A 72,089-nucleotide genomic window follows, 5' to 3' on the forward strand; every position below is an offset into this window, starting at 1 on the left:
TGTTTTTGATTAAACAAGACAGAGAAAGTAAATGATGGTCGTTTCTATGTTATGTCTTATAGTAACGCATAATAACTCTTATGTTACTCAAATTTACCATGAAAACACCGCCGCTGGAATACGTATTCATATGACTTTATCGTTGGAAAATATTTGTAAAGCCTAACCGTTTTAGCTGAGCGAACGCAAATATTTACAACACACGAGAAGTATATAAACGCCGCATCAGTTTGCCCAGCTACACATTCTTCCAAAGCGTGAGCTCACCGGTCACGTGAGCTAGAGCTTGCAAAGCAATTGGTTGCTTCACGCCGGGGCAGTTGTTTTTGTTGTGAATCAGGAAGCTCTTCTTTCAAAATTGGGTGTGTAGTAACACGTTAAGACAGAGAATTAAAACCTCTGTTTAGTGACTGGGTTCTTAAATCGTGACCTGATATCGAAGCCGCATACAACTAAACAACCACCTTCTTCGCTGAAGACTAGACGATATTCGTAAGTATCAGCTAGTGGCTACCTGTCTTTCTTTGTTTCATTTACTTCAAGCAGTCGGAGTAGGTTGAACTTCCTAACAAGTGCTGGATTGGGCTTGGTTTGTGAATATAACGCTAGAAAAGATGTCGACTAAGAATAAGAAGAGTCAAGTTTAGTCTTCATTAGCACTAGTGAAAGTTCATTTTGAGCTGTCAAAACTAAGTACTCCTACTATTTTTTAATAACAGATGGTAACCTATACCCCAGTGAATGCGTTATCAGCTCTTGTATTTTCACTTTTGATCTCTTCCTGTTTCGTATTGGAACACAGATATCTGGACATTAAAGACTGTTTTCACACACTTTTGTGGCTTTGAGGGTATTTTTAAGGTTTTAGACTACATTCTGCCGTTAAAGCCTGCTAACAAATTTTATTTTTAAACAGCAGGAAACCTTTAAAGCTTGACGAATACATAACCTTCAAGACTGATCAGTTCACACATATACACAATCACAAATACATCTGTATATAGCAGGGGCATGACGTATTGAGGACATATGTCAGGCGAGTTATAGGAAAAACAGTACATGTATTACAATAGAAACCAGTTGACTCACAGGCTTGTAAACATCCAGAGTCTCATTAAACATGCCCATCAGTGCCTCTACAACCATGATGTGATTTTTTTTTTAAAAACTTTTTAATTTATTTATTTTTTTCCAAACTAACAAATACTAAAACTAACAATATTTACTCTATGTTTCTACTTTAATTCTCCTTATTAAAATATATATATATTATATATATAAAATATATATATTTGTATTCCCCATGTAAATGGTACAGTACCAGTACTTGGATTGGTACTTATTTAATTTAATTTAATTTATACTTAATTATTATGTTTGGAGGGGAGGGGGGCACTATTGGATAGTTTGAGTAAAGAGAAGATGGTAGAAAGAGGACGAGGAAGACATGCAAGCCGCTGCATTTGGCCTTGTAGCATGTGGTTGCCTGCTCAACCACTGAGGTAACCGAGTGCCCCCGTAAGTACTGTTTAACTTAAAATTCATTCAGTCACATTTACATGAAAGAGTTGCGCAAACTCTGGGGTTAGTATCTTGCTCAAAGATATTTTGACATGCAGGTTGGAAGAGTTGGAGATCTAACCACTGACCTTCTGATTAGTAGACTACCCACACTACCTCCTGAAGATGGAACAATAAGAAATACATGCCATGCCAAAAAGGATGGACAGATCCACAATTTATTAAACGCCGTATTTTTTTCCAATAGCGTGCAGTGCACCGAGATCCTGTATGGTTGGTGTGTGGCGCAGAAATGGCGCTGGAGGAAGGGGCACGGAGCTGTCTGCTGCGCTTCCGCCAAAAACTGGAGGAGGACATTAAGCCCACCTACCTGATGGATCACATGATCAGTGATGGTGTGATGACTGTGGATGAGGAGGAGAGGATCAGGACTCAGGTGAGCTTCTGGTGGTTTCTACATTTTCTAGAATTAATACTGTGGTCAATGAAAATATTGCTCGACATTACTGAAGCCCTGTCCTCCTTTCCTCCTCTCAGACTTTATTGTCCATGTATTGAGTCACCCTCCTCCTACCTTTATTTACTGAGTCAAGTCTTTGTTTTCACACTTGTGTTGACTTTGCCATTTTCTGTGGACACAAGACATGACGATAACTGTAGATAACTCATTTTCCCCTTAAGGTTATTTAGTAATACATTACCTTGGATTTCGCCATAGAGAAGCAATACTGTGTCATTAAAATGATGTTCCGTTAAGTAACTGAGGCATACATGAACAGAATGCTTTTTGGCTGCTGTAGAAATCAAACTAACAGCAAAACCAATAAGTGTGTACAATTTTAATGTAACTTTACATTCTCTTTTTAAATGATTAATAACAAAACTGTATTCCAACCTTTGCCAACATTTTGCCAACATGGGATTTTCCCACTAGACGATGCAACTGGTTGATTTCTAGAATACAGCTGGCTTAAACCATGCACAAATGTTGTAACATGAACAATCTTTTTTGTGGAATGTATCTCAGACTCTTAACATTTATTCAAAACATCGCCTGGTATGGTTTCTACCAGATCATAACATTTCACATCTCATCTCTGATGTTTCTGTCTTCAGCTTACCAGGAAGGATCAGGCTGGAGCACTAATAGAGCTCTTGTTAAGAAAGGACAACCTTGCCTACATTTCTTTCTACAACGCACTGGTCAGAGAGGCATATGACGATTTGGCCAGTTTGCTCCATAGGGACCTGCCACACATCTCATTGAATCCACATAAGGGCTCTTCTGATGGCTCTGCAACTTATGGTAAGAAGTAGGAAGCTGTGGGTGAGGATGGTGGAGGTTTGATAGGTTGTGCTGTTAGTGTGTGGGAGTTCATGAGTGCTGGCAGAAAAAAAAAAGGATGTGCAGAGTCTGCTTGTTGTGTGGGAGTTGATCTTGATCCTGACTGAGCATCTTCTTAGTATTAAACTTAGTGTTGTTTTTTGTATGATAACTCTTCAAACACTCACAGTTTTGCTTTGTTCAACAGTTCAGTCAATGCTTAGTGAAGGTGGCATCCCACAGAGGCCCGTAGTGTTTGTCAGCAGACCAGAACTAGTGAACAGGGCCAGGGAGAAGCTTTACCGGCTCCAGAAGGAGCCCGGCTGGATCACTGTCTTTGGCATGGCTGGCTCGGGGAAGTCCGTCCTAGCTGCTGAAGCTGTTAGAGATCATGGAATCATTGAAGGTGAATATTTGACTGATATAAAGCACTAACTATCAATATGAATTAGTTTGAGGCAATGAATGAAACTGAGAAAGGAAAAGCTTAAAACAAAAAAGTTTTTGTAATCGTTGATGTACTTTTCTGGGTCTCTTACTAACATAGATCACCGATGGACTCAGCTAAGATGATGTTGTCGCTAATGATCCACGAACTGACAGATAGCAGTTACTTCTCTGTAGTTTGACAACTCTTGCTCCTTTAACTCTTTCTTCCCTCTTATCTCCAGATTGCTTTCCTGGAGGCGTCCACTGGCTGTCCATCGGCCAGGTGGACAAGCCAGACCTGCTGGTTAAAGTTCAGTCATTGTGTTTTCGTCTGGAGCAGAGCCTTGATTCTCAGCCCCTCCACCGTCCTCCAAACTCTCTGGATGAAGCCAAGGAGCGTCTTCGCTTCCTCATGCTGCGCAGATATCCAAGGTCACTATTTAGTAATTATATGTGATCTCCCAACTTTTTATTTATAATATTGAGTTTAACATGAAATACTTTAACTTTAATCAATCAATAAGACAGAAGTAATATGTATATAGAATAAGTTAGTATATCATTTACATTAACCATGCCATTCTAATATCGACATGTACAAGTAAAATAATAAAGGATGTAAAAAATAATTAAAACAGAAAGATACAGTATACATGTAAAGTATTTTTAAAGTTACTGAAGCAGATGAATTGTGTCGGTCAACAACGCCAACATTATTATTATTAAAGTCAAGTCAGATGTAGTTTATTGGTGAATTATGTTTTATGTATATACCACTGATTTAAACACAGCAGGAAATATAAACTGAGACATTTGAACTGCAATAATGCATTAAAAACAATTCAAATTTAAGTTAAAAGAAAGTTTTAAAAAGTTAAAGACAACAACTTTAAAAATTCGACAGACATTTTAGGTAAAGATGAATTGTTTCGACGGGGTGGGGGAAATAAAATAACTGTGTAATAAATGTATCCTATGTCACCAAACAAAATACCTTGGAAAGTTAAAACTTTTACTAAAGAAGAAACTTGGTTACATAGAAAATATAAAAAAATGATGTGTTCAGTAACTCTAAATCTGCGTATGGAAAAATAGAAGCTTAAAGGTAAAAGGAATGCAGATGGTTTCATGTGCTGAATGTTGTTTAACTGCTCTGCTGCGACAGATTGTTCATATGAAAGTGAGTAAGTGGTGCAGCCACAGTCATTTGGATGGTATCTACGTCAGCAGACGTAAACAGTCAGCTGATTTAAAAAGCAGCAGCTGTGACAAATTCCTTCTTTCTTTTGTGTTTTTTAGATCTCTGCTGATTTTGGATGACATCTGGGATAGTACAGTGTTGAAGGTGTTTGACATCCACTGTCGTGTTCTTCTCACCACCAGAAATAGAAGCCTCACTGATTCTGTTAGTGGTATGTGTTTTGTTGCTTTTCTCTGGTCACTGTACAGACTTAAGTGGGTGAAACTTCTGCGATTACTTTTCTGTATACTGAAAAATACTCTGTATTGACTGTTTTTGTAGGTGCTAAGCACGAGGTGGAAGTTGAAAGCGGGTTGGATGAAAACAAGGCCTTGGAGATCCTTGCTCTGTACACTAGAATAAATCTGCAAGCACTACCTGAGGAGGCTCGCAGTATTGTCAGAGAGTGTAAAGGTATGTATCTTGACACTGACTAATAAAGAAATCTAAGAAGATGTCTTTGCTAATATGGGTGATGTTATTTTTTATAAGAAAACATGGCTAATTTCGATTTAGTTGTTGCTTTCTGGGAAAACAAATCAAGCTTTGTGACGATTTAGGTCTCATATCATTTTTAGGGTCATGTGCTTTAAAAAAAACCCACACATTTCTGTTTCCTCGCCCCTCATGTCAGGCTCCCCTTTGGTGGTGTCTCTGATCGGAGCGCTGCTCAGAGAAAAACCAAACCGCTGGCGTTACTATCTCTGCCAGCTGCAGATGAAGCAGTTCAAGCGTATAAGGAAGTCATCATCTTATGACTATGATGCCCTGGATCAGGCCATGGCTGCTAGCATCGAGGTACTTCCTGATGAGCACCGAGACCTCTACAAGGATCTTACTGTTCTACAGAAGGATGTCAAAATCCCCGCTAAGGTTTGTCTGCACAAAAGGAGATTGTTTATGATCCCTATATTTTCTGACACAGTGACATGACATTTTAAATTTTAATGCTTTTTGCAGATTAATGGCATATTATTCTTCCACAAGGTTAAGAACGGTTAATTGTGTTGTTCTTTCTTCTCCCAGGTGCTGTCTGTTCTTTGGGATCTGGAACCTGAGGAGGTGGAGGACATCCTGGAGGAATTTGTTAACAAGTCTCTGCTTTTCGTGGACAATAACAGTAAACCCTACCTGTACTACCTTCACGACCTCCAGATAGACTTCCTGTTGGAGCAGAACCGAACGCAGCTTGAGGTCAGTCTAAAGGCATCCTTCAATTGAAGTGGGCAGTGATTGTCAAATTAAGCTACAAGTTTTAAGGGGCCAGGCTAACTAATTAGCTACATTAGGTTTAAATTAGCTCTAGCATAAAATCAAAGCTATAAATCCAGTGTCATTATCTTTAACCCAGCAAATATGGTTCTTTGCTGTTGTGTGTGTGCTTATTTGGGTTTTCTGTGTTAAACAGAGCCTTCACACTAAGGTGGTGCGTCAGTACCAGCAGCATTACAGAGACGGTCCCCCCACTTCAGGAGACGAGGAATCTCTTTACTGGATCCGATATTTGACCTACCATATGGCCAAAGCCAACCTTACCCAGGTAGAAGTGATAATTATTTTCTTTTTCTTTTAAGTGTGTTTGAACCTAGTAATTCATTACAGTGCTGAACAATGAAATGGCTTTCTCATTTTCTGTTCTACAGTATGGGAAACCATTTTTATTATAGATAGATAGATAGATACATACATACATACATACATACATACATAAGTTAAAGTAGACCAGACTGCACAGCCCTATGCAGTGTTTTAAGATGACGTATAAGTGAGAAATAATAGCAGGGTTTTATTTCTTCAGTCTACCTTTTTTCTCACCATGTCTCTGTCTCTCTGTGTCTTTTTCTCTTTTTGGTTTCTGATCATCTCTGTCTAGGAGCTCTACTCACTCATGTTCTCTCTCAACTGGGTGATCATCAAGGCCAAGATAATGGGTCCAGCTCATCTCATCAATGACTATGTGGAGTATGGATCCATTCTGGACCAAGAGGTCAGGACATAAAAAAATGGCCACTGTGTCTATTGCCCTTTTCACATATGGGATACACATATGTGTTCAGATATGGGTCACTTTAAACTTAATATTTATCACTGCCACACAAACCTTTGTTTTCTATGTATAAGTAGTTTTTCAAGGCATAAGATTAGTTGAGTGGCATGATGCAGAGCCTGAAGATAATTGTTGTTTTTTTTAAATTTCCAGTCATATTTTCAGTGAGTGAAGCAACTCACAAAGATGCATGAGAGATATGTGCAGACTGCAGGAATCATAAATTTGTGCATACCTATCTGTTGCATCAAATTAGTGAAAATGACAGTGTCCTTGATGCTTAAATTTCTGATCTTCATGTACAAAAAGAGTAATTCAACAAAGAATGAGAGTGCAGCTCATTCTACCTCATCCCGAGGAAAAATACAGGTTTAGACTCCGCCTGTCTTTCATGTACTTTGTGAATTAAATAAAAAGGTTGACCTTTAATTTTCCTACCTTCATTTTCTTTTTAATTATCACATTTTCACTTTCTAATTTTCATCTTTGCAAGCGAACATGCCATGGTGCATAATAGCAATTACTTACCAATCAAACTTTTGTGATTTAAGTTCTTAGTGAAAAATAGTTATGATAACAAGCGACAAGCTTTGGGTAGTTTCCCTTTAATGTGACCTGGTGTTTGCAGTGGACTCAAGTATGCTTGTGTTTTCTTTGCTTCCAGAACAGTGAAGTGCGCAGTCAGTTCCAGGAGTTTCTGTCTCTGAATGGCCACCAGCTCGAGCAGCGTCCTTTCCCTGATGTTGTGCAGCTTGCTCTGTCTCAGCCGCCCAACTCCGAGGTCTACAAACAAGCTCAACTGCAGGCACAGAACCGGACCAAAGCTGGGAAACTCTACTTTGACTTGGTGTAAGAAAGCAAGCATTTAATATGGTGTTCTCTTTATAATGGAGATATTTCAAGTTGATTTTTACATCTCATTATTAGTTAGTTTGTTATTGAATTATATGATAACTAATTTTCATTGTTAAATCTGTACTCCCTTCTTTAACATGTAAGATTTTAGATGACATTTGCTGTTACAATGCAATTAAAATGAATATTCAATATATAATATATCTGAAATTGTTATTATTTCCATTTTAATGGTGTGTACAAGCTTTGAACTCCTGCTTTTACTGTTTTGTGTGTGTGTCGTGTTTTTGAATACAGGAATAAGAGCGGTGTAGACAATCTGTCTCGTTTGGTGATTCACCCCCACCAGGGCTCCATTTACTCAGCCTGCTTCTCGCAGGATGGAACCAAAATTGCTTCTTGTGGAGCTTGCAAGACACTCAAGGTACCATTTCACCGGCAAAGCATCAAAAGCAACAGCAGAATGGACCAAAATGCAATCATTAACTAGAATTGTTCAGCTCTCTGGAATCTACAAATAGCTTCAGTAACACTTTGTTGTAACCATTGTTAAAAGCTGTAAATTCATAGTTTATTAAACTTTAGTCAGGAGTTTTTAGTGTTACATGAGGAACTCAATATTGTACTGATGAAACGTGGCTTCGCTGCCATCTTTGCAATGGTGTGCAGGTGTTTAAAAGTACCTCAGGTGAGAAGCTCATGGAGATCCCTGCCCATGATGATGAAGTGCTTTGCTGTGCCTTCTCCCCTGACGGCCGTCTCTTAGCAACCTGCTCTAGTGACAGAAAAGTCAAGGTACACAGTCCACAGCACCATTATAACTATGTTATGATTAAGAAATAAGCAAGTAAAATAACACAGAAATCTGCCATGTTATCCTGATGTTCTTGACACTGCAGGTGTGGAATGGAGAGCGAGCAATGCTGCTTAGGACGTTTGAAGAGGAGCACGAAGAGCAGGTCAACCACTGCCAGTTTACCAACACATCAGGGCGCCTCCTTTTGGCCACCTGCTCCAATGACGATATTCAGAATGTCAAGGTTTGTCTTATTTATGCTTTCGATTTTGTTTTTAAACTTCTGACCTTTCGTGTTCTACTTCCATCAATTCATCTATTAATTTTTATCCAGTTTATCCAGTTCAGATCTCATTTGTGTTAGAACCCAGCTGTCATAGGAAGAGAGGCCTGGACAGATTGCTAGCTAACACATGCACATAAAAACACAAGGCAAAAAGGGGCTAATATGTTATGTAATGTGTTAGCCATTTTTTTTAATGCCACATGCATTTTCTTTGCTTCATTAGTTGTGGAACCTCAATAAGCCATCCTCCCAGAACACCATGTTTGGTCACTTTCAACCAGTCAACCACTGCTGTTTCTCTCCTGATGACAAGTATCTGTCAACTTGCTCCAACGATGGTACCCTTAAGGTGACTGCCATTAGTCCTGATACTTGCTTTCTTTTTGATACGGTAACACACACTGAACTAGAAATAATTATTAGCAGGTGAAGTGCTCTGACATATACACTGTTTTTGTTTAATTAAATCTGAAGTGACGGATTTAAATGGTAAAGATTTGTTTTTCTTAAATACGTTTTTGTACTTTTGTTGGACAACATGTTTCCTAGTCATGAGTTTACAGTCCCAATAGTTTTATAATCCCTGAATTAAAACATTTGATTCTAGAAGAACTTTACTGCAACAAAATAGGCAAATGATGGTACTCGCTTTCTATTTAGATCATTTATTAGTAACTAAATTTAGAAATATTAATATGCTTTACATACCTTGGTCTTGTAATGCACTGACATGCATGATTCTGCATGTTTGCAGGTATTTGAGGTTTCTTCTACCAATGAATGGAAGACGATCAATGTAAGTGACATGTTTACAGACAACAAGGAAGACGTCTTTGTCAAGTGTAGCACCTGGACTGCCGATGGCAAACGCGTCATATGTGCTGCCAGAAATGCCGTTTTGGTGAGCATTTATCATTGTAAGCATGCTGCTGTATGATCCTGTACGCTGTTTTTTTTGTAGGTGGTGCTAAATGTTTGATAAAATTGGGTGCATATGGTTTGGATATTGTTCATTATCTTAACACTTTCTCGCTGTACTGATTAAAAATTGAAAACACATTCACTCTATCCTCTTTGCCCTTGATGTTGGTGTGCTGTTTCATTGAAGGAGACAGGAAAGAGAGCTTGTTTGTCTTCTAGAGAGTCTAAATAGTGTGTCTTGGTTATAAATGTGCATATCCCCTCCTCTCCTGAGCTTTCCAAAGTCAGCCAGTATTGTCTTGTTATCAGCCTCACTCTGTTCCCTACATCTTCATTCATTTGTATTCTGGGAACCCAAACAGAGTGAAGATTGGATAGGTTCTTTTACTCTAAGGTGACTGAAAGGAGAGGCTTTATAAACTTGAGGAAAATTGCAACATTAATCCTAATGCATGAAGAAAATCTTTTTCTTTTTTTTGATGCAAAGCACAGAGTTATTGTAGAGCACATTAATACCTTGGTATACTTGATATTGTCAAATGACCTTTGAGCTTAACACAAGTTGCGTAAGTTGTGAGTTGGGGCCTCCATGGGTCGGACTTGTTTGCCCAGCACATCCCACCGATGCTCGATTGGACTGAGATTTGGGGAATTTGGAGGCCAAGTCACGGACCAGCCTTCGCCTTCTAAAATAATGTTATGTTTGATTGGTGTAGCTTGTTCCCCAATAGGCATTGAGTTTGATGTTTGCTTAGACCAGGGGTTTCAAACTCAAATACACAGTGGGCCAAAATTCAAAACTGGAACAAAGTTGCGGGCTAACGTTAATATTTATTGAAATATATTTATTCCTCCAGATAAAAGAATGAATCTTTTCTTATGCAGGCCAGAGTTTGACACCTATGGCCTAGACTGAATACTAAAGATGGCCATGGCCACCAATTGACTTGTCTTAAGCTTGGCATTTTGGCCTTTGCTGTTTTAGGTTTTTCGAGCCGGGCCTGACCTATTTGTACAAATTGGTCGACCGCTAAGTTCTCAGCTATTTTTAGCATTGCAAGGGATGCATGTAGGTACACTGCAGAGATACAAATATTTGCTAATTAGGGCTAACATTTAAATTAATGAAATAGTCAAAGAATCAAAGAACTCACTGAGAATAAAACCAGGAGAGACAAATAACTGGGAAAGCCACGTTTTGTGCTTCTCCTTTCTTTTAATTTCAATGTGTTATTTGTACAGTCGTAACAGCTTTTGGACATGTTGATGAGACAACAGGTGCTGATTTGTTGTCTGTCTTTTATTGTTTCTCAGGTCTTTGATGTAGAGACATCAGACATGTTGTTTGAAATCAGGACCAATCGAATGAGCACAGTTCAATACTGTCACGCCTGCCCCACCAGTAACCTGCTGGCCATTGCATTTTCAAACTATGCTGTTGAGGTATCTCACTATATATTTAATGTCTCCTTTTTTTATATAAAATTCAAAATTGTGTATGTAAGTATGTAAAGAAAATTCTCAATAATACTACTACTAATAATAAAGATAAATAAATGTTTGTGTTCCAGCTGTGGGATCTCGAAGCCAATAAAAAGATGGCAGACTGCAGTGGCCACCTAAGCTGGGTGCAGCGTGTCCAGTTTTCTCTTGATGGCTCACAGCTGCTCTCCTGCTCTGATGATCAGACCATCAGGGTAAGACTGAGTGTGTGTGATAAAGCTACAGTATAACAGTACGGAGAGAGGCTGTCAGTGTTGTTCTAATTGCTTATTCTGACAGTAAAATTAACTTCACAAGTTGACTAATTACACTATGTTCCCCCTTGCCAGCTGTTTCAGTTCTTAATGAGCAGTGCTCAGAGATGGTGATGTAACTGTAGTACAAAAGGTATCTGGTCTTTTTTATGGGAATGAAATGCATTTAGGCCATGGCAGAAATAAAGATCTAACTGTTGCTTTGACTTGCTTTTAAATTACTTCTCTGTTATTTGGGTTACATAAAGATGGCAAAATAAATTATTTAACAGGTTTGTCTTGACTCATTGCTCTCTAAAACAAAATAATATGTATCTTAAATAGCTTGAAGACAATGTAACATGAAATATCTCTGCAGTTTAGCCTTTTGGGTGGTTTTTTTTTTTTCTTTTTTTACAGTTTTTACAGCTGCTGTTTTTCAAACAAGGTGGCAAAACTGTCCCTGACAGTCCACAACTACAGCAGAGCCTTCTGTACATACTGCTTATTAGGGGTGAGAGAAAAATGTCGATACTGCAGTACATCATCTCACTTCAAACTGAGATCGCTATGCTGGCACCAGATATTGATCGTGACACACAGCCACAGACTCACAGCCACAGACTCACAAGATGGAAAGCAGTCACTCCTGTTGTTATAAACTTAACAGGGCAATAAATTGCAGGTCACACTAGGGAAAAGGTGGGATAAACAGACGTGTTTACAGTGTCCTCTTTCATCAAAAAGAAAAATCCTGACCTGCCGTGGCAAATATCCTGCAAGAAAAAAGAAAAGTACTTTGTGGCTATGTGTGGATTTGACTTGTTTTCACCAGAAACCCTCATCTTAACTGCCAAGAAGATTCCAGTGACTTAAATATTGCCACAACCGTCAATTTATTCAGTTGATATTGCATATATTCAACTCTAACTCTGGGTTATTATGTGAGATTTACATATCTTGTTCGTTCTGTTTTAAGATATGGGAGACCAAGAAGGTTCACACATCCTCAGCCATCCGCCTGAAGAGAGATTCTGACGTTCTGTTTAATCATGAGGAAATCATAGTGTCAGCTGCAGATAATTGCAACAGACTGCAGGTGAGTTGTTAGGAAAGTGGATATATCAAAGTGCATAGAGTTTTTTTGTGGCAGGAACGTGAAGCTGTAGTATTTTTGTTGGTTGGTACAGTGATTTAAAAAAAAAAAAAAAAAAAAAAAAAATGCGTGTGTGTGTTTTAGGTGCGTGATGGTAGAACAGGATCGGTGCTGTTCCAGTCAGAGGAGAAGTCATCCAGGATCCGGTGTACCTGTATCTGTCGGCAGCCCTCTGCTGTTGTCCTGGGGCAAGAAGATGGTACTGTGCAGGTAGATTAAACAGATTCTTACATTACTGAAGGACATAATAAATTGCACATAAAACAAGCATATCGAAAGTACGCTCACTTTCAGCTTTATTTGGTACAAATTGCTAGTTCCAGGTTGAACTCTCTTTTCAGAGATTTTAGTATTCGTAGCTGACCGGAGTGGCATCCAGTGTGGTCTTTTGCTGCTGTAGTCCATGTGCTTCAAGTCTGGATGTGTTGTGTGTGGTCTTTTTTTGAATTCTGTGTAAACCCTAGAGGTGGCTGTGTGGGGAAAATCCCAGTGCTGTCATGCACCAACAACCAGACCACGCTGTGTAATGAGTAAATGAAATCACCTTTCATCAAATAATAATCTATAGTGTAATGTTTACTAAAAAGTAATGTTTCTCCTCTTTAAAGCGAGTATAAGTACTCAAATACTGCAAATTTCCTATATCTTTTTTTTCCTAATCAAAGAAGCACATACATGTATGGGCAGGTGTGCGTGTGTCTGTACAGATGTAAAAATGTTGAGCATTTGAGTTTAATGTTCCATTCCACATCACTGTAGGAGGTGTTCTTTCAGGCCGTGTTGAGTCATGAGATCTGACATTATCGCTGTCACTTTTTTTTTTTTTTTATCTGTCCTATCAGCGGTGTGACAGGTCAGCACCTCTTTCATCTCCTTTTCCCTTGACTTGTTTCAATGTTTAGCCTTTCCTTTTACCTGTAATTTATATTCTCAGTGCTTTTCACTCCTGCTCTCTGTATTTATTTCTTTTTCTCCCTCTTTTGTTTTATCTATCTTTTTTTCTCCTTTGTTCTGTATGTCCCCGTTCTCTCCTTGCTCCACTGCTCTTTGTCTAGCTGATAAATTGCGGTTTGCAAGCAGAGAATGAGATTGTAGTCTGGTGTGTGTGTACTTAATGCATATTCTGCAGCAGTAGAGGACATCCCCCAAAGTTACTGTCCTATATTACAGCACAAACACTCACTCAAACAGGGTCCCCTGACACATCAGAACTGAGGCCATTCCAGCCCCCTACAGGAGAGAGCAGCTCTAAGAGGTCCTGCTGTCTTAATGAATACAGGAGCTAATGATTTTAATTACAGCTCCTCTCTGGCCCTTCATATGTCTCCCTTCCTGTCTCCTGGGAACAATTTTTCAACCAGAAAGTAAAGAAAGAGCGATGATTAGTGATCCAAGACAATACCTGGAGAGAATTTTGATAAATGCAGATGCATACAAACAGTGATATAAACTATATTGCCAAAAGTATTCTCTCGTCTGCCTTCACACTCATATGAACTTGAGTGATGCGTCATTCTTTATCCATAGAGTTCAATATAATGTGAGCCCGCTCTTTGCAGCTGTAATAGCTTCAGCTCTCCTGGGAAGGCTTTCTACAAGGTTTAGGAGTGTTTATGGGACGTTCTTCTTCCAGAAGTGGATTTGTGAGGGTAGACACTGACAAAAAGGCCTGGCTCACGGTCTCCACTCTGTCATCCCAGAAGTGTTATTCCACACCAAACTTGCTCATCCATGTCTTTATGGATCATGCTTTGTTTACTGGCGTGCAGTCAAGTTGGAACAGGAAGGGGCTGTCCCCAAAATGCTCCCACAAAGTTGGGAGCAACCACCGCAACTCCTGAAAAACGACCCTACACTATAATCCTCCTCCAAACTTTACACGTGGCACAGTGCAGTCAGACAAATACCGTTTCCCTGGTAACCGCCAAACCCAGACTCGTCCATCGGACCGACAGATGGAGACACGTGATTTGTCAATCCAGAGAACTTGTCTCCACTTCTCTAGAGTCCAGTGGCGGCGTGCTTTACACCACTGCATCCGATGCTTTGCAATGCACTTGTTGATGTAAGGACTAGATGAAACTGCTCACCATGGAAACCCATTCCATGAAGCTTGCTGCGAACTGTTCTTAAGCTAAACTGAAGGCCATGAAGTTTGGAGGTTTGTAGCGATTGATTCTGCAGAAAGTTGGTGACCTCTGTGCATCTAAGCATCCACCGACGATGCTCTCTGATTTTTACATGGCCTACCATTTCGTGGCTCAGTTGCAGTCATAACCAATCGCTTCCACATCATATTTATATATATTTATTTAGCATCTTTTCACAGTACCACGCAGGAAATTACTGTGCCCCTGAGAGCGACCGATTCTTTCACAAGTGTGAGTCAGTGGGTTGGGCATTATTCTGAACACTGAATATAATCCGATTCCTGAATCTCTGTTGCAGACATGTTTTCTATTCTGACACATTAAGAAATGAATGATTTAGGGGTATTTATTGTTGCAGTTCTAGCACCAGGTGGAGCCCTAGTGTAAGCTGGATAAAATCGTGGCTCCTCGGACTGCTGCAGCTCATTCATATTTTTTTCCTTAAACGTGTCGTTTTATTTATAGCCAGTGTACTGGAGAAAAATTAGCAATGATCTGTCAGTTTGCAGCATTGTGAGCTGCCAGCTTTGTTATGCTAATGTAAAAAGTTGAAAGTTTGTGAAATACGTGCAGGAGAGAGAACATAATGTCACTGTGTGTTTCTGTATGATTGAAAAGTGCAAATGTGTGTTTGTGTGCACGTGTGCATTGTGTGCCAGGCGTCAGGGCTGACAGTTAGTCATCTCCTAAGGATGCTTGGCTGCAGGATCCGAAGACTCCTGAGCCCCCACAGGGGGTTGGTGCTGGCAGTAGCTCTGTGCACAGGCAGCGTGCAGGTATGGTAGGGAAGGAGTATGATCTGTGTGTGAATGTGTTTGCACTTCAGAGTGTTCAAGAATAACTAATTGCTGTTTGTGTGTGTGGCTGTTTGTTTACTTTTTCAAAGGGCTTTTAAAGCTAATAATAGAAAAGGCAGATTATTGTTGTCACTGTGCGTATCAGCTATCACATCTCACCATGCAGGACCAGGCTAATTATTTGGCCATCTCACCACTTTTGTTCATGTGTCTTTGACCACATGAGTCTTAAAGCGAGTCAGTGGCTTGTTTATGTCTATTAAAATGAGCAGTCCCCTTTTTTCCCTCTTTACATATTTCCCCTTATATATTTATTTATTCTTTTACCAGATCTCCATGGACATTTCCATTAAAACCCTAGCCCAGAAATACTTGAGCCTGACGTTTAATGCTTGCCTAGGTGTTCTCTCACAGGCTGTGAAACCCGCGTGTCAGAACATGGAGCTTGACAAACATGGTTAGCACACCCTGAGGCTTGTTCTGCTCAGACTTTTCAACCCTTTCTCCTGAGACATAAATATTTTAGTGCCTGCTAAAAACCCCAGGTGACATCAGCCTTTACTTTATACCTTCAAAACCGACAGGTGATGGGATGGACTGAAGTTTATTTTGTGCTCTAGGTCTTTAATTATTTATGTATTACTTTGTTGTTTGCGGTTTATGAGGTTTCGCAGATCGCAGATTCCATAATTTATCACAATTGTTGGATAGCTGCAGTGGGGACAGACAGAGATGGGGCAGGAGGGGAGTGACATGTAGCAAATGTCCGGTCTGTTTGGAGTCAAACTGGGGGACTTAGCTGCTGAGGGCATTGCTTTTCCCCATGTGGTGTATGCCCCAATCACATAGCCATCTGTCTGCTCCAAATCTGAATATTTCTTCTATTACTGGATAAATCTGTCAGATGGTTAATTAGAAAAGTAAAGTTTTTGGATTAGTGTTACAGTAGATAATAAATCAAATTTCACCTCAAAATAGCCTAATTAACACTTTGTTAGTCCTTGGCAAGTAGAATAATTAGCTTTGGTGATCAACTAAACATCTATTATATTATACAGTTCTGTTCCACTTTTTCAGTGTTGCCTAAACCCACAACAGTTTCCCAATCAATATAATCTGTGATAATGATCTTTATTCTGATGTGATTTGTGATTGCTGATCAGTCTCAGTAACCAAACTACCAGTTTTGTGTTGTACTTCTATAGCACAGTCCTTAGTGCTAACCTGCTCGTTTAGCCCTTACAGTCCTGTGCAAAAGTCTTTAGCCAGTCATTTGTCATCTGTCACTTGTTTATATTTTGCCAGGGAAATGGGTGTAATGACTTACAGAAACATCTGCAAATAAAGCTGAAAACCCCTCAGTATATTTTGTACAATTCTAATAACCTTGAAAGTCAATATTTGGTATGACCACCTTTATTCTTCAACACAGTCTGAACTCTCTTAGGAAACTTTCTTGTAATGTCTTCATGTAGTCTTCAGGAAAAGTTCTGCAGATTCCTGAAAGACATTCTTTGGATGTCGGCTGCCTTTTCTTTGCGAATCACATCGTTAGTGCAGAAATACAAATTTTATGCCCATCTTTCTTATACTTGCTATGAATAAGTAAAGAAATCGGTAAAAATTGGCTCTTGGTTCTTTGCTAAGATGTTGTTTATATGTAGACACAACACTGGTTCATCTCTTAAGTTGGGGTTCTTTCATTTTTGAATGATTCATAGGTCGGTGTTCAAGCAAAAACCAACATTCCTCTGAAAATGGTCAGATACAAGATGTAATTGGAAAATGAGTGAAAAAGCAGCCGATGTTCAAAGAAGGACTTTCACAAAGCCTGGAGAGAGAACTGTTGTTTAAGACCACAGTAACAAATCACACACCTGGGTGCTTGGAAGAAAAATACATAAAAGTTGGAGGTGGCTTGAGACTTTTGCACAATATTGTATATTTTGTACGTTTCAATCACAGTTGATTGATACATCTAACAACTAAACACAAAGCAGACTGATATGAATGTGTGTCATTGTTTTTACAAGATTTTCATCACCGAAGTATCTAAGACATTGCCAAAAAGATAATGAAATGAAATAAATGGATTTCAATTTTTTATAATGTCTGCTGAGTACACTCACACTTCACTGAATCCCAGAAATGTCACCCACACAGAGGTGCTGGAGGAAAATAGTCCAAGTCTTAAGGACTGGCATTTGTATTTCATGACAGTTTCAGTTATTATCTAACAACTTTCTCATATTGGTTTACTTACCTGTAAACTCAATATGGATCTCTGGAAGCCTCCAGGATTTGATGTTCCATCCAGTTGACCTTTAGAGGGCACTCACAAAATCTTATCTCTCTCTCTCAAATCCAGCTCTGGCTATTCTGTGAAGGGTCTCAAAGTTTTATTCAGAACTCAAAAGTGACAACACACGGTTTTTCTTTTTGATGTGCTTATCACTGTTAAGCCAGCAGTGGTGCTTTACATCTCTTCTTTTAAGTTCTCCCTTAAAGTGTGACTTTCTATCAGGATTTTTTTTTTTAAAGAGAACCTTCAGAGACACTTTTGCTGCATAAGTGTATCTTTAGACCCGTTTTGGAGCAAGCCATTAACCATTAGGTCTTACTGTTTACTTGATTATTTATGTTTATTTCTTCCTTCCAGGTGCTGGAGGTGCCCTCTGGGAAGCTTCTGGCCACTCTGCAGGGGCACACTAAGACTGTGCTGCACTGTCAGTTCAGTCAGAACGGCCAAACACTCATCACTTCATCTGAGGACGCCACCATAAGAGTAGGTTCCTCCTCTTTCTAGGTTGCTTTGTTTTTGTCTTTATCCTGTGTGTCTGTCTGCTTTATATTTCTGTTTCTCCTAGTCCTATTCATCAGTATGTTCTCCATCCTCACTTTCTTTTCCTGCTAATCAATGGCAAGTTTCTTTCACCTCCCCTGCCAACCTGCTTCCCATTTTTCTTCTCTGCTATCGATTACTCTTTCCCCATTCCCATTCCTCACCTTGAGTAAAAATGCCTTCCATGCTCAATCTTTTAACCTCACAATATTTCAGGTCCCTGTGGTGTTTTCACTTTCCCCTACCTGTTACACTCTACCAACTTCTCTGTCGGCCTCTGCACCTCTCCATTCTTCATCCCTCTTTTTTTGTGTCCTCTCCTTCCTTTTCTCTTTCTTTGCCTCGGGCTGTGCCGCTCTCGGTAGCTCTTTATCTCCGTCTTGCTCATGTGTTGACCGCGTGCAGCTATCTGTTATGTGTTATTGTTGTGCAGTGTGTGAGTATGTGTGTATTGTTCAGGCCGTTATGCTCTGTCAACTCCCAACGTTCATGCTCTGCTGCTCATTTCCCCTTTCCTCTCATCTCCCTCTTCTTCGTCTATTCCCTTTGCCGACAGACCTGTCCACTGCAGCACTTCCTTCCCTCACCGACAGCACAGCATCTAATTCCATATTCATACAGCTACTCTCTGCACTGTTCTCAGCACTCTCAAACAATCCCCACTTATTCAAAAAGAAACTGAGATTTATGCAGTTTGATATGTGCTCACAAGAAGATGGATATCTGTGTTTAAATGTATGCCGATTTAGTGACACTGATCTTAGTTAATGAAAAGTTTTAACCTTCACACCAATGACAGATTCTTTGCGGGGGGTGGAAAGGCAGCACCTTGCACACAAGGCCATGATTGATAGGATTACCTGGATGCTTCTCTCTGTCCTGCCCTCCGTCTTTGAGCTCAGTTGGACTCCTGTTTCAGCTCATTTCCTGTAACTCTCTGCTCACATAAAACAAACACTCTGTAGACTCATGCACAGGTCCAGATTTCTAACTTAACAGATTCATCAGCATTTAGTGAGCACATTTAAAAGGAAGGGGAAAGGAAAGTAAATCAATTAAGTACTATGATATTATGTTGTAAAGATGGATTTATCCACTTAATTTTATGGGGCGCTACACTGAGGAAAAGACTGCTTGAAAATACTTTCCTATGTTGTGTTAGTTAGAAATGTGTTTTTTAAATTCAGTTAATTCTCTTGAGTTTGACCAGTTTGATTCTTCCTTCATGTATAGATACTTAAGAAACGCATCACTGATTAAATTACTCATTAAATACATAGGAAAGGCAAAAATGGCAACAAGGGGTGAAAAGTGATTTTTGATATCTCTGTCACAAAGTGGCTGAAAGACTTTTTTTCTGTTGTCCCCCGTAGTTGTGGGAGTGGCAGTCAGGAAAGTGTAGAGTACTGCACGGTCATAAGGAGCAAGTCAGATGCTTCTCTCTACTCTCCGACTCACCAAACGACTCAAGACTGCTGTCCTGGTCCTTCGATGGTACTGTGAAGGTAAAACTCGTGCTCTTGCACATTTATAATATTACATTTAACAGCCGTGTGAGATCGAATGGTAATTTTTTCTTCTTTGCACACTCTTAGGTGTGGGACACCGAGAGCGGAGAGAAACTGCAGGACATTGAGGCTCATCATGGAACCATTCTGTCCTGTCATGTCTCGCCAGACGGATTCTTCTTTGCCACCACCTCTACTGACAAGACTGCTAAGGTTCAGCGCTCTCTCTCTCTCTCTCACACACACACACACACACACACACACACACACACACACACACACACACACACACACACACACACACACACACACACACAGAGGAGATGAGACATATCTGTTTGTGCCTCCAGTAACAACATGACATATTACTCATCTTCTCTCAAGGCTCCTTACAGCACAAACACATGGATGCACTGCTAGAGGTGATATCTTAAGAAACACTTTTTTTTTCCAGCAGTTTGGTAAAAGACCTTAGAGGTTGGTATGCAGCAGAATGCCCCAATAGCCTTGGAGACTTAGCATCAGATCATCAGATCAGTCTGTTGTTCTGCATCCATGTCCAGTCTAGCTGGCAAACTACCCTGGCAGACTGGCAGGCCCACAATCAACTAACATCCCTGTCAGGATATTGCGTTTGCCAGGTTCCCGTTTGCCGACACCACTGCGCCTGACTTTGGCCTGACTTTGACTGACTCTGTGGACTAGAGGTTTTCTGCAAGCAGCTCTTAAATCATCGCTTTCCCTACTCATCATTCAAAGAGCAGCGAACTGCACCTTCGTAATACAAGCTGAACAATCCTGAGATGTCATGCTCTTTCACATCTTTGTGTGTCATTCCTTTTCCTTTCCTTGGATTCTGAATACAGCTGTGGGTTCAGTGTTAGATATATGCGATCAGTTATCCACTTACAGACAACTGGTGTCCCTGAGTGTGCACCATTAGCAACTATTCAAAGCGACTCCGTCTGGCGTTTGTTGAAGCCGGTGATCAAGAGTCACTGCCGCCGAGTTTCACACGGGAATTTGGATTCGGTTGACACTTACTGTAGAGAACAGGCATTGGGTCGTCAGCCAACCTGGCTTCTGTCAGTAAATGGCAGTGAGAGAGAATGTGTGTTTTATGGATTTGGCAAAGATCATAATTGAGGTGTGTGTGTGTGTTGTGGGGCTGGTTAGAAGCCAGTGACATAGTGCTTGCTCTCCAGACCGAGCAGGAGCTAAAAACACACACAAACACTGAAGTCCCTGGCTTCCCTCTATCTGGAGGTCAAACCAAAAGGCTCAGCCATGACTTGCTTTGTGGAGCACCACAAAAAAGGAAAGTGCTCTGTTCTGTCTGTCCCTTTCCCTCCACCTCTTTTTCTCTCCATCCCCCTTTTTTCTCCTTTCTTTTCTTTTCCCCTGACCTTCAGATGAATTGAACTTTGTGTTCAGACGTAGCTAGTCGACTGCCAAATGAAGTGTCTAATTATGAGGCGTGTTATTTTCAGTGCAACGCAGGATGTGGAGTGAGGAAGGAAGGAGTATAAAAAGAAAAGATGTGGAGGAGGGAGTAAAATATGAGAGACGGTAGCAATGAGGGAAAGATTACTGATGAACAGATAATGTTATTGTAATAACATTAGCTCTGCATTTGGCATGATTGTTTGCCGTCATAAGATCTATCAGTGGGTGATGATTTTTCTGAGCAACAGAAATTAAACTTCTGTGTCATTATTACTGTGTTCAATCTTCAGTATTTACAACAGATTCTGTTCTGACAGATTATTGCTAGGCAAACATTTCTGAACAGAGAGATTTATATTGAACATAAAAAATATAGCAAATGTAACACACTTTAGCTTATTCATCACCTATAAAGCACCCTTAAACTGTGATTTAGATTTCTGCAGGAAATCTACATCCTAACTTGTGTTGCAACTGAACACTCCTTTTATCTCTACACCGCAACCTTCCACGCGATTCAAATTGTTGTGGTATGCATCGACCCAACGTGTACTTAAATTTGTCAGTAGGTGTGCGTCAGGTTATGTAGAAGGTTGCAGCATAGGGTTAAAATGGGGTTTCAAGTATAGCGTAAGTTACGACATAGATCTGATGCAGAATATATTTCACGTAAAAACCGACACAAAATTCAGAAATTTTCAGATCTAAACTTACTTTATGTACAGACCGAACAAGTAGTGTTTTTGCCAAAAATTTGTCCCCAGAAAATACACTGTGGAATGAAGTCAGTATCAAGCAATGCTGGTCCTAATGTTTCTACACAAGAAAAGGAAGAAACGGAGATTCTGGTTTCATCCAGTTGTCTGGAGAAGCCAGCAGCAGGGAGAATTTCATGGTTTGATCCAGGATCTGAAGCTGTATCTCGACCGCTTTCGTACATATTTCAGGATGTCAGTGTGGCAGTTTGGAGATAGACTGGGTCAGTCGGCTCGGAAATTATTGTTTTAACTGTGAGTACGAGGTAAAATAGTATTATATTACTTCCATATCATATATTTACTTTCCATAACATTGTATTTGCAGTACCAGTGCACATTTTGATGCATAAATGTTGCCAAATGCGACATTCTAAATGTTGTGTTTTGTTTATTCGGATCTGAAAAATGGAGCTTGGTTAAAAAAAAAAAAAAATGTCGGCCACGTAAATTACACGGTCGGTTTAAACGGCTGCATTAAGGACAGCTGAGTCTAAGAAATATTTTTAATGCACGAAACATTTGCACGGATTTTACACGTCCGATGTGTAAAGGCCTTTGTCTATCTTGACTAAATGATCTTTGGTCGCAAACTTGTGTGTGAAAGTGTGAATGTTAAGTTAAAAAAAAAAATTCTATATGTTTTTCTTTTCTTTCTCTTTCATTCTGCTCTTAGTTGTGGCACTGTGAGTCCTGGCAGTGTGCCAACACATTGATCGGCCATCAGGAGTGTGTGAGAAGCTGCCGTTTCTCGTGGGACAGCCAACACCTTGCAACGGGAGATGACAACGGAGAGATCCGGGTGTGTTTTCAAAAATACTCAATTTTTGTTTTGAAGTCCTTTTATTCTGGTTGCTATTCTAGAAAGAGACTAGTTAGGCATCTGCTGCTGATGTAAAGCAACCTGATACACAGAGCCACACAATGTTTTGTTGGGGAGGGATGATGCAAAGTAATATGGCGGTGTCAACACACTAGCCTGCTCTATGTTACCAATATGACAACGCATTAAACCACCTAATTTGCTGTGGAACATACAAAAAATGCAATTATAGCAGTCGACATTTATTCCAGAAATCACTCTGTAATTATGTCTCATCACTCATTTAGATAAAGTGCTTACTAATGCATCATGATTGCTGCGGTGCACGGAGGAGGGGTGAGATGAAAGGGGGGAGCTAGGGCTCCCTCTCAGGAGGGGGTGTGGGAGCTGGAAGAGTGTGTAAGAAGTTGGGATGAAGATAGCAGGAAGAGGAGGAGACGTCTGACAGTGGGAGGTGAAGGAGAGGACTCAGGCTGCCAAATTGGATCTCTAAGGCTTTGGAAAATGAAGCACTTGTACACAATGTACACAGAAACTCACACATCCAAAGTAAATATGAAGCCATACTGTGTGAGAGGTAGAGGAGAAGATCTGCTATTCAGCCAGCAAGCCGTATCTGGTTAATAAAGGGTTAATGCCCTCTAGTGGCCTCTGCGCAGAGCAGCTCCATTATTTAGAAATGACCGAATCCATCAGATTCAATTACGTAAACTACAGCGAAATCTCGCCCCGGTTTCTATAGAAACAAATGTGAGTCATTCAGCACAAAAAGCATGCAAAGTGTTAAATATAGCGGTATGTGTGATGTGTCACTGTCAAATGAACATGACATGTGAACAGTTGCATAACAGCTGCAGTAGACTCATCATTTCATTATATACTGTATGTTATATATTATATGGTTTTACTTCAAACTATACACAGAAATGTCACATAAAGAGCAATCCTCATACTCTTCTGTGTTTCCTTTGTCATGTTTTTAGGCTCAAGAGAAGCTTATAGCATCAAACCTTAATATTGCAGTTTCAACAGAATTCATGCACATCATAAAGTCTTAGTGGCAGGGGGCCTAGAGAGTGCAAATAATCCCAGATATACGTGCATATTTTATTAGAGATGTTTCAGTCCTCAGACTGTCATCTTCTAAAGTTCTTACTGACACTGGCATACATATATATACAATCATGTGCTGCTCTTAAAATACTGAGGGGAAGCCAAAGATCGGCTTAGTACGTATAGCAATGAAATTAATGAGAGTATAAACTATACAACATAGTTTAAAGCCGTCAAAGATTTAGAAAAAGATGCCACAAAGAGAATAGAGAATACTTGAAATAATGTCAGTACTCCTGTGTCAGCCTGAGAAAAAGTGTATCTCAAAGACAGCGACTTAAAGGTAAAGAAGCTTACCTCTAAATCTAATGAATGGAATCTACAATTTTACTCTACCAGCCACTACATCTGTTTTATTACATAACAAGAAGGAAACATGTATTTAAAACTGACAGCGTAAAATGTGTGTTAGTTGTTTATAGGCCCTAACATTTGTTTATTGGATGATTTATAATGTGTGACTGTGCACCACAGCTCTGGAGTGTCAAGGATGGGTCCTTGCTGAAGGTTTGTTCCCGGGACGGTAAGGATGGCATGGACTCGCTGCATGGAGGCTGGGTAACAGATCTGCACTTCTCCCCAGACAACTCTCTTCTGGTCTCAACTGGAGGTTACATCAAGGTATGCTAATGCATTCTGCACATTCAAACCCATTTGGTTTTCACAGCTGGCAATGGGTGCGTCTGTTCTCAAGGGAGTGAAATGCAGTTAAGTTGAAGTGAGCTGTTCAAATCCATGCCGTCTTACTTGTTTTTTCTTCTGCCTCTGCATGGACAAGGTTCTCAGAGTTGTCCGTCCACCTGACATTGTTAGATATACGCCAATAAGTGTCATTCAAGTGACAGAATCTCTTAAACACCTTGTGGAAATGTATTCAGATCTGGCACAAACATTCACTCAAACCTAAAGAAGAAATTATTATATATGATTGTCAAGATTCTAAGGTCAAATTGACCTCACTTTTGCCTAAACCTCAAGAATCATTATTAATTTGGCAACCTTTCAAAGGATAGATTGCAAACTGATGAAATTTTAAACTGAAAAGGTCAAAAGTCAGTCTCTCAGTGACCTTATGTAATTCCCAAACTGCTTTGTGGGACATTATTTAATGCCATAATTTGTGAGCAGGAGAGATTTTGATCCTGTTAGTCCTTGGTGAATTAATGACAGGTCTTTGATGCCCACTTGTTATTTTTCCTCTGTGGTTTCCTTTACTTTACTACATTTGTCGTATAAATGTGCACAGACATGGATCTAAACTTCAGCACTACTGGCCAGCAGAGGCATACAGTCACTGGACATTTTATGTCTTCATTAAAACACCAGTTGGAAAGATGACAGGAAATAAAGGGAGAATGAGGTGGTTGATAATAAGCAACAAATGTCTCCATGAGCTTGAGATATTGCAGTTTATGGCGAGTGCTGAATAATCACCTTCATTTTTTTACATTGTGGGTTGTTGTTTTTTTTTTTTTTTACGTGATTTTTCTGGGGGATGAGAGGGGGGCAGTGTTTCATTTTCATGGTATGCAACCCCGATGCTGCCAGGACACTACAAAATATTTACTTTTATAAGGAAACAAAATTAACAGTGTTGGCTGGTCACAAATCCTTTTATTAAGTGATGAAAACCCCCACAAATAATAACAAAGGATAGATAGTAATTTACCTACTATCACCCTAAGTAGTAATCACATCACACACACTCTGTGTAATGTGTGTTTTTATTGCCTTGTATTGACGTATACATAGGTATTGTCCTGCTTCCTACTTACTAATAAACTTGAGTATATTTCTTTATTGAAAAGCTGTTTATGGATGTATGCAGAGTACATTTCTTGATGACTCTATTTTAAAAAATGTAAGGTAGGTAGGTAGATGAACGCTGATTGAGAATCACAGTAAAATCAATGGAAAGATGCTTGCCAGCATGTGTCATCTCTGCATTCACTAGACAGCTGTTGCAATGCTGCAGGTTTACATAAAACACAGAATGCCTTAGAGAAAGATATCAGTGTCTCCTTGTGACGTGACTGGAATGTTCTAGGTCTACGGTCTCGTTCTTATTGCCTTTACTTTACAGCAGAGGGGTCACAAAGCGGACAGTCTCAGCTGAGCTCTGATTGGCCATTTGTTCAGCAATGATGTAATTCTCCAGGGAGAGCACTTCTGATCCATGAGGCTTTATATCTCGGATTACTCCTGATACTGTGTGTGGGGTAGTGCCGTGTGCACGATTGTGTACAAGTGCGCATTTGTTTATACCTGCATGCGTGGGTCGACAGAGTCGTTTCTGTCGAAGGCAGAGAGTGCTGCTGTTCAGGCTTTATATAGACAGATGGCCAAAACGCATCATAATCTCATCTGGTGCAGATTGCTGTTGACAAGATTATAAAACTTGGAAATTATTTCAAAAGTTGAAATAATCGTTGAATGTACTCATTTTAATTAAGAGTCTTTGGTATTTAGAATATAAACATTTAAAAAAAAAAAAAAGCTCTTTCAGACGTATTTTTGTGTCCTCGAGGTATAAAGTGAATGTGCAGAGTAGTCGAAGAATAAAAGTCCTCACCAGGCGGTTCCAAAAGACCACGATTGTAGCATGACATCATACATGAGAATATTTATGATCTTTAGATTTTTTTCTGGATTTAGATAATAAGGGCCATTTTTGGATGTTGAGTTATTCTGTTGCAGCTTTTGGAAACATGACATAAGAAATCACAATAATGGGAGTCGAGCAGTATCCACTACAGTAAAGATCAGCAACTGAACAATAATAAAATAAAAATAGGTTCCTCTGTAAAAGTCCCTTTCTTTCTCCTTGCATTTGTTTGTGTGCTGTGGAGAGTGGGTAAATACCCCTCAAAGTGGCAACCCATCAACTTGCACTTTGGGAGAGAGGATCCCAGTCTCCAGCCAAATCACTGGTAAATAGAGGCTGTAACCCAAAAAATCCTGCATTTTAAAGACTTTGAGTTATTTTCAATGTTTTCCATCACATTGTTGGCCGCTTGCTGTTACAGTAGAACTGGACAATCTGATCTGGGGGTATGTATATATTCATTGTGGACAACTTTGTGTATGTCAAAAACAACTGTAACACTCCTGAAGTGATGCACTTCCTCGTAGCCTTTCTTGTAGCTGAAGATGCAGTTTTCATCATCTGGGGTAGTTTTCGACATCAAGTCATGATCAGTCGCAGACATGTGCATCAAACCATGATCGGAATGAGTCTTTCATTAAGTGTCCAGAATTAATAGATTTTTTTTTTTCACCACCTGAATTTTAAATGCGTAAAGGCCTTCCACTAAACTGCAAGTATAGGTTACTGAATTACCTGATTTATGCCTTTTTTACATCAGTGAATTTAATTTCTTCTCTGATGGCACAGCATATTCCAAGATGGCAATGCCAGGATTCATCGGCTCAGATTGACTGGTTCTGGATATTCACACAAGGATGGGCAACAACAGCATCCAGACCTTAACCTCTTGAGTCTTTGGAGTGTACTGGAAAAGATTTTCATAGTCCAACTCTCTTCATAAATACAGTTTCTGAGTGAAATATTAATACATATTAAAACAAGTCGTGCATAGACGGTGAATGTGCGCCACTATCTAAGCTAAAGGCAGTTTAATTAAAATATGTGTATGTGATTTTTTTTTTTTTTTAAGTACTTATTTTTAAGCTGGGAAGAGAACATTTGTTATACATTTATGAATAGATATAAACAATATTCAATAGATTTTTACAAATAAATAGCTATTTACTGTTATCCAACTACTTACTCATATTTAACTACTTAAATATTTCTTAAACCAAACATTTCCTTTCCCCTACAGTTGGCAAAAATTTGCATGATGTATTTGATCATCCAAGATTTGTATGTGTGTGTGTGTGTGTGTGTGTGTGTGTGTGTGTGTGTGTGTGTGTGTAATTTGTGTAATCCACATAAAGACAGAAGTGTAAAAGCATCTAGCTAAGCCAACTGATTATCAGCCTGAACTTCACAGTTGGTACACAGACATGATAATGGTCTCACACCAAAATTCTGGCAACAAAGCCGTTTCCTATATTTTCACCAAAATAAAAATATTCCTGTGATCATGGTTTGCTAGCAACAGATTAAAAACCTGAGAAGCAAAACAAAAAACCCCAAAATAAACTTGTTTAAATCCTTTTTTCTTTCTTTATCTCATCCTCAAACTTACCTGCCAGTGAAAATCTAATAGTCATGTGCTGTAATCTGCTTATGTCGCCCTTAAAACTGTGACAAAATTATTAAGAAAAGCATTAGATGTCTACTAAAACACCCTTCTGCTTGTTTATTAATAAACATATACAAACAGGGGTGCTCTACCCGCAGCACTAATGCAGACCTCATCTGCTTCATCTTGCGTCACATCAGGATGACGGTCATAATTATTCTGGGAATCGAATCACTCTGTTACGCCGTTTCATAGACCCTCTGTCTTCTTCAGCGAAGCATGTTGACGTGATAGATCAGCGAGTGGATTTGAGGAGAGGTGATGGATTACTCTGCCTGTCTTAAAGGGTGAACCTCCCTCAGCCTCAGGCTTTGATTGATTAATCACATAGTGTGTCAGCTGGACAGCGATGAGAAGCCATCCCGTCTGTCATAGTAATTACCCTGACAGAGTGAGTATCTCTCATGACAGATAATATAGCCCACGGACTGAGAAAGCACAATAATAATCTGTTTTAACGATTATTGTCAGCGTGTCTCCACGCTCGCCCATTCTGCAACAAATGTCTTCAATTTTACATGGAAACTTATTAGTAAGTAAGCTGATATTTAAAACCTCTGTTTCTGACATCTGGATCTGACAGTTATGAATAAATATAAAGCCAGATACTATTTACTATCACTCAACTATTTTCTCAGATTTGAGAATGATTCATGGAGTCTTTTTATGTGGTAATCATTCTTCTGTCAGTCTTGGAAAAAGGCCTGGCGATCATTTGAGCGCCCTCATAAGGGTATTTGGTTTGTATTTATCCTCAGCTGGTGTAAGGGAAAGATTTCATTATGAAGGATCAGTGGGATTGTGTAAGATGTGCGTTTGGATCATAGATGTAGGCTGATATCGAAGTCTGGCTTGAACACCACAAAAGCTCTAAATAAAGGCTTAGCTGAGGAGCATGAGGGCTGAGTAACTTGTTTTTTTGTTAATTAGAATTTAGAATTAGAGTTTATAACCATCAAACCTGATAACAGAGTAAAGAAAATGACAATGCAGTGTACTGTAAAACTATACCTTCACCATAATAACAAATTCATTCTTCGTGGTTTCAATAAACAACTGTAAAATGCTTAAAACGTTCCTAATATGTTTGGTGTCAGGAGTCGACCAATTTGATTAACTTGGCTAGAAAAAAATCTGATCCAGAATCAGGATGTGATCGCAGTCTTTATTGTTTACGAATTTGAATAATAATCAGCACATATAAATAGCATTACAGAGCTCGAAACTCCACTGACTCGTAATGCTACACGACAGATCTAAACCAATGTGTTTATGCAGAGAAACAGCAAACCAAAATTTAAAGACTGCAGCAAATGTATCTTGGGGGCAATATTTGGAAGTAGTATTAGCATAAGAACAATTTAGATTAGGTTTGATATAAACCAAAATGAACCCTTTAATCACTGTTTTTGTTAATTCTGCAGTTATTTCATAGATTATAATGTAGTAAGTACAGGAAGAAAGTGCGTTCTGGACTACTGGAGAATTTAGGTTCATTTCACAGGTAGTAGCTAGCTCCTACAGACCCTTGCACATCTATAGTACCTTGCCACATGCCAGAATACAAAGCATACGTGAGTATTGGAGGTTTTATAGCTCAAACTTACAACGTACACCTGGTAGTTGATTCGGATCGAGATCGGCTCACGTTCACACCATAAACAAACCGCACTGGAGTTTGTTTGGATCTGCAATGAGATCACCTCCTTCAAAGGGTCTTGGTCCGGTTGTTTTGGTCCACACCCAAGTGCGATTACTCAGTTCCTATCTGAACAAACGAACCAAAGTTCAGTTTAAACGGATTAAACACAGCAGGTGATAACACTGCTAAGACCGAACCACGTTTCATTTGTGCGACAGCGTTTTGGAAGACAGCTGTCATAGTAAGCAAAGCGGAGCACACCCGAGAATGTTTTCCTTATCGCGATGTGATTCAGTGGAGAGTTTTCAGCTATCAGATCCTCTCTGATCACAGCTGTAAACATGAGAAGCCCTTCCACGGTGTGACTCGGTGTGTTGATGCTAGCAGAATGATGATGTTGCTGGCCGGATAAGAGCCAGAGCAGTGACAGCGGGTGACATCTCCCATGGATCTCTCTTAGACGATGGCTTGATATGATACAACACGAGCCTTGTAGCTCTTATTGTTTGTCTCCTTCTATTTGTCTCCTTGGCCACCTGTGCAGAATGATGTTTTCTTGTTTGTCCTGGTGCTTTTGTGTTTTCTTGTCTCTGTCAGTACTCCTTCCTTAATCATCTCTCAAGCTGCTGTTTTTCCACGTCTGTGCTGCTCTCATTCTGTGCGTTTTATCACGCCCTGCTTCTCTGTATGCTTGGGTGAATGATGCGAGTGTAATTAAAAGCAGCAGGCCATTGTGTGAGGGTATGTGTTAGTCCAGTCCCCTGTTGTGGGTAGATGCCGGTGTAGAGTGTTTAATTAAACTTCTCGTGCTCCTTGTCGCCAGTGTTTCTTTTTCTCTTAAAAAAAAAGAGGAAAAAAAACACATTAAATTGCTTGTATTTCTTACAAAACAAACTCCTTCAGGAATTGTTTGGGGTGTGTGTGTGTGTGTGTGTCAGGATTTGATGTAGTGGCGTGGTCCAGCCCTCAGAGAGAGGCCGTTACATTCTACAGTGACTCCCATCATCTCTCTCTTCTGTTCTGGGTCCTGCCAGGAAATGCTGTACCTGTCTCACACCTGGCCTTGATACACACACGAACACACAAACTCTGCAAACGGCGATGAGACAATCCGTCACAGTGCCATGGTCCAACAGGGAGGCAGCAGGTGTGAAAAGGCTCATCCTGACTGCAAGAACACGCACGCACCCCCACCAGCCCAGAATAATTCACACCATTATGTTACAAACAAAACAAAAGCACTCAAGTGTCTCTTTGTAAATACTGACTCAAAAGAAAAAGACCTGTCCTATAGTATTGAGCCCTAATCAGTAACTGTGGGTACTCTTTAGGAGATTTTATACTTTCTGCATCCATGAGTCAGCTTATTGGACGGTGAGTTTAAATGACAGTCACCAGCTACGCATGCACCTGGGCAGTGAACTTCAAAGAAGTATAACCCAAATGAATACTAGGCTGTTGGGTCCCCAGCTTTGCGTGTCCATATCCTCAACAGAGTTTAACCCAGGCTTCAGGTTTGTTCTGTGTTACTAAGCGACCTGTCATAAACCAGGCTTAGGAGCCATGTCGTTAGCAGGGATCTGAATCCTGTTTGGTTGATCATCTTGCATCAGTTGGATCAGACTTGTTTTAAAATTAGAATCCAAGAAACTTGTTGGATAATCTAGCAAGCCCTAATGAGAAGTCTTCTTCCTATTTCAGCTACTCCATTTAGGGGTTGCCGCATCAGATTATCCGCTTCTGTCACATCCCATCCTTCGTTTCCTCTTCTGCCACACCAACCCTCTGCATGTCTTCCTTCACTACATCTATGAATCTTCTCTGATCTTCCTATTCTGTTCCTGCCCAGCTTCAACAGTTCTTTTCCATATCTTCATGATATGGCAGTTCAGCTATATCCCCCGTAGTTACTGTAGCTCTTTCCATCACCCTTGTTCACCCAATCTCCAAGAGTCCTCTCTCCCAACCATCTCTCTACCTGCACAGGTATGTCATCTGACCAACCACTTTGCTACTGTTCATCCTCTTTGTACCAGGAAATGATAGGAAGTAAGAGTTCTGTAAAAAAGGCTACTAATGTGAGAAAATAACCTTCAGCATCGAGACTGCATTGAAAACTCATTGAATGTGATTTTTTTTTGCATTATTGGGCGGTGATTGTACCAACTAACTTTGATTAACTAACTAAATTCCACCTTAAATTAACATAGTCTTCACTAGAACAGGGCAATAGCAGCACAGAATTGCCAAACACATACTAAATCGCACACAAGCATACATATATACATACACTTCTAAAAGGTGTAAGCCCAGATGGATACGAGTATTTCAGGTGATGGTTCTCCCCTGCTACTTCTGTTGTCAGCCATCACTTATCAGGCGAACGTGTGATGGAGGAAAAAGGGAGAAACACAATTTCACCTTTTTACTTTCTTGGACTCCCCTTGCTTCCAGTCCCTATTTTTCTTGGGTTCCCAGAAGACCTGTTCATCCTGTTTCTGTTATCTCTGTTTTACACCTTCCTTCAGTTGTCGTTAGATTTTTTTTTTTAATACAATCACACACTGTGGTTATCAGTGTGCCTTTTTAGCTTTCATCCATCATATCAAAATCCGTCTCTTTGCTGTTTCATCAGCTCAAGCCAACATTATTAAGCGTCCTAACAACTCCTTGGCGGCCAGTGAATTGTTAGAGCCAGTCATCACTCCAAGCAAGACTCAAAGTGAGGTAGGAGGGCTGGGAGACTAGATGAAATGAAGGAGTGAAGGTTGCGCTGACCTTCCCTCAAGAGACAGTTGATAGCATAGCAGCAAGTTGCGTAGGTCTGAGCAAAAAGAACTGTCCAGAGTAACTGCATTCACCTCTCCCGGGGGATGGGTGAGGTATCGAGCAGTCAAGACTCTCGTATAATGAGGTTGACTAAGCCATGAGTAAATGTGTCTCATGTTTCCTCACCGGCAAAGCCGATCTTAATGCTTTCTCTCAAGGCTAAACATTAGTCATTACAACTATTCATTCTTCTGTCTCTAGATCCTGTTGTGTAAAGTCTTTTTTCTTCTTCTGCATAAATAATACTTGTTGCATATGTGATATTTATTTATTTTTATTTATTTTTGATTGGACATAAGAAAAAGGGGGCGGTGTGTTTCAAAATGTTGAATATTTTAGAATTCACGTGTCACCAAGTGATTTAGTGAGCTCTATATCCCAGCCATTATAGAGTATGGGGACGCCACTCCATTACAGGACAGACCTCCACACACTCAGATCCACAGCTGCTTCCAATTTAGAATCACTTATTAACATGGATGCCTTTGGACTCCAGATGGTATTGCATTGTGGATCAAAATTTGACTGCACTTTTTTGTTTTCAAAATTTCACAATGTTTGACAAAATCCTCAACAAATGCAGCTCCAAACCATGAAAGCACCTCTACCGTGTTTTACAGATGATGTAGACTCTCACTGTTGTCCTGAACTTCTCCATACATATCCCAACTGTTTTATCCAAAAATTGGAAATTTGGATTCATCACTCCATCAGACCTCTTGTCTCTGATTTTTCAGTCTACTTCTTTTACAATTTGGCAATTTTCTTATGATTTCCATTATTTAAAAATGATTTCTCACAGCCACTGAGAACATTTCTGATAATGCTTTAGTGAACAGCACATGGATCAACTGATGAGCCAGATACATTTTTCTATCTCTTAAAGACATAACTTTCTACAGAGCCCCGCAAGGGACATGGGAGGAAAAAAAAATTACGATGAACTTTTGCGAGATCTCGCAAAACAAACTCGGGATCTCGCAAAAGTTTTGCGGGATCTCGCAAAAGTTGAATTCCAACAATGGCGGCAGCTACTTAGTTGTAATATTACTCTTTCTGGTTCTTCAAAATAAACTTTTAAGATATTTTGAGGCGTGAATGTAGTTGTGTAAATGTCGAATATCTGCTCGGTTTACAAGACATCACATATTTGCAAAAGTGCTGCGACGTTTTCGGAGATCTGACACCCACCATCTCGAAGCTAACGGGAGGTCGAGACCTACTACAGCCGGGAGGAACGGCGCTCTCCCGGCACATTGTGCCTCGACCTCCCGGTCGGCTTCGAGCTGGCGGCCTCCGAAGAATGCGGCTAAAAGTTTTGCGAGATCCCGAGTTTGTTTTGCGAGATCTCGCAAAAGTCCGTCTTAATTTTTTTTTTCTCCCATGTCCCTTGCGGGGCTCTGTAACTTTCAGATCCTGTTCATCTGCTGCAGATGTTTTATTTTGTCCACTATTTGCCCAGTTTCCTTAAAATATTGTGATGGTACACTCCAAACTGTGCCAGTTAACTTTTAGCTAGTAAAGGGTGACCATAATTTGAGGGCACTTGTGCCAGTCATGAAGATCTTTAATAATACTGTTTACTTAAAGAAAACTTTAACATATTTAAACGATGCCTTCTCTGTGCGGTAAATGAATGGTGAAATAAAAATATGTCATATAGGCTTTTAGAAGTAAACAAGTGCAAGAGGACGGTTGGTCAACAACTGTGTTGTTTTGGGGATTTTTCCTGGATACAACTACAAAAAAAATGTTTCTGCAACAGGCAGCCAATTGTCTGTTATGTGTATGCACAACACTGGTTCATCCCTTGAGTAAGGTGCTATTTTAAATGTTTGAATGATTAACAAACCAACGAACAAAACAAACATTCCTCTGAGAATGATCAGAAAACAAGGGCTGGTACAAACCAGCCAATGTTCAAGGAGACCTTCAGAAAACTTGGAGAACTACTGCTTAAGACCAAAATATAAATAGAACAGAATAAGTGGGCTCAAGTCTTGAAAATGTTGTTTACTAAGTGAACTGGCACTCTTTGGCACCTTTCGCTGCTGTGTCACAGGGACCAACGCTGACTGAGGAGCTGCCATGTTTATTTCCAATCCTAGTGTGTCACAGGTTATTACCTCTCTCCTGTGATTCTAATTTCAGCCCTTCATCAAATGTAGGCCAACAAACAAGTCCCTTAATTGCGAAATGAACTGCAGTTCGTGATGTTTTGTCTGTGTCCTTTATTCTGACACTGGAAGCTAACTCTGTTACACTAATAAATCATGTAGAGCTCACTTTGGTGCTTATTCAGATAGAAAAAAACACTTACATAGGCTGCCAGTCATACTTACAACTTTTGAAACAAAAGCAGGCCTAGACAGAAATCTGAAGATGGCATGACTACATCCTGAAAGAGAACGATAAATATTTGGACTGAATGATGCTTATCGTGAGAAAAAGCATCAAGATCTGCTATGCCTGTGTTTTTTGTTTTATGAAAGGATGGGATAGGCCCATGTGAGAGCGTTCACACTTGCCACAAGCCCTTGGTCAATAATCTATTAATACAGTGAATCGCAACTTTATTTATAGCTGCAGTTTGTGTGGCTGTGACTTTCTGGTTTTCTCTTTCTGTCGTTCCTCTAATATGCTTTGAGGTTATGTTATTTGCAACAACAATGATAACAATTAATTTCTTCATGAGGTTCATTTTATCTCCACGCAACGCTTGTGTGTACTTCGAATCTTTCTTTTTTGTGTAGCAACAAAAAGATAGCCACCTTTAGTATATTTGGAATTTGTTGCACCCCTTGGCTTTCACTTTGATCAGTCCACTCCCACTCCTTCAAAATTGGTCCAGAGATGGAAATAACACATTTTTATAGCCTTCTAAGAGTCAGTGTAATAGGCCACCATGTTGGTTCAGGCAGCGTTTGCAGCTTTGCTTTCATTCAATGGGTTCGTGCTTCAGAAATAAGCATCCCGCAGTGCTGCTCCAACGTAGAAGCAGACCTGGCTCTAAAAATACCTGCACACACTCACAAGATGCAAAAGACCCCCTGAAAGCCGACTATCTTTTTCTTAGACAGAACAACAGTTCTCCTTCTTGTTTTTTTAATGCATATTTTAACATGCACATGTTCTTTCTCATGTGGTCAAAATACATCCAGAGCAGACACGTACTCCCTCGACTGTCTGCTTGGGAATTTGTTTCTGTATGAGATAAAAGAAGAGCGAAGAACTTTAGAGAGAGTTGATATCGGAATGAAGATGGCCTGGTTTCTGTACTCGTTGTCAGGCTTTGGGTATGAACACAAGCTGGTGAAATATTTATCTGCCTCTTGGAGGCGGTTGTTTCCTCTGCGTCGCTCATTAAGCCAGGGTTAATTGTCTCGCTTGCTGTAAAAGAAGGGTCTCTGTTTGTTCTTAAAAAAAAGGAACAGCAAGACGAAATGAGGCAGGGAAGATGTGTTAGATTACTGATAGAGGGGAAAAGTAGAGCTAGGTGGTGTGTGCTTTTCAAAATGCAAAGACGCTCGCTCACAAATGAGCTTACTCAAGCTTGTTCTTTAAAGTAGGCTTTCATGTCACATATATATACTGTTACTGTGGTGGGTGCTCATAGGAAACAGCCAAAGTTTCACATAATGAGGTCGGCATATGTGCAAGTGATCCCTGTGAGCCAAAAACTCAGCTTCAGTCTGCAGTTTCTTCCTACTCTTGGCTCTATATAACGGCAATAAGAGCAAGGTAGTTAGTTGGTCATTTTCATCCCATGTGGGTCATAAGGCTGCAACAAAGAGAGTGGGTATACGTTATGTGGTCGTCTCAAGCACACAGCTCTGGTGGTAAGCGCAGAAGCCCCACCAGCTCGCTGTTCAAGTCTTCTCTTTGCAAGAGAGAAGCAATCAGGCAAAAGTCAACTAGAAGGGAACCGTTTGTGTTAGACAGGGATGTTCTGAGTGGCTACGGCAAGGCATAGATACAGAAGGATTGTTTTGAACTGTGAATCATGCAAAGCTATTGTGATGTCAAAAATAAAAATACATTTTGAAATGGCGCATTCCTACTGATTTTACTTATTCTGTATCTTGATATGTTTTTGGCTCAAGAGTTGGGAGTTTGCCTTGTAATCGGAAGGTTGCCGGTTCGAGCCCCGGCTTGGACAGTCTCGGTCGTTGTGTCCTTGGGCAAGACACTTCACCCGTTGCCTACTGGTGGTGGTCAGAGGGCCCGGTGACGCCAGTGTTCGGCAGCCTCGCCTCTGTCAGTGCGCCCCAGGGTGGCTGTGGCTACAATGTAGCTTGCCATCAAGCATTCGTGTAAATGTGTGTGTGAATGGGTGGATGACTCAATGTGTAAAGCGCTTTGGGGTCCTTAGGGACTAGTAAAGCGCTATACAAATACAGGCCATTTACCATTTTGTATTCTTTTTCTGGCATTTAATTTTGTTCTTTATTGCTTTCACTAAGGAGGTTATGTTTATGGTAGAGTTTGTGTGCGTGCGTGTTATTTTGTCTGTTAACAGTCCATTCAAATTGGCTTCTATCCACCAAGGTCTTCAAGGTCAATTTAATAATTTTTGGATCCAAAATTGACAGAAAGCCTTTTAGCTTAGAAACTATGATTCTTACCAGTGTGATATTGTCAACATATAGAAATTACTGTATAAATATAAGATCAATCGATTAATCTGAAGGTCAAAGTGATGAGACTGCCGTATGAGAACAGGTTATCAGACTGACAAGAACATATTGGCATGGGATACTTTGTGAGTATAGTTGTTTCATTTTTTAGGACTTTGTTATGCACATCAGAGTAACAGGTTATAACAATTTAAAGTCATAGAAATACGAATATACGTAGAATATTCTGAAATAACTATTATTGTTTTATTATTTTTATTTATTACTACTACTACTTTATTACTAAACATTTAAACAAATTTTGCCAAACAGTGAAACAAATGCTACACATGGATCATATCCACATAATTAAATCAAAGAATAATAAACAATTGTGCTTTAAAACGGAGCAAAAAACAAAAGCTTGCACATTGCTCTTGTTTTCACTGCTCTAGAAAATTCTTAGAAAGGAAAAATAACAAAAGTTAGTTCAGTCTTTTTTATCTTGTTTGAATCACAGTTATCACCACCATCTGTCCTTCCAGCCCTGCTGGTTGGAGCTATGATTTCATTGTTGTTTACTTTTTCTAAATTAAGTGTGGCCACTTATTTCTGTTGCTGTAGAATCTGATTTTTATTATTTTTTGTAATAAAATCAAGATTTAAATGGTCACACCTGCCCTTTCCTTATAAACCCAACAAATGATTTATTATAAATGTATAAAATAGCTGTTACATGTATGTGTTGTAAATGTAACAGTAATTTTCTGATTAAATCAAATGAAGCTCACTCGTCACAGCTTTCTAGCTTTGGGCCAAACTGTTAATGTGAAAACAAGATTTTCTGTTGAAGTTAGCTCTCCTCTTTTCACTCGTTGTTTTTTTTGCCAGTTTCACACATAATCTAAGTGTAAATTATATATTTGTCTTCTTTTCTTAATCCCCAGCTGCTCTTTTATCCATCAAGTACATTTTTTGTCTCTCGCCCTTTCTTTTGATGTTTCTTGTTCTTTCCCTGTTATGGAGTCTCTTGATCTGCATATATATATTTTTTCATTTATCTTTGCTACATTTTTAAATCATAAAGTCGGGGAATACATGACAAAGAACAATAAGACACTGAGGATGAAAAGTGGGGAAAAAATTCAATGATGTGATGTGTCTTTGTTGCTTTTCATTTTTTTCTCTGCAGAATCCATATTCATTTCCATTTTTTGGGAGGGGGGGGGTGGTTCTGGTTTATCTGCAGTGAATAAGGAGTAGCTGGTGGGAATGCTGGTGAGAGAAAAGTGAAGGAAGAAAGCCAGCGTGTGAGGGAGAGATGTGTAGAGGATTGTCTGAGCATCAATATTTCAGCAGCGGAACCTTGGATAAATAATTCAGCCTCAGAGTCGCGCTGTGTCCCTCTCTGCTAGACTCATGACCTGCTCACACGCTAAATCCCTCACTTTCTCTTTATGAAATGGAGGTGGCCTTACAAAATCACCTCTGGTTGGTCTCTTTTTTTTTCTTTTTCTTTTTAAAAATCTTCTTCCTCTCCAGCGTCCACTCCTTGTGGTCTGGCTCTAGATACTTTTCTTCTTATTTCTACTTAGCATAGAAACTGTACTTATTCCCCCTGGACTCTATTTATGTAAGAGGAAGATGAATTACCTCCTTCCTCCCTTCTAAAAGACCCAACTGTGTTCACACATAAGCATCACTCTGGTCCTCAAATGAATATAAAAACTGTTTTGTTTTTTTATTACATAAGCAATCCTGACTTTCCCTCAGGTAGCCCGAATAAGCAGACCTATTTAGAATCACCACAGCTAATGGTGAGGGCCTGTCTGAGCCAGTCTGGTTCTCCTCTGTTGTTGCCTGAGATGAACTGGGGTTACTCACATTCACACAGACGCTATCAGGCCTTCCCCAGATGTCATTCTAACCTCTGTGTATGTGAGCTTGACACTATCTGAATCTACAGAATGCTTTGGCTGTATTGATAAGGGGATCAGTGGCCATTGTTTTGACATCACGTTTTAGTCAAAGGAGATGCCATAAATATTTGTGCTTTTCATCCAGTGCCATTTGTACTCCCACTGATTGTTGGTATAACTTCTATCATTTGCTATCAGGGATAATAGCTTTTGGACTGCTGCTTCACTTTCCCTTGATGGTTACAGAAGGAAGTTCTTTTTGTTTTATGTTCTTTTTTTGAGTTTTTTATTTATTCGTTTATTACATAACAGTTTCCCCCTGTCCTTCTCTGGCAATAAAAATGTACTACAAGCTCACCGGTTTTACCCAGAAACTGATGGTTTCTGCTCCTGTGGCTGCCTAAGGCCCTCAGGGACTGGAATGAGACGTGCCAGCTGAGTCCCTTACCATGATTTTTTTGCTTCACCTAACATAGTGGTGTAAGAAGCCACAGGATGCCAACTGAGTTCCTGATTTCCAAAAGCTATTCCAGAAGTCAGTCATTTAAAGTGCAGCGTTTACAATATTATACTGTACTGCACCACCACGGCTCTCTTCTCACATATTCTAGTGTCAGGTGATGCTTTATTTGTACCTCAGCCCAGTAAAAAGTGACATGACAAAACCAGGATCTTCCCACAACACCTCCATGTTGGCCTTGTTTGGCAGCATTGTTTTGTTATAATTTTGTCTTCAGTGTAGATGAAGGTGGTCTCCCACTAGAAAACTTTGTTCTTAGCCTGCAGGCTTTCTTGTGGTTTCTAGAGTTTTTCTAAATAGAATGGGAGACAGAGCTTTCAGCTATCAGGGTCCTAGTTTAGTTTCAGCAGACAGACACCTTCTCTAAAGTAAAACTAGGCTTAAAACTTTCCTTTTTGATAAAGCTTTTATTTTAGTGAGAATTAAAAGGGAGGGTTTTTTTATTTTCTTCCCATTGCCACCAAGAGTTCATGAGAGATCGTCTGATTGTTGGGATTTTCTCTCCAACATTAAAGGATAATATGTGATTTTATGCTATATAAATGAAATAAAATTGAAATGAATAAAAATAAACATTGACAACTGAACCTGCTGCTCCTCCAGTATGCATGGCAAAGTGTCCTTGGGGGGTTCTGTGATAGAAAAAGAAATATATTAATGTGTCTGTGGTCGAAAGTGTCTTCAAATATTGCTAAACTATATGTAAGCTAATGTGAATAATAAAATTAATTAATTAAAAGAAAAAGGCTAACAAGAGGATCCTATACTGTGTTTATAGAGCTCCTTTTGGCACAACACTGCCTTCAGATCATAATTCTGCTTGCTAAGCTGCCTGGCAGGCGGATGCTATATAAGTGAAGTCCATTATTAATGAATAATCCCCCGTGTTTTTAGTTGTAGTATTTGTGTAACCTACACTTGGTTTTGCTTGTATATTATTTCCATGTTGATGCACTGATGCATTCTCTGAATACGCTGAATTTCCACTTAGCCTCACCTGTGCATTGTCTTCTTTGCATTTGCATATTGTACATGCAAACATTGTCACAAACCCATTTCCCTCCGCTTTCAGCGGCTTCACTACAGACTGCGTTGTCTTACATCTCAAAGAAGACCCAAAGTGGTCACCAAACACACACAGAACACCCAGCAAGCAACTCCAGTTTAGTTATTTAGCATCTACACGCATCACTAGAGGTCTCCCATATATCAGTGGTCTCACGGAGATGGTGTTTATGTCAGCACATCAGCCATCTGCTCCGAGGATATGGGCCCTCCATGTGACACACGAACGCAAAACCCAGCTGCATATTCCCACGAGAGAGAATAAACAGTTGTTATGACAAATGTGAAATATGTTTTACTGTTTTCAGCATCTTTTATCTGTCTGGATTTGCTCACCTATCATTTACCTTTCTCCCGTCTGCAGCTTTTGGAAAAAGCTCACTTTCCTTCCTGTCACATAAAACTATAAATATGCATGCCACCCAGCATAGTCTCATCCTCATCCTCCTGTGTAAATGATTAAACATAGCGATTTTCTGGCTAAGTTTTTTTTTCCTCCTAGTAAATCTCGACTCACTCTGAAATGATTTTCACACTTTCACTCCACACATCTCCCGTCGTCCTTCCTCAAAGCCAACGGGCTTTTTTAAACATTTATTTTGCACCAGCTCTTTTCTCCATACATTGCGTCTCTCTGCTAATCCCCTGTTTATAACCACTTGGAGTTATAGAGTTTTTACTCCCCTTATTATCAATTTCGTCAAAGAGTTTCATCATTCGTCTGCAGCCGTTGTTTGCTGGGAGGCTCAGTCTTGTTTTTCGACTCTGTTTGCTCTCTTCCTCGCCTGTTTCAGTCCGTCTATTGGTCTGTTTATTTTCATATATGTGTTTGTGTGCTTGCGCAGCAGGCGTCTCAGTATTATTTCTTTGTTTGAGCTGTCAGCTCTTTGACAGGCAGCAGCCATCTTTGTTTCATTTCAGATGCAATTAGGCTTTAGCCAAGTGTGTCTCTGCCCTCCTCTGGTATCTGCGGTATATACTCGGTTTGTCGCCTCACCAATCAAATTGATCCCACCTCTATCGTGTTTTTGTGTTGTTTCATGGCTGTATTGTAGGCATCATGGTTTGACCTTGAAAATCTCTTTGCTGAGATACAGGATGAAAGGTCATCGGTACTCGAGTTTAAATCTTGTTAGCCAGACTCTCTCTAATGGTAATTTTCCACCAGTTTGCTGTAGCTGACCTTTTTACACTAAGTAGTGTAGATTCCAGGCGTTTTTGGGGGGTAGTGTGATAAGCCCATCATTAGATAAATGTGTTGGGATCTGACTGATTAAGCTCTATTGATGATTGAATGACAATTCTGCTAAGGCCGCCTGATTTAAAAAAATAAAAAAAAAAGTTTTGAGTGGACTGTTTGAGGTCTCACTATTTCGGAGAAGCTTGAAGTGGGTCAAGTACTCAGGCAGCTTTTTGTAAAATGAAACCTAACAGTCTTCTGTCAGGCGTCTTCTGTTTTTTGCCTCCTTAGAGGTCTCTAGCACAGCCTGGCTGCTTGATTTCAAGTTTGGGAGATAACTAAAGAAAACTCTCTGAGGAGGGATAACCTGCACAGTGGGGTTGATCGTGCCCTTGCAATCTGGGAAGCCATCGGGCAGTCTGCCGACTTGTCTGTGGGGGCAATTTTTCTGGGCCTCTTGTGTATGGAATAAAAAAAAAAAAGGTAAATAAAAAGCTGAATTATTGTGGATGATAGCAGACAGTTTTGGGTGTGCAGTCCGGCAGTCAAAGCCCCACTTAAACAGGGCTTTGGCTACATGTAGAAATTGTATTTTGCCTACAGATTACATAATTTAGAATGCAGATAGCTGCTTAGAAATATGATTCCTGCTGTAAAAAATGTGCCCAATAACTTTACCTTGATTTTAATACTTCCCTTTATTATATACTTTCTGTTTCTCCTGACTCTTGTCAAAGAGAAATTCAGTTTGTATTGATCATCATCAAACCTCATTTTATTCAACTTAAAAGCTAAGGTCAGGCCACACTTGTAGCTGGCCTTGTATTAAATACACCCTATATGCATATGCATAAACTGCTGCCACTGCGTATAAGAACAAAAATAGGAGAAGCAAGGCTGTTGCTCCACATTATATTGATGATATACCTCCATGACCTCTGTATCAACTTCAGTTTTTCTTGTGTTATCCGAGAGGAAGGTATTTTGCATGCTTATTCCTGTCTCTCACTATTCACATTCATTCTTCACATTTATGAACCATGTAGGAATTAATTGCTTTGACATAAAGTCATGTTTACTCTCAGGTCACGTTTAGCCTTGAAGGCAGTAGCAAATTACATAGCATAGCTTTGAAGTTCAAGGTAACAAATCTGTACTAATAGCTTTTATGTAAAGCAGCCTTTGTATGCAAATGTTTTGTTAGACAAAGTATGTTTAATATTATATGTTGTGAAATATTTTCTTGTCTGATTTATGGCTGAATATAGACGAAGGAGATGGAGACATTATTTCCATTTCCATAAGGGTTCCTTGTCAGATACGAGCTGTGTAATGATGTGAAAACCACAAAAAGGGGGGCTTAAAATAACCTAAGTGTAACCCGACCTGCTTTTTGTTCCATTTAAACTCAGTAGAAACTGTCTCATATTCACCACAAATATTTCATAGTAGTGTGTCCAGGTGCTGGGCTACCAGGAGAAGTCTGGGCATGAGAGAGAAGATTATTTTTAGCAATTAAAGAAGGATGTTAATGGAAAAATGCACCACATTGCACTATATTTAAAAAAACATCTTTAATCTTCTGGGTCACAAATAACCTAGATTTAAAATTATTCACCCTGCAGACAATAAGATTGTTTTTTTTTTTGGTTTGTTTGTTTTAATACCAGATACTCCTGTCTCCATTTCCCCCAGTGCTAAAGTAGTGGATACTTTTTCTTTTAAAGTCAAAATCCTGACACGGGGGCTTAGTTAAGATGAAATCATCTACCTGCACCATATAGGACATTAAGTAGGACATTAACTAGTATAGGCAAGTGTCACCAATTTAAAGCAACTGCTTTGATTATAAATTATAAATATGACATTTTAGGAGACTATTATAGGAGTCTTCTCTGTTGTCTTTTCTACCAAGATCTTAGCAGCCAATAGTAACAGTGAAGGAAGTCTAGTGAACAAGTATTGCCAGTGCCTTGAAGCAGCAGCAACAACAACAACACACACGCACACACACACACAGTGGTGCAGCGTGAAAATCTGAACAAAAGGAACCTTGCCACATTTTTTTTGCGATGCCTTTTTGGGGGGTATGCAAATGAGCTCACTTTAAAGTTGCTGTAGGGTTTGTGTGATTAATGGGCTGTGTGTGTGCGTGAGTGTGCGCACCTCCTATAAGCCAGCAATCTGCTGCTGCCACCTCTTCTGTTGCAGTCTGTCGATAGACTTAGGGATTCGCCTGCTTTCCTTTATTAACCCACACTCAGAGCAGCTAAAGGTTCATAACAAAAACATGCTCAGCTACTAAAGATTAAACCTATTAAAAAAGTCACGCCATCTTTATTTAGCTGGAAGGGGCATCGTTTCTTGTTTTGATGTGTCATCATCGTGCCTAATATTGTAAACGCTGAATGCACACACACACACACACACACACACACACACACACACACACACACACACACACACACACACACACACACACACACACACACACACACACACACTCGTGCCAAGCTATTAATGATTGACTTGATGTGCCTTTGATGATTCATCCCAGTGAGAAGGAGCTTCAATGGAAAATGTCAACTTTAAACTGAGATTAAAGGGAATAACTCAAAAAAGCTGCAGGGGGTGGTGTGTTTATGGGTCTCCATCGAAGTATTTGAGAGAGCCTGTGGGTGTGTGCGTGAGTTTGAGTCTGGAGATTTTAGAATATTAAATTCGAAATGGTCTTCTGGGCAGCCATCGTAAAATACTGAGTCTTTTTAGTTTTTGTTGTTGTCTTTGTTTCATGAATCAGACAAATCATAATGTACATTACACGACTTCTGCCTTGATTTACTTGTTCCAGAGAAATGTAACTAAATACATATTTTCTTCAATGGTTTGTACATAACTTCTTGTTCTTTCAGATACCCTTGGGTCAAACGTAATGATTTGAACATGTTCTTGTTTTTTTGTCCTTCTTCTTTATATCAAGTGGTGGGAAGTGAAGACAGGCAAAGCTCTGCAGACCTTCTATACAACGGGAAGCGCCTTAAAGAAGATACACGTGTCATCTGACTTCTCCACCTTCGTCACTATCGACAATATCGGCATCCTCTACATCCTCCAGAGAGTGGTGTGACGATAACGCCGCCGGCACCGCTCCAAAAGATGACAGAAACAGACACCATCATCCAGCTTATTGCAAGAACTGCTCAATTGCATAATGTATGCAGACTTGTCCAACGCTAAACGCCCTGCGCATCTAAGAAAAACAGTTTACATTTTCACTTTGCACAGTCAGTAACAATAGCCTTGAGAGCATTAGACAAATACACTTTGCTGGGGTCACATGACCAGTTTGCGCCAGCTTTAAATGATGCACTGTGAAATCTTCTTCCTTGAATCTGCATTACACACATCTTTTTAAACACAAAGAGGTGCATTTAAAAGGTAACACTGATTTCTAAAAAGCCAGCAAACCTGATCATCGGTTCTTCTCAAACCCATTTTTTTTCTATCACTACTATTTACCAACAGATGAAAGATTTAAATGAAAAATATGTGTTTTTTGGGGTTGAGGATTGCACATGTGCAAGAGATTTTCCACTTTTGTATGTATGTATGTATGTAATCGTAAAAGCTATCATAGACGTCCTATGATTTGTTAGAAGTGATGAAGTGAGTTTGGTTTGTCTGTGCTGTGATGCTTTCGAACTTCTGCATTGGGTCAGTATTCATCATTGACAGTTTCAAACCGTTTCTAGACACTGCAGCCTTTTCGTGAATGCACATACTGTGGGTAACAGAGGGTATGTGTGCTTTGTGTCAACACTTTCTAAACATACCAGCACATTTGGAGCTTTTGGTGCACTTTGATGAGCATTAAAAATGGATAGCATGATAAAGTTTTTATGAATTAAATTCTTTTCAAAGCTGAAGAGGTTATTTGTATGTCAGAACTGTTTGTACTTTTGAACGTGGATCAAAGGAAATGTTTTCTATAAAATATAATCACAGCATGTGATTTATAATTTATACTCGAATTTCATGTTGCCAGTCTTAAGACATTTTTCTGCTTTAATTGCCTTTTTTTCATATAACTATATAACTGTTTTAACTTTAGATATTACTTATTACTGCACGCTGTCTTACTACTGAGCCTTCACTTGTTGAGAGCACTTGGAAAAAGTAGTTACAATCTTTAAGGATGCTTTTCTTAATGTGACTTGAAAAACAAATCCTTAATTTGAGTGAAAATTCTGAGGTTTTACTGAGAGAGGCAAGTGTCCCTGTACCTTTATCGAAACCACTCACGTCAGTGAGAAAGGTGTGGACTCCATGTGCAGCTGGAGCAATAAGCACAAAAAAAGAATAAATCAAAGTAAGGATGAAATTCAATAATGCTTGTGTTATTCTCACACTGTGCCCTTCCTGATTGGTGCTTTTTTAAAGTTGCTGTTCAATCATCAAATTTCCTTCTAACTGATATCAGCTCAGGATGTAAACTGTTATATGATGTGGTTCAATGGAAAATGTAATTTATTAAGAATAAATCACATATGCTGTGAAGTTGTATGTGTGTGTTTCCCCTTTCTTTTTAGTTGTGTTTTGTTTAGCAGGCGCTAAATTTATGGTTAAGACCTGGTGTGCTCTGCCCTATAAAACCTCCTCCTTCCTGCCGTCTGACGCTCCCCATGAGGAGCGAGAGCCCTGCTCTCAGGCACAGTGACAGCATGATTCATCCTCACATGGCCTGCATTGTAGGGACGAAGGATTTGCTTGACTTGCCTTCCAGAATGATTCAAAATCAGCTTCTCTTTATTCAACTGTCTGGAATCAAATTTGCAATGATATTTTTCCCTGAGTAAATATTTTGATCTGTAATGTAACAGAGAATGGGCTCAATTCATGTGCGCAGTGATTAGGAGCCTATACATTTACCTGTTTTGCTTTTCTGCTCATCTGGGGAAAAAAGTACAAATACTGGTGATTTTTTTCTTAGCAGAAGATATGAAATCTTCCTCTTGAGTTCATTATTTTTCATGTGCAGGAAAAATTCCCATCTTTATATCTAACAGAATAACAAACTGGCTCAGTCTACCATTGTCCAGAATCTTGAGGCATTTTAGTCAGTGAGGGACAGGAGATCACTGAACGAACCATCACCTCTCCATTTCACACTGTAGAGATAGCAGAGGCTGGTTCTTATTCGACTGTGCTGCCATAAAGAACGCTGCAGGAAATCATTCCAGCCGCTTTCTATAACACTTCACAAGAGCTCTTCTTATGTGACAGGTAAACACACCTGTCAGGACATAAGACTCCACAGACACTCCTGTATCAAGCCTCTTTGCTGCTCTCATATTTATAGCGCATATGTTATGAAGGACCTTTGCCAGAATTCTCTTTTTCACAATCTCAGTTTTATTTTATTTTATTTTTTTTATTTCTTTAACCTTTTTATTATTTTATCACTGTTGTATCACTATATACATTTTCACACAGCCTTACATTATAAGACCTTCAGTGTAGACCTGTAGCACTTTTAACAATGTTGTTTTATAAAAGATTATACAATTTTTATGATTTATGCTGCTCCTGTATCTATCTGTTTTGGATTTATAGATCTAAAACCTGCAGGACACCGGCCCTTGAGGCCTGGAGTTGGACACCCCTGCTTTAAGATTTCCACTCATCAGATGACTTCCATTTTACTGAATGAGCTCAGTTTTAAAAGTAGCTAAATACTAGATAATTAATCAGAATCAGGTGGATCAGGTAGAATATGTACTGCAGTTAATAAACAGTGAAACCTAAGAGACTGGAGTTAGAGGACTGGCTGTTCATAATATAGTTGGTAAAGCAAATGTTAGCATCATGCGTTAAAGCGCTATTTTATGCAATCAAATATTCTCTCTTTTCCCAGCGTTTCATGTCTGCTTTAAATATATTGAGTGCACAATAGAAGCATTTTTGCTTTTGTTCACATCAATTTCAAACTCACCTCTCAGAAATTTTGCTATTTTTTATGATTCCAACACTTCTAATTATGCTAGAAGTTTTTTCAGGGTATGTAATTGGTACTAATATATCTTTGTTGGGATAAATCTGGCATAACCTTTATTATATATCTATATATTTTAAATGTGTTCATTATTTTATTCCTGCCAGAACTTTTTGTGCATTGAATATGAGTTCAAAAATGCATCTTAGTAACTGGAAATAGAGTTCTTGTTTCAATGAAAGCATTTCAGACTACAAGCCACATTTAAACATAAGTTCATGCAGTTTTTACCTCACATCCATGGCCAGTTTAGAATAATCAGTTATCTTAACAAATGTGTCCAGAGACACCACTTTTTTGTACTGATTGTGAAACGTGGGATTTCAGCTTTTCATCAAACTAATTGGAAATATTTAGTCAGCATAAAATCGATCTGGTACAATAGATAAACATCAGCAGTGGTTAATGAAAGAACTCAAAGCTGATGTTAGCAATACTGACATTTGGCCAATACTGGTGCGCACATCACTCAAAACGCATGCCAAGGTTTCATAGGATGCATTTTTTGGCACACATTTCTTAGTTTAAACATCAATGTGTTCTGATGCAAGGATGTAACTGAAATATATCATGTAAAGGTGGGCAAATTGGACAAATAACTGGATGGGCAGTTACATTAGATTTTTCAGCTGAAATCCCCCCTCAAGTTGAACTCTGGTAGGTGGAAAAGTCACAGAAAAAACATAGCTCCTGTATCATCACCCATTGGTTTGTGCAGTGCAGTCTCGTGTTCTGAAGTCTTGACACGAGCATCAACTTTGTCACCGACATGGTGTTTTCAAATCGGATGTGATGAGCAAGAGGTGTGTGACTAAGATCATGAACTCAGAAAGAAGGTTTTTACAAAAGGTCTAGACCAGGGGTGTCCAACTCCAGTCCTCAAGAGCTACTGTCCTGCAGCTTTTAGACACATCCTTGTTCCAACACACCTTAATCAAATGAATGGCTCGTTACCAGGCCTTTGCCAAACTTGATGGCATGCTGTAGAGGTAATCCAACCATTTGATGGTCTATAGATTTAAGAGCATAAAGTCTTTTTGACCCCTGCTGGACTTTGTAAATAATGTAGGTGCAAAAGACTTCCACTTTGGCCTCACTTTTTAGATCAGAAAGTTAGGATTGTCTTTTATGTTGTATTTAGTTTGCTAACAGGAAATGAAAGACTGCATAATACTAGAAATACTATTCACTGTAAAGTTGTTCCACACACTCATGTGGAAATAGGTCGTAATTGTTAGATATTTCAAAATATGTGTTCCTTGCAAGAAAGAAGAACCCACAAAAAGCTCTGTATTTTAAGTTCACCTTTGCCTCCTTGAGTCCAGTATTTTGGGTCCTTTTTTCCTGCCTGCCTGCACACAGCCATGACGGTTCATAAGTTAGCTAATTGAGAAGCTGAAGTTGATGTAAGCGCTGTCAAACAATTACGTCAAATTATTTTGAGCAAAATAAAATGAAAATGAAATCATAAAATAAGGCAGAGGCAGAAACCATCAATTCAGTTTGGAGGTCATGAAACATCCTCCAGCCATCTTTTGCCAAGCTCTGTTCATTGGGTAAATTTTCTCTGCCATGACTTCACCACCTGTTTTTCATCCTGAGAACCAGCTTTGAATACTCATAGTAAATCTGTCCTGTCTATAAATTTACTGAGCTCTAGCTTGACACAAACACAGCCCTCGTTATCTGGCCAAAAACATGACGACATTACCTACTTATATCCTGACTAAACTTGAAACCATTTGTCTCTGGGTGCTCAGTCATTCAGTGTGCTGCAGTGCATCACGGCTGTCGTTTAGATTTGGGAACAGGATCAGTCTTAGAGCAGCCATATGACATGCTATAGCATCGTTGCCAGTTGTCTGTCAGACTCCAGCGCTTTCTATTTATATGCTGTCGTTTTGTGGGTGATGTAAACACTCGAGTTCTCTGCTGCACGAGCCTACTTATCAGGTTGTATATTCTCAGCTAACCCTGAGCTGGATATTTCCAAGAGAAAGACAAAATTATTTGGAGAGGGTTTTAATCATGCTCAAGCTGCAATTACACACATTGTCTTAAGAGCCCAACTGTCTGAATTTAGCATTCAGTGAGCTATACGCTAATGGGCATCTTAAATTGCTGTTGATCGTATCTTGCTCGCAATTACACCTGGATGGAGTAATCAACTGTGATCCCTATGCCTTCAAGTGCAAATTAAACATTCCTGATACTGTTAGCCCCTGAAGGTAGGATTACGTTTGGGATTAGGTCACTGCATGCTTTGAAACAGCCTTACTTTCCCTCTGAATGCATATTTATGTAACAACAAAATGAGAAACGGGGAAATATTAGTGACTCTTGCAGTCTCTACGGCAGTGGTGTGAAGTTTTTAAAGTCTGGTTGAGGTGTGCTAACCTCATTAATTCTGCTCCCTCTTGCTTAATTAATCTTTGTCGTCTCCTGAAGTAATTACAGCTATCTGGCTGTCTGAGTGTCTACACACCACTGACACCACCTTCCCCCTCATGGTTGCAGCAAGGCCGGGGCTTCTTTTCTTGATGCCTGTCATGCTGTAAAGTACTAATTCGATACAGCAGACTCGGGGTAAAGAAAGGCAAGTTGAGGCGTCATTCTTTTTTCCCTGAATACTGGCTGCTTTTTAATGTCTCAGGAGCTAAAAAAAAAACACTCTCCCGCTGTGCTACTGAGCATGAAAAATTGTCAAAATCTCTCAAAAGTGTGTCCTTGCGTCATTTTATTTTCACGTGCATTTAGATTTAATTAATTTTGAAAGGAACACAAAGAAAAGATGTGATAAAACTGATGTGGATATCCAGATTCAGTAAATTGCGCCCTGAATAACATTATCTCCTTTAAAAAGCCATTCAAATGTAAAGTTCAGAGTCCTACAGGCTAATTAGTCTCCTTAAGAAGCACTAACTATTCAGAGGTGTAGGCTAATGTGAGGGTGATATTTAACCCCCCCCCCCCCAGTTCCTCAGTGAGAGGTCTGCAGTCGAACGTGGACTCCCAGGAGATTTAAAAAGGGTCCGTTTCAAAAGAACTAAGCTCCCCTCCGGCTTTCTGTCTGCTGTCTAAGACTTTCATTTTGTTTTCTTTCTCCCTCTGTTCTCTCGCTTTACACGTCTTTCCTCTCATTAATTTTCTCTGTTTGCTATTTCTCAGGCTGGTGGCTTTGCAACGTGCAATTGTGCATGCAGATTTTTTGGGTAGTCAGCCAAACATACGCATGCACACTCGGAAAAGTGAGGAATGGGGTAGCCTAAATAAAGTCGCACGTACGTCCTCGGGAAGGGAGGTGTGAGGCACGTCTGAGTGTCAGCTTGTGTTTGTAGGCTGGAAATGTACGTGTGACTGTGTGTGTCATAAGACTTAAAGTGGCCACAAGCTGCTATTTTAGAAGCTAATTATGTGATGTGTATGTATATGTATGTATGTATGTATGTATGTATATATATATATATATATATATATATATATATATATACACACACACACACACAAGGTAGGGTGAAATATGGGATCCCATCTTTCACCAGTTTCCTGCATTAGTTCAAACCACATGGTTGACAAAGTATTTAAAATCTGGTCACAGATGTGATCAGAAGTTTACCTGTGCTTCTCAAGGAGGTTGACTTTTATGGTAATTTGGGGCTTTTAATAATTTCTTTGCACTAAAAAACAAGATTTTTGACTGGATGTTTGATATTTTTATTTATCTATGTATGTATTTATCATTTTTGTGATGATATGAGAGCAAAATTGTCCAAAGCAAATTTCTCCCAAAGATGACAAATAAAGAGACTTTTAAGTGTAGTCCACATATTCTCAATAGAGTTTAAGGTGGAGCTTTGCAAAAGTCATTTTAGGAGTTTATGTTTTGGACTTTCTGAATCTGGTTAAAATGACATTCTAAGCTGTGTTATATTTTCTGTGTGGTTTATGTTTGGTTTGCCTATGAGTGCTTATTAGATCGTTTAGTTTCTAGCTCTAAGTTTCTTGGTAATTCTTTCTTCATGTTTAGAGTGGGTTTCGGTTAACCTTCAGTCCTTACTGATCATCGTTCTCCCTTCCTCAGTGTCTAAGCATCTCCTGTGTTTAGTCAATCTCAGCTCTGTGTTTATGCTTGTATACTCAGTCTCTCAATCAAGTGTGCGTGTCTTGAGTCTGGGTTTCTGTCTGTGTGTTTCTTGTCTTATTTTGATAGTCTCTTTTCCTGTATGCATCGTGTTCAGTTTCACTTCCCTTATCTTGTTATGTGTTGTGATATTTTGATACCATGGTAGCATTTACAGGATATTGTTTTATAGTGATATTATACAGGAAAACTGTTACTCAATAAGGCCCATTTACTAGTTGTTTTTCCTCTTTCTCTGTGACCCAAGAATTAATGTGTAAGAATCACAGGATGGTACCTCAAGGTTGAAAACACCACAGAGATCACTCCCTTACTCCCATCCTCCCTTCTTTATCTCCTAGAAAAGAGCTTGTTAAAGGCCAGGTGGTTTGTTTCAGAATTCACTAATGAAAGAACTCTGTATTCTATGTCTAGGAGTGTATTTTGCTGGGATGATCATAAATTGTAGCTGAACTGATAAACTATACAAAGGATACTTCTTTGCTCAGAGGGCAGGAAGACGTTTCCTTATTTGGTCTGTACCGGTTTGAACTGAGAATCTGCTGACACACGAACCTTTTTCCTCTATATATACTGTTGTCTGATGAATAAACCTTTGAGTTGATTTTGGGAAAGCAACCTGAACAGTCTCTGTATCATTTTGTTCTCCTAACTGCTCCCGACGTCGTAACTAACCCAGCTGAACGGCATACCTGAGTGTTACTTTGAATCATTTTGAATCTTATACAAAACTCTGCTTATAGGTGCCCACGCCTCGGAGGAAACCCGATCCACGGAGAAACCCGGGACGGAGATTTCCTTCATTATGTCTGATTTATTTCTGCTGTGTTCCCTCCTGTTTCCAATCCCCTCATCATGATGATGATGGGGTGGCTGTAGCTCAGGTGGTAGAGCAGGTCAGCTATTAACCGGAAGGTTCGGGTTCGATCCCAGGCTCCTCTAGTCTGCATGCCAAATATCCCTGGGCTAGATACTAACCCCATGTTGCTCTGCGATGCATCCATCGGAGTGTGAATGAATGATAGATAGTAAGCTTTTAACATGCTTGTGTGAATGGATGTGATTGGGTGAATGAATTAGTTGTATAAAGCGCTTTGAGTGCTCAGAGTAGAAAAGTGCTATATAAGAACCAGTCCATTTACCATGTGTGCATTTCATCAACTCATCAGTCTTTTCCTGTCCGTTGTCGCGTCCTCCACATTAGCTGCGTCTAATGGTCTTGGGTTCCTTAGTTACCAGAGCCTTTGTTTCTAGTTTATCTTATGCACGCTTCTTTTAGTGTTCCTTTCTTTTTAGTTTGTTTTCTCAGCTGCTGCTAAAGTCAATTTTTCCATCTGTAAGTCCTGCGTTTGGGTCCTACCCCTGCCTGCCACACAGCTCAACCTTAACACTTTATTCATTCCAAAAGTTCAGAGTCCATCCAGTTTTGATGTGTGTTTGGGATCATTGTCCTATTGTAGCACCTAAGTTGGTCAGAAGGTTCCTTTGTGAGTGCGCATGCGCCATTAGCGTGCTGCCTGCTGTAACCCCTAATTTCCCTCGGGATGAATAAAGTATTCTGATTCTGATTCTGAACTCCGCCCAAGTTTTAACCATCTAACGGTAGATTTTTAAGGGGAAATTGAAGAATTTGGAGGTACTTGTCATTAGTCATGATTTCATCCAAATTGTGCTATGTAAAAGCAAAACAGCCCAGAATCTTGATGCTACCACCACCATGCTTAGTTGGGCAAATAGCTTAGTCTTTGTATTTAGAAATGGCTCCAAGAGACAACTTCTGTAGCTCTAAATCTCCTTACATCTTCGCTGAGTTCCTTGGACTTTCTCAATATTCTGAGTGCTGTCAAACATTTTTTATGTTGGCAAAAATAAACTAGTTGTAGTCTTGTTGTTGATCATTAATTGGCTTTGCCAAGTTAGAAGATAATGTAAATCCTTCAGCACCACTTATTAAAAGATTTATATTTTTTGAGTATCCATATTAGCCCTGTGTGGGTTAGACAGAATCCAAAATCAATAAAAATAGTGAACACAATTCTTCTTTTGTTATCATTGGTGTACAATTATTTCACCTTGGAAAAAGAACACGAGTGTATGTAAACTTTGATCACAGCTGTACGTTAATGTTACTGTGAAATTTATCTTTTCGCTACTGAAGATCATAAATAACAGCAACACAGAGTACTGTAAATACTGCTATTTACATGCAAATAGTATACTGTGTATCCTGCTCTGAGACGTCTCCGGGGCTTCTGTGGATCAACTCTCTGATTTTTTTATTTTTTATTGCTTGATCATTGTTTTCCCTCTTTTACTTAGAAAAGAAAGACAGATGGATCACATGATTGCATGGAGCTGAACTGTACACAGAGTGTGCATTTTCAATCATTTTTGTAACTAACATAAATAAAAACCAGCCTTGTACAGCCAGGGGGAGTATTTCTTGTCTGCCAGGTGGGTCAGAACCTGTCCTCCTGTGCATTGCTAGATTATGCATTTGCAATGTTATCAGCAGGGGAGCTGTTAGTCCTGTGGCCTGGACTAGCTACCCTGCTGTCAGCAATAGTGCTTCTAGCATCCTAGCCATTGTTGCCAGATTTAGGTCTCATTTAAAAAAACACTTTAACTATTAGTGATGGGATTTCCGGCTCTTTTTAGAGATCCGGCTCTTTCGGTTCGGCTCACTAAAAAGAGCCGGCTCTTTCGGCTCCGAACCGGCTCTTCAGGTTGTTTTGTTGCTTTAATTAATTTATTATTAACAATAATATAAAATTATGCACAAAAGGAATTACTAACATAAAAACAAGTGGTTTTATTTATATATGTTTATATATAAATATATGCGGTGGCCCCTAGAGACAAAACACGTACAAACTCCAAAACACATTTCTAGCATGAACTGAACTTCCAAAGCAGAGCTACTAGATCACTTAAATTACACAATTGAAAGCATGTGTGTATTGTTTGTGTATTTATACACAGGCACTCATATATATATATTCAAATAATTTTAAAAAAAGTTCATTTACCTGTTATTACCACACACCAAATCCGGTCGTTGGTACTTGCTGGCTTGTGTAGCCACAAGATAACAAAGGCTCAACACTGCGCCCAGCATCCTGGAGCACTTCTGTTGTCTTTTGTACGTGTTTTGAGTTTTTATATGCTTCTGAGTTTTTATGTGCTTCGGAGTTTGTACGTGTTTTTACGTGTTTTGGAGTTTTTACGTGTTTTGGAGTTTGTACGTGTTTTTACGTGTTTTGGAGTTTGTACATGCTTCAGAGTTCGTACGTGATTTGAAGTTTGTATGTGCTTTGTCTCTAGGGGCCACCGTAAATATACTTTTATTTATTCACTCCACATAAAATGTAATAAATAAATCATATAATACAAAAATCAACTATTCACATTTCAAGTTTTAACTATTTAAATTTTCAGCTTTTTCCTTTCACAAATTTAAAGTGAAAAGAACACAAAACACTGCAAACCACAACACAATTAAATATAAATTATAATATGAAAACTAAAAGAACATGCATATTCTCTGTCATATGGACCTGCATGAATAAACTTTCTCAATCCTTTATCATCTGCAACTGAAAATAGTTGTGGATGATTACTATACCTTTCTAATGTTGTTGTCCCTGCCTCTCTTTCTCTCTCTCTGGCTCTGTTCCTGTGCTACTGAGTGTAACTACCGCCCCTCCCCCCTCTGCCCAGCGTAAAGCACAAGGCTCGCGTGCAGAGTGAAGCGGAAAAAAAGTGCGAGAGAGAGGCTGAGAGAAAGAAAAAAAAAAAAAAACCCACGTGACGGCTCGCGATAAGGAGCCGGCTCGCGTCGTTCACGAACGACCCATCACTATTAACTATACGTTGGAGATTAGCTGGGAAGTGTTTGTGTATAAGCTGGATAAGCAGCCTGGAGTGCACACAGAATTATATAAATTATCAGTGAAATATGAACATGGGTTAATAATTAAGAGTAGCTATTAGCAAGTTGGCTGTTATGGGTGTGAGCATTTCTAATTATTAGCGCATTATGTATGTTTAGATCTACATTGTTATTTGATCTACTTGAAGCTGATCAGTCAGAGACTGGTTATAGCCAGTCAGTCTACAATTTTTAGTCTTCCTCGTTTATCTTGTCAGTGAAATTTAAAAGAAAAAAAAAACCCAGTTAAACGGTTATAAAATTGGCTTTTCAATTCAACAAACAGTCCAAATTGCTATGATTATTTTACTGAAATTATCTATATTTACTTTGACTGCTAATTTATCAACTAATTGCAGCTTCTATCCTAATAATTTTCTTACACGAACACACCAACATTTAATTGCTTTTTTGTCATTATTAACACATCTACAGGAAAAGACAAATGCTGGTATAAGCTATAAGCTAAGGTATAAGCCTGCCACTGTTCATTAATTTATTTTTAAATAAGTTTCACACCGTGTGTTTAGAATTAATCTTGCACACTGAAAAGCCCTTTGTATTTGTTTCTGTGTGTCGACTGTACCTGCTAGCAGAGCTCGTAATGTCTGCCAACAATAGCAGGTATGCTGATTACATGACTCTCTCTCATGCCAGTGTTCAGACAGACAGACAGACACACACACACACACACACACACACACACACACACACACACACGTGTTGTCGTTCTGCTCTATGACCCTTAGGTGTCTGACACCCATTGAGTACTGGGTCACCACAGTCTCATTCCCATGTGACTTTTGACCCCATTTTTCTGTTTATTCTCTTACCCCATGTGGATGTGAGTGGTTGTATGTGTGTGCTCTGATTTTACTGACCTTGGCCAAACATTGGTTCCTGTTCCTGTCAGCTGTTGGCTCAGCTGCGTGCCACCTTTATTGCTTTCCCTCGCTGAGCCAGAGGGCTGAGAGCCAGATCTCGTTCCTCGTTGGGCCTCTTCCCATCTCTCCTTAACTGCTTCACCTTCTCTCACCTATCTGCCCAGTTGGTTTAGGTGACTTTAGGAAATGCAGACGTGGCTACGTCATGGGGAACTATGCTGGTTAGTGGCATAAATGCAGACTTAAGTTTTCGTTTTTAAGGAGAGGGTTTGAATTTGAAATGGAAGAAGGCCCAGAAACAGCAGATGCTGTGGTCACCCGAGCCTCACCTTGTCCTGCTGACCACCCAGCCAGACCAGCAGCATCCATGCTAACAGTCCACAGGAAAATGGAAGCGAAGAAGAGGAGGTGGAGGAGGAAATTGTTAACTCTTCAGCCATTGAGCTGAAGAGCATCAGTGAATTTAATAACCATGTCTGTCATAGTTTAAAAAATATTCACTGTAAAGTCAGACTGGTGGTGATTTTCTAAACTTTTGCAAAATTAATTAGGATTAAACTGGAGAGAGGACACAGGATTGTGTAACAGGAAGTAGCTCTGGATGTTTGATTTGGTTTTAATGAGTTTTACACAATGCAACCCAAAAGATTTGCCTCCAAATGGAATTGAACCAGTAAGGTGTTGCACACTCAACCTCTTGTTGCGCAGATTTCAGATAATTGTAGCAATCAACTGGCTGGTTACTGAAACTACTTGTTATTGGTCACTGATCGTAAACAAATAGATCCACTTGTGACTGAGCCATGAGATGGCACTCCACAGTAACATGGGGGTGTAACGGTGTTATGAGACCATACTGACTGCATTTAGCTGGAATCTTTCTGTTAATTTTGTGAGATTGTCTTTTTTTTTTTTAAGATTAATTGCCTCTTATACTCAACATGCAGACATTTTACTTTATTCAATAAAGCCATGTTCAAAATATTAGAGGTACTTCCTGTTTGTGTTTTTGGGGGTTTGTTGTTTGTTTGGTTTTATAGTGGGAATAGGAATAGGAATAGGAATGTACTGGTTGGGTTGGTGAAACCGTATGGCTAACATAGACACTTAAGTATTTCTTTAATCACAAGTCATGTGGTCATTGCAGATTAATGTCATTGTCAGTTTGTCAGACCTCAGTCTGGCTCCTCTATATTTAGGGGTGATTAGTAGAGTGTAAGAACATTTATTTTAGTGTGTGCTGTTTATGTGTTTTGTTTTGTTTTTTAACTGTAAGTTGTTGGTGGTCTGTGTATCTGACAGGTGGCAGGAGGGGGTCCTGAAACAAATTATTATCCAGAAATATATTGTCAGGGCAAACTTATTAACTGTTTTGTTTTTTTCAGTTTACATGTTTTCACTAACAGTAAAACCTGTAGTTGCTGTGAATGCTGGAAGTCTAGAACAGGCATTATGAAAGCAGTGAGAAGTAGACATTTATGATCTACTTGCCTTGTGAAAAAGTTCACTGTGTTACTCATTTCTACTTCAACCAGCCCATGGATGATGCACCACAGGCTAAGCATTTCTGCTTAGCAACATAACCATAAAATGACCAGACATTCAACGTGCTCAGGTAGCAGATAAACCACCTTGCTTGACAGGCCATTTGTCCCTGTCGAGTCAGTCTCCTGTCACCACATGTAGTTTAGCCCAGATGTCTTGAATTATAATGCAGGGATCATTCAAACAGTCAACGGAGCAGCTTTTGGGATAGTGCTCCCAGAAAATAAGCCCTGAACATGCACACAGTTTTGTTTTTTTGTTTTTTAAATACCCCAGTCTACTCTTTAATGCCTTGAATCTTGTTTTGCACCCATGAACAAAATTCATGGCAGCTGGGAAAGTACACGCCAACAGAAGTTAAGCAGCAGTTTTAAAAGCCTCTTAAGGCAGAGTGCTGCAACAGTCAGTTTTATCTTACCAGCATTATGGCTGGAATATGTTGTAGGGAGTTATAGCCCTATAAATGTTTAATTTACACAGATAACACACTGACAGGTGAAGAAGTATTTATAATTTCAGTAGAGTATAACTCCGTCCCACAGACCAAGAGACCAGTCAGCAGCCCCCTAGCAATCACCTGTCACTGAGTAAAAAAATATACATTCTCAAACTTACTGGCGAGTGACTGCTACCTGTCACTGGGAAATTGGTTGCAAAGAAGATGTTGCACGAAAAACCGCCTCATAATTGCTTTGGTCACTATCTCGGATTGCCATAGTGGTCCATAGTTTGCAAGAAAGAAGCCAACTTCTCTGCAACCACTTGCCACTATTAAGCATTTATACCTTAGGGCTCAACCAACATTTGTCAAAAGGGTAAACTTTTATTTTGGAGGATTTATCTCCAGTTTGTGTGCATTTAATGATTTCACTACAGCTTGGTGAGCATATGGTGAGTATTTGCAGACAAGTTGGTGTCTTTAATGGCAATCTCCTAGAACCAAAGCAATCGCAAGGAGATTTTTGGTGCAGCAATAGCAAACGGTTTTACCTAGCGACTAGCAGCAACCTTCACCAACTGCTCAAGGAATGAACATTTTTCCCTAGCAAAGTGTAGTGTCACGGAATCACTAACTGTGTGATTGAATTGTATTTACCTTCATTCATTCTCGTCTTTGAGTTAGCTTCCTTGTATTAAGTTATCAGCACTTTTTGCCTCTATCTTTGTCTCCGTCTTTGTGAACCACACTGGCAGCTGTGTCTCTAGTATCACGACGGAGTATTGTGTTCATCAGCTAGCGATACACTGGTAAGTTTTACCAAAGAGACTTTGTGGCAGATTTGTTCTTTCATGGCTAATGGAGAAATCTGAGTTGGCTTGATGCTGCCTCATGCAATACAGGGTCTTCTGCTGTTGAGTAACAGTTTTGATGGTTAAATTGCTGCAATCTCATTAGATACTGCAATGGCAACTTCAGATACAGTCTGTGTGCATCTGCTTTTTGTTGTCTGATAACAATTCAGTTTGATGGCTTCTTTATAGACTCATTCACCGTAAAATATTTACACTTTTTAACAAACATAAGGGAAGACTCGATCATCAGTGTAAAAATTGTATAAAACCACTGTGTATCAATTTCACCTGTCCTTAACACTCTGCGTAGCTTTGGGTTGTTACCTGCAGCCCTTTCAGATTGTACAGGTAGCCCGGCACATCCATAGGCATTTTGTCGGAAGGAGGTTTTATTTGTCTCTGTTCAGTCTCAAGAGTGTCATAGAGATACCAAGAGATGGGCATGAGGAGAGCTGGACAGAGCCGTAGAAGGGTCTCAACTTGGCATCGGGACCAGTATCTGCTCCTCTGTGTAAGGAGAAACAGAAGGAACACTGTGAGAGCCCTACAAAGTGACCTCCAGCAGCCTATTAATGTTTATGTTCCCAACCAAACTATTAGAAACAGACTCTATGAGGGTAACCATATGTTCCAGTTGTCCTTTAGTGGAACCTGTGCTCACAGCGCTGCACTGTGTAGCTCAGTTGGTGTTCTCCAGGGAACATCAGAACTGGCAGCTCTACCACCGATGTCCTATTCTCTTCACACAAAGAGTTTGGACACCTGTGCCAAATGCTGTCTGTCTGTACATGGTACACTTATTTTCCTGGTAGCGTTTCATTACGATGCCTTAAGAGGCTCTGACTCGACTGACTCCACTGATTATGGGCACACTAAAAGCTTTCAAGAGAATTTCTTAGAAATGTCGCAGAATTGTATTTTTAAATGACATTTAGAACATGAGAGGCTAAAGCCGTCATCACAGCAAACTTTTCCGTGGAGCTGGTTGGTGGTATTGAAGATGAATTTTGTTTTTCTGGGTTACAGCTGAGAGAGAGAGCTGCTGTCTGTGGCTGTTAGGTTGTGAGGCAGATTTTCCTTTCTTGTCCTAAATTTTGGATCCAAAGAGTCTCTCTTCATCTCACATCACTACCCAGAGTAGTTTTTTGCTCTTTTTTTTATCTCCCTTTCTCTTATTTGCAATTCTTTATTGGTGTTACTTTTATCTTCTCACTCTTTTTTTCCAACTCCATTTACCAGCGGATCGTATTTTACAGTATTTATTTTGTGCTACACTTGAGCTCTGATTACTGAATTTGTGTAAACTGACACGGTGCTTTGTGTTTGATGGGGTTTTGTTTTATATTAGTGCCATGGCAGTATCTGAGCTTCAGTATCAGTGGCAAAACAATACAACAGATTTATTAGAGGCACCAAAATGTCCTGAACCTTAACATAGCCTTACTTTATGCTTTGCCCAGCCCTACTTGCACAAAATTGTAGAAAAAAAACAAAACAAAATTAACATAGTGAAATTTTAAACCATAATTAAACTAGCAGGGAATGAGAAGCACCAGACCACATGTGGTCTGTCCCATAAAAATTACATTATATAATCATCCGGCTTCTGGTCTTCATTGTTGTCTTGGCTACCTTTTCAGTTTGACACAAAACAAACAAGCTTAGTCGTGCATAACTTGGTTTTCTAAGGAAGAAATGACCAGATTTACTTGTTCTAACTTTCTCGCAACATTTAGCATTAATCATTGGTTGTCCCAGTCAATTAGTGTTGCTGCTGCAGAGCTCAAATAAAGGCAGACAGATCTGGAGCAGAGTGACAGGAGCAGGCTGATGAGCGCTGGGTTTGTAGTCTGTGTAGCCTCAGGAAAACTCTGCATCTGTGCTTATGTGCACTTTATCTGGTTATTTTCTTATGAGATTTTATTTTTATTATAAAATAGTGAAAACAAACCCCCTGAAGACAGAAACATGCACACAGGCTTTGTACGTGTGTTGTTTTGGAGGATTGAGAGGGGATGGAAGTCATTAAGGTTTGTCACTCGCCTGATACTCCTTTTATGGGATTTAACAATTTAAGATAGCAGATGGCTTAATTTTGCTTAAGTGCTCTGAGGAGTTTGTCTTTGAATATAACATCTTTATGCGTCAGTTAAGTTGTTTAATAGCATTGGACTGAGAACTAGAAACACAATACTGAGTGTACTTATTAGTGGTTTAATGACCGCCTCCACTAATCAATTAAGCAGAACAGAAGGTTGAGACAAGTGTACGTTTTAACAGAGCATAATGGAAGGTTTTATGTTATATTTGTTCTTATGAATACAAGTAATACCACGGCGGTGGTAAAAAAGGCCCAGCAGCGTCTCCACTTTCTGAGAGTGCTCAGGAGGAACAACCTGGAGGAGAGGCTGCTGGTGACATTTTACAGAGCCACCATAGAGAGCATCCTAACGCACGGCATAACAACATAGTATGCAGGGTGCTCAGCTGCGGATAGGAAAGTATTGCAGAGGGTCATCAACACAGCCCAGAAGATCACTGGCTGCTCTCTGCCCAGCCTGGAGGTCATTGCAAACTCTCGGTACCTCAGCAGAGCTGGCAATATCATTAAGGACTACTATCACCCCAGCAACCAACTGTTTGAACTATTACCGTCAGGCCGACGGTACAGGTCACATAAAACCAGGACAAACAGATTCAGGGATAGCTTCTTTCCCAGAGCTATCACCGTAGTAAATAAGCACAAAACAATTGAACCTGCTTAGCTATACCATACCGTCACTGCCATTATATTATGCTGCTATTCATACTGTCATTATATTAATGCTGCTATCCTGTATATATCTTACTTACTATTGTTTGAATACTTGCGATTGTTTGATTGTACTTTTTATATTTTACATTTATATTTATTATTGAATCTTGCACCAAGGGAGTGGCACTCCAATTCCGTTGTACTCTGTACAATGACAATAAAGGCTATTCTATTCTATTCTAATACAAGGTATGATAGAAATAGCCTGATATTCAATATTATTAAGAATTAGTCCTGTGGTTTTTCATAGTAAACCAATTATGAAAGTCCAGTCCTGCAAATATCTTGGTGTGCACACTGATAGCACCTTGAGTTGGCATATTCATATTGACTGGGTATGTTCTCAACTCCTGCAGAGGCTGTTTCTTACACATACTGGATGTGTATGGAGTTGAGGGGAAAAAATACGTTTAATAAGAAGTGGGATAACCTGCATGGTTCAGGTACCTTTCTGTGAGATTGAAATCAAAGTTAACAGGCTTGGGTCAGGCTGCAATGAAAATGATTGGTTTAAACAATATTTGACCAGCGTGCATTTTAAAAATCCTTTTGTGAGCCATTCTGAATTTGGCACTCTCAGTATGAAGTAGTATTATTAGACATAGGGTGCAGACCCCAATGCAAACTAAACCAGGTTACAAAATATAATAAGATGAGGCTATAAAGGTTGCAGGGGAGTCGACTATGTGATGTCTATTGTTTTATTTATTTTATTATTTTTTTAATGCCTGTCTACTGGTGTTGTGTACCCATATGTGATGATAGGTGTAGCTTCAAAGTCAAATTTAACCACGGAGGTCTGTCTATAGCTATCTATGACCCATTCAGATAAAAACTGTATGTCATCGTCTTTAGTGTACTTGTGAATACCAAACTCTTGTGCATGAAGTAGTTTCACTGACGGTGTTCTTGATAAATACCAGTTTGTCTCCCTGTGGCAACAGTAAGGCCATGAGATGCTACTGCACCCCACTTTTGTTCATTATTAAGAAACAGCTGGGTTAGGAGTTTATGAGCAGACCCTATTTTCAACCTGGTATGCTAAGATAATCCCCTTTGGGCTTAGGGTCTGTATGTAAATGATGCAATGTTTGCTATTTTTAAAAGTCTCTAGAAACAATAATCTGGTGCCAGTATTTGCCCAAACATTCCTTGTCTCCATGCTGACCATTATGACGTCCCTTTCCGATGGGCCTTCCAATAAAAGTGAAAGCTGGAAAATCCACAGCTCTCATTTTGTCTAAAAATGTATTTCAAAGATTATCTAAAGCGATTGCAAGGCTTCAGCTGTCTTTTGGATAATTGGATAGAATTGATTTCTTCTTCTCTGTTGCCGCTCCACTTTAATTGAGGCCAAACAGATGAGTAGATTCTTATATAAAAAGCTTTTCTAGTGCAGCTTAAACCTCTGATCATCTTTCTTTCATATTAACGTCTGTTTCTCTAAATTCTTTATTGTGTAAAAGGTATGTTTGTGATCTCTGCTTTACCATTTTGGGGCATAAGAAAGGTGACATAAGAAGCTTTCTGTGATGGTTTGGTGTCACAAAATCATCATCAGCTGCCTAACAACTTACTAGGAACCCACCCCGACATAAGTTTAAGGTGTTTTGGGAGTAGACATCAGACTCTGATAAGTAAGGCAGGCCGGAACGTCAACGAGAGCCTGTCGGCTCTTATCGCAGTCGTGCCAGTTGTATTTTTTGTGCTCTTCAGGGTAGGTCTCCCACATGCTTTAAAAACCACCTACCTTGCATGAAACATTTCCGTTCTTCATCCAGTTGTAGAAAATTGTTATGTAAAATACTTCCTCTGAGCCTTTTTGCAGTGCTGTCAAATCTCATTTTGCAGTAGCACTTAACCTACATGCTTATCCTCTGCCCCATTCAGCACTCTGAGGAGATTCCAGCAAGCAAACACAGATTTAGTTTGTCTGGTGCTGGCTTTTAAACAAATGTAAACATTTAACTGAATACAAAGTTGATGCACATCTAAAATTATTTTCCTTCATCTCCACCACCACTAATCAGGTCATGCTTCAACTCTGTTTCAAAAAGTTCAGTATGCAGAGCCTTAGTCTTTGAGCTGTAGTACAGATGATAAACCATATCTTGTATTTTACTTTTTAGGCTTCATTATGAGGTTCTTGCTTTATCTTAGATTTGTGTAGTCAGCTTGGTAAGTATTTGACCACTGCTTTTGATTTTTGTAATTTTGCCTTTGTACACCACAACAATGGATGTGAAATCAAACAGGCACGATGTGATTGAAATGCAGACTTTCATCTTTAATTCAGGGGATTTCACAAAGTATTGCATTAACTGCTTTTTATAGTTTATATAGTCCCCTATTTTCAGGGGTATTTCATGTCTTTCTTTGGGAAACCTTTCCAATTCACAGGCTTTGTGTTGTCACACAAAGCCTTCATCTCTCCTTTCCAACTGTCCACCTTTGTGGATAGTTTGACTTCTGTCTTTGGGCCAAGTTAAGAATGCAGGGTTTCCACCAGCGTGTTGAGATTTCTCATGTGACATCATAAACACAATGCTCAAGAGTTATCCACCATAATCGACATAATTAAACCACCGGTTGCTAGGGGAAAATGTGTATTGTGTATGTATTGAATCAGGCCCATAGATGGATTGTTCTCAGTCATACTTTTCCTTTTCATCAGTCAATCAGGCCAAGCAAAATATAAGACTGATGCTGCTTTTTAAGGTAAATTTAAGTCTAAATAGATGGATAAACATAAGATAAGATAACCTTTATTAGTCCCACGTGTGGGAAATGTGTTTTGTTACAGCAGGGGACAGTGCAAAGTTGCATAGAAAAACAAGAGAAAAACACTGGAATAAGATATCAATAAGATAGAATAAAATACTATATACAATCGAATAAAATAGAATACAAATGCTATATACAATTGAGTATAATACAACGATGCCAGAAAAGAGTATTGCACTTAGTGTTATTGCTATTGCACATGTGTGGATGTGTGTGTTTGATCAGTTGAAGTCTTTGTTGTGGAGTCTGACAGCAGTGGGGAGGAAAGACCTGCGAAATCTCTCCGTCCCACGTCGTGGGTGCCGCAGCCTGCCACTGAAGGAGCTGCTCAGTGCTGTCAAAGTCTCCTGCATGGGGTGGAAGATGTTGTCCAACAGGGATGACAGCTTAGCCACCATTCTCCTGTCACTCACCACATCCACTGGGTCAAGAGGGCATCCTAGAACAGAGCTGGCCCTGCGGATCAGCCTGTTCAGTCTCTTCCTGTCCCCGGCAGAGATGTTACCACCCCAGCAGACCAAACCATAAAAGATGTCTGAGGCCACCACAGAGTCATAGAAGGTCTTCAGGAGTGGGCCATTCACTCCAAAAGACCTGAGTCTCCGCACCAAGGTACCTGTAGCTGTCTACAGTCTCAATGTCCATACCTTGGATGTTCAGTGGTTGCAGTGGAGGATGTTTGTGCCTGCGGAAGTCGGTGCCAGCGGAGGTAGTTCTGCTGGCACCAGTCCACAAAGCCTTGGGTCAGTTCTCTGTACTCCTTGTTGTCCCCATCAGAGATGAGGCCGACTATTGCAGAGTCGTCAGAGAACTTCTGCAGGAAGCACTGGGTGGAGTTGTGGGAGAAGTCTGCAGTGCAGATGGTGAAGAGGAACGTAAAATTTTACATTAAAAGTCCTTGAAATCAAAGAAATTATAAATTTCATGATACATTTTTTAATTTTTACAGATATTACGTAGACGGCAGAATAATAATACAATTAAGAAAGTTAGCAGTCTACACAACTGCTTACGTCAGTTACCTTATATTTCATGTGTAGTCCAGGTCAAATTATATGTGAGGAAAGGGCATTCTGTTTTGCCCATAGTTGTGTAAATGAGTGCATAATAAATATTGAGGTGAAGATTACATTTACAAAACCTTTTCATTTCTTAAATATAAAATTTTATTTTCATTAAAAAAAAAAGAAAAAAGATTAAACTGGAGGCTAGCTCTGACTCTGCCTAGCTTTAGTCATAGCAACTTTTCCATTGTCAGCTTGTTTATAATATGCATGTTCAGCTGTTCGAAGGTGGTTTAAGTAGATTAGGTCTGTTACAAAAGGTTTTGCAGTGGTTCCCTTCGCAGTTTAGTTTGGTTAAAATTGTGTCATAAGTCACTAAGAAGAGCTTTTACCATGCTAGCCTGTAGCTTCCATGTTTCTCCTGAGGTCTGTATTTCAAAGATTTTTTTAAAGTACATTTCTATTCAGATAATCAGCTTTTTATTTGGATAAGTACATTAAACTTTAACTTGTCAACAAATGCCAATGTCAAATCCCGCACTGCGTTTGTGTTTGTTTCATTTTGAGAATCCAGGTTGTTCGCTCGGGTGTTTCTGTGTTAAGAGAAGGTGATAGTCTGTTTGGTTTTTGCTTCTTTGCTTTTTGGACCAACACTCTTCATTGTGTCCAGCTTTATCATGTTGACATCACAAGCTGCTGCTTAGCAGTGTCTCTCTGTGTGCATGTGTGTTGATTCACCTTTTGTTCAACTCTTTTGCAAAACCAGTTGATTTCTCTGTTGCACACTTTCTAGAAAGCCCATTTCTATGTTGAGCTCATCCAGGACATTATGTTAATGCCAGTGTTGCTGCAAATCTGCACAGGTGCAAAAAAGGTGTTTTGTGCTCAGCCAGTCATTTACCACAAGCAGCAAATTGTCTTTTATGTAAAACAGTTTCTCAAGGCAGATACTAATCCAATTTTTTGGTTCTGTTTGCATATTAGAGGCATGGAACGGTGGATTCAGGTGTGTCCAAGGAGCTGAATCTAAATGTCCACACAGACCTGTTTCTTTTCTCCCTCATTTCCATTCATGACTCCGTAATCTTGCTTGAAGCCGTCTCTGTTTAACGAATGCCAGATATAATTGTGATTGTTACATGAGTTGTTTTTCTAAAGTATTCTCATTTTAGTTAGTGGCCGTGGGAAGAACACACCATCTGGGATGTTGGCCCTGTCCCACAGTCTGACACAGACACTGAAACAAAGCGTGCACTCTTCCTGCTTAACACTTCGTTGCAGACAGTACAAAATTTAAAAAATTGGTGTCAACAAATAGAACCATTTTGCCATTATTGGTCATTTTCTCGTAACAGCAAAAAAACCTGCCATGCTTGTCCGTGTGTTCATGTCCTCCCCCATTATTGTGTCCTCGCTGTATCTCTTTGTGCTCAGTTAAGTGTCTCCACCGCTGCCAGCAGTAGAAATAAAATTGAGCTAGTGGAGATTTGGGAAGCCTGCATACAGCATCCACTGCACCACTTCCTCCACTCTTAGTATAATCTTCCAGAAATAATATCTTGAATTAACTCCCACTCTCCTCCTGCAGTAGTGTCCTTTTATAAAAACAATATAATGCATTGTCAGTTTTCAACAGAATGCACCAAATTGCAGATTGGCAGTAAATCTTCTGCAAACGAAAGTGCCACAGCATCACGCCTTTCTCCTCCGATCTCAGAGAACGGCCCAGCGGTCTGTCGGCTTCTTTAGGCTGCAGATTTGAACTGTCCAACCTGCAAACAGATTGCGAGCCATTTTGCTCTGAGGTTTATAGCTCATGGCAAATGCTTGTTCAGCCTTTCACAGACTTGCTGTAAATGTCAGTCCTCTGTAGTTTCATAGATAATAAACCACATCCACTCATCCATACGTCTACATGAGTTGGTAAAAGACGTTGACAGCGATGTAAACCGTGCACTAAGCCCTTGTTTATATATTTATGGAGCATCCCGTTGTTTATTTCTAACGTTTTTCTGAGCCAGCACCAACATTTATGCAGCGTTGGGATTTAAAGCAATTTATATTCCTTAAAATCCCCCATTAACTCTCATTTTATTCTGCTTCTAACAGCTTCTAGGTTGTAAATTGCAAAAAAAAAAAAAAAAAATTTAAAAAATAAGACTTTTAGACACCTTTTGCTGACTGAGAAGGCAGTTTAATTTTCACATTACTGCAGCCTCAAAATGTGGGAGATGGCACACAAGAAATGCCAGTTAATTACACAGATCAAATCTATCACTTATTTTAAATAGTGTCTCTCTACATAGAGACAGTATTTCAGCTAGCATAGTGCTACAGAGTCAAGTTACTTTACCTCTGATTTGCCTGAAATTGATAAGGTTTACAATTTGGACATATTATATCATGTTTACTGTGAAATTTTAGCTTTATATATTTAAAAAAGACTCATCTACCGACTCTCAGGCTTTTTATTTTCTTGCACATTTAAATCTGAGGCAGTGTTTAAACATTCACTTTAGTTTCATTTATATAGTGCCAAATGACAACAACAGTTCCGTCAACTTGCGTTATATTTATAAAGGTAAAGACTCTACAATAATACAGAGAAAACAAAGAAAACAGCAACAATCAGATGATGCCATATGACCAAGCAATTTGGTGACAGGGGGAAGGAAAAACGCCCTTTTAACAGGAAGAAACCTCTGGCAGAAGCGGGCTCAGGGAACGGCGGCTATCTGCAGCGACGGTTTGGGAGTGAGGCTGAATTTTCTGTGAATAATTTGGAGTGATGCTGACTGTATTTGGATACACCATCTACTGATATTTGTTTGTGATACAACTTTTTAGTAATATTTTCAGAATCCAGCATGAAAGTTGAATGTAAATCACATAACTATTTAATTTAATCTATTTGTGAGGCTAAAATTGTAATAAAGCTTGAATAATACATAAAACATTTTTGCAAATCAGAGATTGTCAAGCAGACGGCCCACGATGATATGAAATTGAGTGACCGAATACTTACATGATTTGATATAAATGTAGCAGGTGGCTCATTCAAATAGTACTTCTTGATCAGAAATACACTCACCTTCAATAGAGCGGATCTTTGCAAACAGCTGCAGATCCAAACCCTACCAGCCTCTTCATGTAGATTTTCTTTTTTTAACTGCAGTTCTCGTCTTTTGTTTTTGAAAGACTAATGTTAACGTGAGTTTGTATCATAAGGTGAATATTTTATTTTTTCACCTGAAAGCATGTGGTGCACCTCCATTCCTTCATTTTGCACCTTCAATTTTGTGTCAGATTTACAAAAAAGGAAAGACATCGGATAAAATCATGGTGTGACTTCAGAGACGTACCTTACTCAAATAGACTGCATGTTTCTCTTTAACTGCAAAATTTCTGACACGATGTGCAGAACGGTAACTCAGTAATGGCCAAAGGCCTTTGCCTTCCTGTCACAATCTATCTGCCTCCCATTCAGTGGTTGGAAAACCAGAAGAATGCAAATGAAATGTGGTTAATCAGCTGAGAAGTGAATGTAATTAGGAAGCAGAGGGGAGCGGTCATTTTTGAAAATGATTGTTTCTGTTATATATGCAGAGATTTGTTGCTCGTTATGATTTCATATTGTGAACACTTTACAATAGGGAGTCTCTCTGCAAATACACAGCAGCTGCAATGGTTCACTGCAGACGTGTCGTGTCAGTGTGTGTGCTTTTTCTACATGCAAAGTTCGATGATTTGGTTAATGAGGAGGCAGCTAACTGCTCACCCTGCAGTGACCTCAGTGTCAGAGCAGGAAGTTGCTCATCTGATCAGTTCTGAGCTCATCTGCAATCTGTTTTTAGTATACTAAAAAATTCCTATATATAATTGTATACACCTAATTAGAGGTTTGTAGTGCACAGCAGTGGGTTTTGTTCTTTTTCTTGAGTATGTGTTTTCACTACAGTCTTGATGCTGAGTATAACTATCGGTGAAAGTACACTTTAACAAACTCCTGGTCTGTTTCACTACTGTCTCAACATCTTTCTGTCCAGTGGATTCACAATTGTTTTCACTTTCACTAACTCCTTTTACACGACTGCCCTGAGACCTCAGTGATTTTCACCACCTGAAGGTATAAATAATCCACCAGGATTCTGTGAGGAACTTCCTACAAACCAAAAACAAGCTAGTGGAGGAGAAAGTAACTCTGAGAGCTCTGCAATCAATATTGTACTGATTTATTAACTACAGCTTTTCCCATGAGTGTTAATTTGTGTTCAAATTGTTGAGCAAGACTAAGAGAAGAGCTCTTTAAGAATGAATACAAAGAGAAGATTTGTAGAGATTCTTAATGCTTTGAAGCCTGGAGGAGCCAAATGATTCTCCTCTCTTTCTCAATTTCCTTGGTAGAAAGCGGTGAAGTTTTGAAGTCCCTGACATCACAGCTGGGCAGCAGGTCCAGTTTGAGGTATGTGAAATATTACACACACTATAATGTGCGAGTAAGTTCTGAGATGGTGATTGTTGTGCAGAAATGGGGCAAGACCCAGATGGTAAAAGTACATTTTGCAAATGAGAATCAGTGCAACGTGATTTGTGATACTTGGAGATGCATCCTTATCATCTGCAGAAGCTGCACCAAGGGTTAGTACTACAAACAGAGTAGGATTTGCAGCTAAAGCTTCATTGAAATATTCAGGTTGAAAAGTTGCAGACACTACAACAGAGGAACATTACTCAAATATCTCCATCTTTGCTCTCAGTCACAGTGGTAACCAATACCAAAATAAGCCACTATTGTCAGATAATGTGTGTCTAGGAATGTTTATGTTTACTCTGGTATTAGATCTTCTATGCAGTGATTGAGAATGGAAAAAAAAAAAAAGATGTAATAACAACTTCATTCCATGGATAAATATGGTTGTACAAGTCATATTTTATTTAATGTGATTTACAAGGATATAAATAATGGCCAAAATTACAAAAATCAGTGTGCTGGAAGCCCAAGCCTATGTACATTAGTTGGTCAGCAGTGATGACACCAAATAATTCATGTTAGTTTGCACTCAAAATACAGTCTCTACAATCTACCACTTTTTTTTTTAAATGTCCAACCTTTATTTTGGTACCATGTTTCCAGTGCCATTTGCTGCAAATCCTTTATTCTTTTCTTTTACATGTATGAACAATGAGTTGGCAAAATATCTATGTACACTTTATAACTGGATGATTTCTCATCCAAATAATACAGTAATACTGCGTTTTTAAAATAGTACATCTGCTAGATAAGAGTAGAGCCCCGTGAGAAATGATGGAGAGTTGACCTGACCTAAAAGTTAGCTAGCCACCTGCGACATTCGCTCTCTGTGTACAAGTGTGATCGCCTAGTTTCGGATTTTATTTTATTTAATTTTATTTTTTTGTTAAAGGATTGCCATCATTCTCAGGCCCAAGGTTTTCATTTCAGCATATCATAGAAAAATAATGTAACATTAAGACAACAGTAGACAAGAATTGCACAAGTATAATCATAATCCTCATGGTAATATAATACTCTCATATTAAACATTAAAATGTCAGGCAATACGAATAGAATACTTTTTTTTTTTAGACTCTAGATGCTTTGTTCACATAGGCTCTTCATTCATTATGAGACACCCGTTGCATCTTGAGCGTGTTGCAGCTAGTCATTTACACACTTGTGCATATATCTCTTTATTATTTTCTGACATTAAAGGAAAAACAACAACAAAGAAATAAAATAAAGAGGACCAAAAGAGCCAGCCAGACATCGTGGAACTCATGCCAACACTGACACATGCCCGGGGATGCCCTTTAGTCAGCCCGCCGTCTATTACC

The 72,089-nt window shown here is 39.4% G+C and overlaps 2 protein-coding genes across 7 annotated transcripts in view; one reads left to right on the plus strand and one right to left on the minus strand.

Moving 5' to 3' along the window:
* The first annotated feature begins 328 nt into the window (after positions 1–328).
* On the plus strand, positions 329–45,683 carry apaf1 (apoptotic peptidase activating factor 1). Its single transcript, XM_080887413.1, has 27 exons — positions 329–492; positions 1,769–1,957; positions 2,638–2,827; positions 3,054–3,251; positions 3,517–3,706; positions 4,574–4,686; positions 4,797–4,928; positions 5,149–5,387; positions 5,541–5,708; positions 5,923–6,054; positions 6,388–6,501; positions 7,226–7,410; positions 7,714–7,840; positions 8,086–8,211; positions 8,316–8,456; positions 8,722–8,847; positions 9,253–9,399; positions 10,734–10,862; positions 10,991–11,116; positions 12,135–12,254; positions 12,396–12,521; positions 17,918–18,043; positions 19,474–19,605; positions 19,696–19,821; positions 22,486–22,611; positions 24,220–24,366; positions 44,768–45,683. Exons 2-27 carry the CDS (start codon positions 1,814–1,816, stop codon positions 44,912–44,914), a joined length of 3,777 nt encoding a protein of 1,258 aa, XP_080743539.1. The 5' UTR covers positions 329–492; positions 1,769–1,813; the 3' UTR covers positions 44,915–45,683.
* A 25,469-nt stretch (positions 45,684–71,152) lies between these two features.
* The window catches only part of anks1b (ankyrin repeat and sterile alpha motif domain containing 1B), a 285,379-nt gene continuing 284,442 nt past the window's right edge, over positions 71,153–72,089 (minus strand). For all 6 annotated transcript variants that reach the window (XM_080887590.1, XM_080887589.1, XM_080887594.1 and 3 more), the window contains one exon: positions 71,153–72,089. This exon is cut by the window's right edge and continues 437 nt beyond it. The gene's annotated coding sequence lies outside the window, so the exon portion shown is untranslated.

Source organism: Rhamphochromis sp. 'chilingali', assembly GCF_963969265.1.
Source record: "Rhamphochromis sp. 'chilingali' genome assembly, chromosome: 7".
Classification (NCBI taxonomy): Eukaryota; Metazoa; Chordata; class Actinopteri; order Cichliformes; family Cichlidae; genus Rhamphochromis; species Rhamphochromis sp. 'chilingali'.

Bases quoted from the DNA above. Each gene is read 5' to 3' on its own strand.
- apaf1 (XM_080887413.1), top strand. From the start codon at position 1,814: ATGGCGCTGGAGGAAGGGGCACGGAGCTGTCTGCTGCGCTTCCGCCAA. The intron at 3,252-3,516 runs GTGAATATTTGA...TCTTATCTCCAG, and splicing joins AGATCATGGAATCATTGAAG to ATTGCTTTCCTGGAGGCGTC. The intron at 6,055-6,387 runs GTAGAAGTGATA...ATCTCTGTCTAG, and splicing joins CCAAAGCCAACCTTACCCAG to GAGCTCTACTCACTCATGTT.